The 59,624-nt window shown below is 37.3% G+C and overlaps 3 protein-coding genes across 4 annotated transcripts; 2 read left to right on the top strand and 1 right to left on the bottom strand.

Annotated features, from left to right (window-relative positions):
- Positions 1-9,195: 9,195 nt before the first annotated feature.
- Positions 9,196-24,099, bottom strand: LOC120768936 (protein rolling stone-like). Its single transcript, XM_040095719.1, has 4 exons — positions 23,073-24,099; positions 13,255-13,615; positions 9,955-10,138; positions 9,196-9,772 (listed from the first exon to the last, which is right to left on the bottom strand). The coding sequence occupies exons 1-4, from the start codon at positions 23,172-23,174 to the stop codon at positions 9,583-9,585; spliced, it is 837 nt and encodes a 278-aa protein (XP_039951653.1). The 5' UTR covers positions 23,175-24,099; the 3' UTR covers positions 9,196-9,582.
- Positions 24,100-42,047: 17,948 nt separating this feature from the next.
- Positions 42,048-47,059, top strand: LOC120769611 (protein rolling stone). 2 transcript variants are annotated; one of them, XM_040096709.1, is made up of 6 exons: positions 42,048-42,373; positions 42,454-42,567; positions 42,657-42,870; positions 42,932-43,033; positions 44,239-44,425; positions 46,688-47,059. In XM_040096709.1, exons 1-6 carry the CDS (start codon positions 42,260-42,262, stop codon positions 46,866-46,868), a joined length of 912 nt encoding a protein of 303 aa, XP_039952643.1. In that variant the 5' UTR covers positions 42,048-42,259; the 3' UTR covers positions 46,869-47,059. The 2 variants fall into 2 exon arrangements, with proteins under 2 accessions (XP_039952643.1, XP_039952644.1); XM_040096710.1 differs by having other exon boundaries at positions 42,286-42,567.
- Positions 47,060-52,794: 5,735 nt separating this feature from the next.
- LOC120769523 (protein rolling stone-like) lies at positions 52,795-56,269 on the top strand. Its single transcript, XM_040096559.1, has 5 exons — positions 52,795-52,911; positions 52,992-53,205; positions 53,267-53,368; positions 55,430-55,616; positions 56,089-56,269. Exons 1-5 carry the CDS (start codon positions 52,795-52,797, stop codon positions 56,267-56,269), a joined length of 801 nt encoding a protein of 266 aa, XP_039952493.1.
- The last annotated feature ends 3,355 nt before the right edge of the window (positions 56,270-59,624 follow it).

Raw genomic sequence — 59,624 nt, 5'->3', positions numbered from 1 at the left:
ATCCATTGATCACCGGAAATTCCATCGAAACTGTGCGTGAATTCATCAAAAATCAGCCGAAATCATCATTCAAATTCATCTCCAAAACATCGATTTATTACATTTTGACCGAACATTTGGGCTTACGAAAGGTGTGTGCACGGTGTGTTCAGCAAAAAAATTGACTGACGACCTAAAATTGCTCAGAATCCAACATTCGAAGAACGATTATTTGACCAAAAATCACATTTCAACCATTAACCACTCTTCGTATTTACCTGATATGGCACCAAGCGACTTCTTCCTTTTCGAAAAAATGCATTTGCCCATGAAAGGAAAGCTTTATGCAGACGTAGAGGCCATTCGAAAGGCTTGCACCGGCATACTGGCGGCCATACCGGCCAACGAGCTACAACACTCGTTCGACTTGCTTTTGGACCTTGCAAAAAGCTTATTGAATAAAATAAATTGATTCTGCCGTAAAAACCATTTGTTCTGTTTTTTTAAGTCCTGTTTACTTTGGAAAGCACCTTGTATACATCTCATTCAGACAATACCATATAATAAAAATATTAATTAAAATTTTCAAAATATGCTCTAACAATTTCAAGATGCTATATTTTCTATTGTTCATACAGATTTATATCAATGACAGCATTGTTTCAAGTGAAGGCATTGGTAATATGTACATATGTATATAATTATGTTAAAAGCTACTTGGAGGAGCATAAGTATATTCCCATCATCCTTAGATATTATACCTGACCGGTACTACTCCAAGCATACGGAGACAGATTGAACCGCTAATAAATTTTTATGAAAGTTACGCCGGCATATACACATTTTAAAATCTTACCGTAGTGCTTAAAGCTTGACCGTTGTACAATTAAGTTGTTGAAATCTTTCTCGCTACCATATAATATAAAAATTAGCGAACCTTAACTCGGCTTTATTTACAGTAGTTAATGTACTTAGATATTACACATTGACTTTTTGACTTGCTTTGTAAGCTTACTAACAGTTAACAAAGAGAAACACATTGACGATCAACACGAGTGAATGTAAACAAAAACTGCTCACATAAGAGATCAATGCTCGCAACTATGTACCTCACTCTCTTATAAACTCTTCATATCAACAGTTACCCGCCGGTAATTATGTAACTCATTAACTGTTGTCATACGCAATTGAATGAAGCTTGTTGAAAAGATATCAGCTGATAAACAACAGAAAGAATTGCTCGATACAACGCCATTTAAAGCTCATATTGCGATATAAAACAAAAGTAAACGAAACGGCCTTAATAAAGGGTCTTTCAAAAATAGCACCACAAAATATTTTTTTTTCAATAAAACAAAAACAAAATTCTTTACTCGATTTCATTTGCATGGGCACCACGGACACGCTTGCAGAAATCCAGGCGCTGAACCCAATTTTCGACGGCTTTGAAGCATAAATCGTCCGATATTACTGCAATTTCACGTTCGCTATTCGTACGAAGTTCATCAATCGTCACTGGCTTGTTGGTATAGACCATAGACTTGACGTAGTCCCACAGAAAATAGTCCAATGACGTAAAATCGCACGACCGAGACGGCCAATTTACTGGGTCATTCCGCAAGATGCACGTTCGCCAAACTTGATTTTCAATAAATCGATTATGACATTCGCTGTGTGGCCTTTGGCGCGGTCCTGTTGGAACCATATATTGTCCAAGTCCATATCATCCAATTCGGGCCAAAAATATTCGGTTATCATTGAGCGGTAGCGATTCTCATTCACAGTAACGTGCCGGTCTTTATCATTATGGAGGAAGTACGGACCAATGACGCCACCGATGCTTAACTGTAATTTTTTGGGGATGCAATGGTGACTCATGGACTACGTGTTGACTGCTGCCTGACCAATAACGCATATTTTGTTTGTTGACGATCAGCCAGATATGAGCCTGATCGCTGAAGATGATTTTTCAATAAAAATCCGGATCTTTTTCATGTTGCTGCATAACAGCAGCAATATTCTCGATACTACTGGCACTTCTTTGTCTCACTGCACGGAAATAATTTGTACTGATCCTGTGGATTCAAATTTTTCTACTGGACGCTCAATTGTTGATCTGATATGACGATTGTGACGACCTTAACTGAAAGTAGCGCTCTTAAAGTTGAAGCCACTGACTCCGAATTTTGGTAGTAAATTTTAGTAATTTCAACTCATGATGAAATGGCAAACCTTACTGAAGAGAAATGTCAAAAGAGAGCGAAAAAATATGACGTATTTAGTTCGCTACTTTTGTAGAGTCCCTATTGAAAAACCCTTTATGTATACATATACATACATATTTATTAATCAGGTGGCGGACTGGCGAAGTTTTATGGGTTAAAGTGCTACTATTCTTAGAATTCTAAAAAAAGCAGCTGCAACCGAAACTTATGATCATTTAAGGTACTAAGTATTGATCTGTTTTTGCTACAGAGTAACATTATGATACGTACTACATATATCTCTATCATATATAGCACTCTTTTCATTAACATACCTGCTTTTCGCCCGACCTATTAGAGTTAAAGTTAAGTTGATTTGCAGTATTCTGGGTGCTTCGCTAACGAAATGGGATAAAGATCTTGGAAGAGGTCAGTTTGGAACTTAAGGGGCACATCTGGTACGATCACCAAAAAAAATTGGTTTTTGGCAATATTTTAATGAACCCCACTGTATGAAAGTTTATACATATTAAATTAATATATGAACACAAAAAAGAAATAAAAAGACAATTTTAGTGGTTGCAGCGAACTATAATATCCTTTGCAAATAAAAAATGCAAGAACTTGATCGGAATCGAATCATTTGTTTGGCAGCTACTTATATGCTATAATCGTTCGATAGATCGTAGAACGCGTGCAATCTTTTTATATCTACTTCTCAATTGCAAAATATACATAAGCTTCTTCTAAATAAACAAATATATGTGTATGTATATATTTATATATTTTGTCACACGTGGGTATAATGAAGGTGATTGTGTAACATACCTGCTCCGGCTGTTACTCTACTCTACTATAGAGAGAAACACGAAATACAGAAACCTATAATTATTATACAAACATAACGTGATGATTATGAAGATTATAAGACAAGTGCTGCAGCGGAGAATTATCAACGCTTTATTTGATATGTGTGTGTGCACATTTTTAACCAATATGCTTTAAATTACAGTCAGTGATATTATTAAATAAGTTTTTAGAGATGAGATAATTGTGTCTGAAAAGAACAGATCTATAAAATATTAAGCTTCAATTATATCTTACATTTATATCAAATGTTAAAAGATACATACGCATTCCTCTTGAGCCAATAAGTTCATAACCTTTATAACCCGAAAAATGAATACAAGGTGCGTTCCAAAGCAAACAGGACTTAAAAAAAAAACAGAATAAATGGTTTTTCGGCAAAATCAATTTATTTTATTCAAAATAGTCTCCTTCTGCTTCAATACAGCTTTTTGCACGGTCTAAAAGCATGTCGAACGCGTTTTTTAGCTCGTTGGCCGGTGTGGCCCCCAGTATGCCGGGGCAAGCTTTTTGAATGGCCTCTACGTCTGCATAACGCTTTCTTTTCATGGACAAATGCATTCTTCCGAAAAGGAAGAAGTCGCACGGTGTCATATCAGGTGAATACGGGTGGTTAATGGTTAAAATGTGATTTTCGGTCAAATAATTGGTCACAAGCGTCGATCGATGAGATGGATTCTGAGCAATTTTTGATCGTCAGTCAATTTGTGCGGAACAAACCGTGCACAAACCTTTCGTAAGCCCAATTGTTCGGTCAAAATGTGATAAATCGATGTTTTGGAGATGTTCAACTCCATTTCCATGAATTTCAATAATGATTTCGGCTGATTTTTGATGAATTCACGCACAGTTTCGATGGAATTTCCGGTGATCACGGATTTTGATTGGCCCACATGCTGATCGTCATTTATGTCCTCACGACCGCTTTGAAAACGTTGAAACCACTCGTGCACTATGCTACGGGATAGGCAATCATCGCCATAAACTTGTTTCATCAATTGAAACGTTTCGGTAAAAGTTTTACCAATTTTAAAACAAAATTTAATGTTGGCTCTTTGTTCGAAGCTCATTTTCGCACCGATAACACAAACATACTGGCACTTAAAACGCAGTAACTTCACTTCGAATCAATGAAATGTCATGAAATTCTCACTGGACAATCGATAACACTTGCCACGAAGAAATAAACGTCGAAAAACATCTAAAATATATATCCTGCTCATTTGTCGAAAAAGTTTTCAGCGAAGTATATTTTGATATTCTCAGAAATATGTTAATGTATTAATACTGTGAGCAAGAAAATAGTAAGGATTTTTACGCTGAATGAAATTATTCAACAAAGAAGTTCTATTAAATTTTGAAGGCGGAATCAAGTTTCTGGTACCAAAACGTTCAGAAACTTGTAAAAAGGCTTCGGTGATACTTATAGAGAACGCGTTAACGACGAACCACATATAAGCCAACCATCAACATCAACTGTTGATCAATAAGTGAATAAAATGAAGGTGTTTGAGAATCGACGAACAGTCAGAGGTCCCTGGCATAGTGGGGCCTAAGAAAAGTTAAAGCATGATTGGTTCCAAAATCACTCAATTTTTTTCGCGTCGCGTTAACGCCTGTGAAACAATGCTTTCCGACTACTGGCGATGAGTCTTGGATCTATGCCTACGACCTGAATCTATGCTTACGACCGGGAAGCAGGCGATCAATCGGCCGAATATCGTTGCACAGGTGAGCCGAAAAAACCACGCCGAATCTAGTCAAAAGTCAAGGTTATGTTATGTCTTCGATTATTGAGGTGTGATGCACTCCGAATTCCGGGAAAGGTGTAGCCTTTGCCGCCACTGGACAACACTGGATTTTCAATGTTGGAGGAGAAAAATTCTTATAAAGCTCAACAACTGTCACAATTGGGTGTAATCGAACAATTATTTTACACAAAGTTATTACAAAGTTGACTAGCACGTAAGAGCTATAAAATTTAATTATCGTAGAGAATACTCATATCAAGCTATCTAACCACGCAATCGCCCATCACACCTGTTGAATGTTTAAATACTGGTATATTTGCATATACAAGTATGTACATATGAGGGGACGGATGTAGCGAAACACGTTCATGGAGTTTTGCAAACGGAAACAACTGATTTCATATGGATAGCATAAGGTCTAGTAAAAAAAATCACTCTCTAGAAACCTTCGCCCAAATTGGCAAACACCGTGACTATTAACGAGCCAAAACAAAACTTATATTTTCATTCGTACATTACATATGGGTTAGACGCCATTCACTTAGAAGTGGTCATAAACGATGATTTTTTGGCTTAAACAAGGGCATGTACCTGAAATTTGCGGTCCCTTAATTGGGAGGATGCCGCTGCCGCTGGACGGGACAAGGACTAAGACGAGTAGGTCCCTATAGCATTTACTGCAGTTGCCATATAAAGGAGCTCAAATTCGGTGTGGGATTCATGTGGGAGAGAAACTCCATCGTCGAGTACTGGCTTTCACCCCGGTAACTGAACCTCTAGCCATAATCCGCACCAAAGCGAAGTTCTTCAACATATCGTTGATCTGAGCCAACGGCCCGACGGAGGAGAAGGACGATGTGACCAAAGATGTCTTTTATGTGCGCTACAAGCGCTGAGAGCTGCCCTTGCCACGATGTCAAAATCTTGCTTGGCAAAGCGGGTATCTTTGGCACGATGGTCGGTAAATTCAGCCTTCATCATGAAATATCCCCAAATGGATTGAGGCTGATCGACTCCGCCGGGGTTAACTGTGCTACTAGATTCCAGCATAGAAAATTCATCAAGCTACCTGGCTGCCTCAAAAACGAAAAGCCTCCAATCAGATCGATTATGTTGTTATAGACGTAGGAACATCGACTCCAGTGTTTTAAACGTACTTATGCTTCGAGGGTCTTAACATCGGCTCAATTTCAATATCGCACACGGCAAAACGCACATCAAAGGAATGTTAGTCGTCGAGAAGCTGTTATTACAACAGATAGCCGAAAGATTTTCTACTCGGCTTGTACTCCTGCTCTCTGAGGTCAACTTGGTATATGAGAACTGTGAGACGGCATTTCAAGTTCCTTACGTACAGCTGCAACAAAACCATTGGTTTTCGGAAAAGGCAAAAGAACAGCTATTGCGATCAGGAATGCCGTGTCACAGTGGAGGAAAAACATACTCCCCACCTTGCAACGCTACAATCGACCACAACACGTGCGGATGGGACAGACACTGAGGGATGAAGATGAAAGCGAGAAGCACTTGCAGACAGAAAAAACGAGAAAGGCCGAAATACGTGGGTGCGAAGTGCTTGACAAGCTGGTCAGCAGGAGTAATGCTTGAAAATTCTGCGAAAAGATGCGGCGACTAACAGAAGGTTTCAAGACCTGAGCATACTCTTATTGAACTCCTAGAGGTTATCTAGTGGCTAATGCCCAAAACATAATAAAATTGTGGAGGGAACACTTCTCCTGTCTGCTGAATGGCAGTGAAAGCATAACAACATTAGATAGTGACCTCGATTGCCCTACCATGAGGAAGTTCGAAATTTTAATTATCCGTCTTTATAAAATAAGGAGGAAAAGGAGCTTCCTTTATGCATGCCGCTATGTCTGAATTTGGTATCCCCACACAACTAATACGGCTATGTAAACAGACGATGAGCAATACCAAAATCTTCGTCAGGATCGGGAAGGACCTCTCCGAACCTTTCTACACAAAACAATGTTTCAGACAAGGCGACTCCCTATCATGCGACTTCTTCAATCTGCTGCTGGAGAAAATAATTCGAGCTGCAGAACTAAATAGAGAAGGTACCATCTTCTATAAGAGTGTATAGCTGCTGGCGTATGCCGATGATGCCCGCGCCGTTAGTTCTGCTTTCTCTACGCTGGACAAGGAAGCACAGAAATTGGGTCTGGCAGTGAACGAGGGCAAAACGAAATATCTCCTGTCATCAAACAAACAGTCGTCGCATTCGCGAATTGGCTTCCACGTCACTGTTGATAGTTATAACCTCGAAGTAGTAGATAATTGCGTCTATCTTGGAACCAGTATTAACACCAACAATAATGTCAGCCACGAAATCCAACGCAGAATAACTCTTGCTAACAAGGTGCTACTTCGGACTGAGTAGGCAGCTGAGAAGTAAAGTCCTCTCTCATCGTACAAAGATCAAACTCTTTAAGCCACTCATTATTCCCGTCCTGCTGCGAAAGAGCAATGGTTCTTTGCGCATTGACAACGGCGAATATCGCATTCGATTGAACGAGCTCATCGTTATAAGATGGCATTGACCTACGAGGTGCGTTCCAAAGTAAACGTTTTGAATCTATCTCCTCCTGGTAGCGCCATCTATATGTCGACTGGTGCATTAGAATCTGCTACCTTTATCGATTGTCCAGTGAGAATTTCATGACATTTCATAGATTGGAAGTGAAGTTATTGCGTTTTAAGTGTCAGTATGTTTGTGTTATCGGTACGAAAATGAGCTTCGAACAAAGAGCCAACATTAAATTTTGTTTTAAAATTGGTAAAACTTTTACCGAAACGTTTCAATTGATGAAAAAAGTTATGGCGAGTGAACAAGTAATTTTAACTTTTTCAAAGTGGTCGTGAGAACATAAATGATGATCAAAATGTGGGCTTATCAAAATCCGTGAGCGCCGGAAATTCCATCGAAACTGTACGTGAATTCATTAAAAAATCAGCCGAAATCAGCATAACATCTCCAAAACATCGATTTATCACATTTTGACCGAACATTTGGGCTTTCGAAAGGTGTGTGCACGGTTTGTTCCGCACAAATTGACTGACTATCAAAAATGGCTCAGAATCCATCTCATCGATCGACGCTTGTGACCAATTGTTTTAAAATCACATTTTAACCATTAACCACCCGTAGTCACCTGATATGGCACCGTGCGACTTCTTCCTTTTCGAAAAGGGCATTTGCCCGTGAAAGGAAAGCATTATGCAGATGTAAAGGCCATTCAAAAGGCTTGCACCGGCATACTGGTGGCCATACCGGCCAACGAGCTAAACCACTCGTTCGACATGCATTTTGGACCGTGCAAAAAGCTGTATTGAAGCAGAAGGAGACTGTTTTGAATAAAAGAAATTGATTTTTCAGAAAAAACCATTTGTTCATTTTTTTTTTGTTTTGTAAAGTACTGTTTACTTTGGAACGCACCTTGTAGCTCAGCGAGTTAAGAGACAGTGTTGACGATGTCTAGGCCATGTCGTCCGTATGGATGAAAACACTCCAGCTCTGAAAGAAGAACTTATCGTGACAAAATCTCTTCTAACCAGCTCTCGATTATTTCACGATATTTAACTTACCTCAAGGGACTTCATATTTTCAAGGGTTTTAAAAAATTTTTGAAAATATCAACCGGTATGAAATGAACGTTTTTATGTGGAAATTAATTAATTATTAATTTTGAATGGGAAAATAAAAGAAAATTATTCAAAGTAGTGACCATTTGTAAAGGAGCCAAGTACTTTGATTGTGTCCCGCACCGATTTGGTTTGTGTGCGTTGTCGTGTAACAAAACTGCTTTTCCGCGTCTTCTGGCCCATTCTGGTCGTCTTTCGAATCAATGCATGATTTAAATTGCAATAGTTTCACCAGGGCTTAGAAGAAAAATGCCAAGAATGCTTTCTGACCCCATCAAACACATAGCATTGCCTTCTTAAATAATCGATCTGTTTTTGCAGTCAATGTTGTATAGGCTTCGTGTCATTGAAACAAAATTTCACAACTGTTTTTTCGTTTTTCCACTTGGTTTTCATTCAATTCATGTGGCACCCATTTTCCACACTTTGTGATCTTTCCCATAGCGTTGTCCAGAATTTAACATGGCTGCCATTTGCTTTAGACTCAAGGTAATCATCTTGATACAAGTATAATATTCCTTGCAGTTCGGCGTCTTTAAATTTGTTTGGTGATCTTCCGAGTTAAGGTTATTGAATATGTTTGACAGATGTCATGCCAGTAGTAAAGGGAGCAGTAGTAAAATCCTGCACTTATTGTAGACACTAAAGCTTCGTAAAGTCGCTTTGAAAGAGATGGCGATTCTCGAAATTTTCCAGTAAAGTTTGGTCGAGGAGTGAGTTTACAACAATAATTAATATTATGTTCGTGGCTAATTATTTATTTTATTAACTTAATTCTGGTTATTCTCATAAGGGACAAGCTTTCAGTTGTGTTTTTAGTTTATCATTACTTAATTCTAAAATTCAGTTTTCGATTTTTTCATTTATGAATAAACATTACGTGCTAACTACTCGAAGTACTACTTATACAATCCATGAAGCTATGAATATGTATGTGTGTTGTGAATGCTCTGCATTTACATAACCTATGTCCAACATAATTATTTATGTACGTACGTATATATATATATCAGGCATACATAGCACATGAATGTGTGTGTTAAAAAATTCAAATACTAAAATGTCTTACAATGCTTAAAATAATCAAAATAATCAAAAAAGTCCATTGCTGCGAGAGTTTAGATTAATCCGATGGCATGTGGGCTATCCATGGCGCTCACAGTACGTGACAGATATTTCTTAAATTTACTAAGCAGAAACAAAACAATGCCATAGATAATATACAAGATGAAAACGCCAGCAAAGGTGGTTACGGCTCGCATGGGATTGGTCCAGTCCAAAATTGGATAAACGTAGTGGTGGCCATATCTACAAAAGGCGCATACAATCAAATTGAAATTAGGAACATACCATAAGTCACAATCAAAATAATAACAGGAACATAGGCGAAATATGCATATACATATGTATGTATGTAAGCATATTTTTTTGTAAGTATGTACTGCATATGTATGTATGTGCTCTTCGAGCGGAAATTTCAAAATACTCACTCATCCGTGCCGCCCGCCAAGTAGTAAATCACAGTGAATATGTAGAAGAATATGGGTAGCAGCATCCAATAGATGATATGCAGCAGACGCACCGGAAATGCCACCAACCAAAAGTCCACCAACATGAATACTGAATTGAGGCAGTGAGTTATGAAGCTCATCACGGGGTAGAGCATGGGTTTGTCTGCAAGTAAATACAAAGTGAGATTTCTGTCGCATTCGATTGTTTAGCCGTTGTTATTGAGAGTGTGGGTGTGAAATTGTTGTAGGGGCGGGTTTTACCAAATAAAGTCAGTGTAAAGTGTTTGAAAAACAAGTAAAGGCCGACTAAGTACAATTCTATTTTGTTATTGAAATTAATTAACTTAATTAGTTTATCGCAACCTCAATTCAATTAATTACTTTGAAGTAAATAGAACATATTTTTAAATCCAAAAATATTTTATTACACCTGCAACATATTACTACAGGATAATAACGCCAGTGCAAACTGCATGAAAGTAAACTAAAACTTGAGATCTCTTAATGAAACATGGTTCACATATTCCTTGGCACCATAAGAAGTTCGGTACTTTAGATGGGTAATCGGACTATTACCACGCCCAAAAAATTACGTTAATAGAAAACACAGAAACTTCAAATTTAATGGCGAATGTTTATTATCATTCGAATTAACATACTTTGGCATTTATTTTTTTTATCTCTTACAAATATTGGCAGCGACTACGTCTCAGATGGTGCATCCGTTAAGTTCAATTTTCGTTGACTCGTTCGAGCATTTTAAGTGATAATTGGCGAATAACATGTGTGATGTTTTGCTCCAAGGACAGGACAGGACAGGACATCTCCCTACAGGAAAACGACTAACGGGTTGACACATACGTTCTTTGGCGGCCAAAACGTGAAAGTATCTGCACACCGAAGTGTTCTCTCAATAAATCCATTCTATGATTGATTCGATGTGTGGAAAGTAGCGCGGTCTTGTTATAACCAAATGTTGCAGAGATGACGAGCTTCAATTTTAGGCATCAAATAGTCGGTTACGTTTCTTCCGGCAAAATTTTTGAAGAAATATGGATCGATGGTTTCACCGGCTCACAAACCACACCAAACCATTCTTTATTCTGGATGAAATGGCAGCTCTTGAATCTCTTCAGATTGCTCTTCGTCCCAACTTTGGCAATTTTGCTTCTTTACATACACAATGAGCCAGAAATGGGTCTGACAGATCTTTTTGGAACTTTTCAAGAACCCATAGAGCGAAGCGATGTCGCTTGAGAAGGTTGAACGGCATCAGTTCTTGTACAAGCTGTATTTTGTACGCTTTCAATTTAAGATTTCGACATAAAATGCGCCAAGTCGTTCCATACGTTAGTCCGAGTTGCTGCGAACGGCGCCGAATCGACTCTCCATAGTCTTTGTGTACACCCTCAGCTACGACTGCTAAATTTTCTTCACTGCGTGCTGGGCGTGGTCTATTCGGTCGAATATTATCCAATAATGAATGTCTCAAGATGGATGATGGTTTTGCAAATAGTACGCTCTGTAGGTCGGTTATGTTGACTATAAGTTGAGCGAAATGCACGAAATACATTCTTTACAGAATGTGAATTTTCGTAATAAAATTGAACGATTTGTAAACATTGCTCAGGCGTAAGTCTTTCCATGATGTAATGCCAATCAATACTGCACAAAAATAACATGACAGCTTTACACGACTCACGCGAGATCCGTTAAAAAATCATCCTTTATAAGCATTTGTAAACATCAGCTTGACTATTATCTAATATATTTGTCAATCAGAGTTCATATTTTTCTGGTATATCAAAAATGTATAAAATCGGGAAAAAGTCCCGTTTGACTTAACACCGTATAGGTATAAGGTTATATCTCCCTTCCGCTTTTTTGCTTTTTATTCAATGCTTTATAAAAAGGATTACAGTGATCGGATTTAGTTCAAATATGCGCCGTTTCGTTCGATAATATATTTCCATCTAGACGGCATCTTCATAATACCCCCTCGTAGATGCCCCACTCCTTATTTGCGAAGAACTCGGACAACCACTTTTCACAAACCTCTTTTGAGTTCAACTTTACATACACCAACAAGGGCATTCACCATGGAGAGGAACAGGTGATAACCACTTGGCGCTATGTCCGGGATATATGGTGAATGAGATAAAACCTCCCATTCCAGCTCCCGTAGCTTCTGGCGTTCTCCTGGTGGAACACTACACCCTTTCTGTTGGCCAATTCTGGACGCTTCTGGTCGATCGCCTGCTTCAAGCGGTCCAGTTGTTCGCAGTAGATGGTAGAATTAAGCGTCTGACCATATGGGAGCAGTTCATAGTGGATGTTTTTCTTCCAATCCCACCAAACACACAGCAAAACCTTCTTGGTCGTCAATCCCGGCTTGGCCACTGTTTGGGACGATTTACCGGCCTTCGACCACGACCGTTTTCTCTTGATATTGTCGTATGTGATCCATTTTTCGTCGCCAGTCACCATCCGCTTCAAAAATGGGTCGAGTTCGTTCCGTTTCAGCAGCATATCGCTGGCGTTGATTCGGTCCAGAAGGTCTTTTTGCGTCAAATCATGCGGCACCCAAACATCAAGCTTTTTTGTGTATCCAGCCTTCTGCAGATGGCTTAAACTGGTAAAAACTGTTCTTATTTGATTATCAGATGGCGAAGTAATTGTTTGCTATTAAGCTCAACCACCGATTTGGATCACACTTAACTGTTTGTAAAATGGTTATTTTTTAACGAAAATGGAAAATAATATATGGACAAATAACTGAAATTTTTCACAGAATAGTTTTGATTTAAATTCCAGCTAGTTCGCTACAAGGAATGAAATATAAGGTTTCCTAAAGAACTGTACGGCTTAACTTGGGTTGGTGATAAGCCCAGTTCTCGAAAGAGCGAAACCAATGCACTTCAATAGATCTTCCGCAAAGAAGGCTGAATATTTCGTATTTGAGATTAGACTCAACTCCAAATTTATTAAATGTTGTAATAATTTTCACCAGCTGCATATTATTGATGGCTCACTCGATAGTAAAGATAGATTTTTCCGATATTCTTATGCATTAAACATGTCCGGACGGCTTAAAGAACAACCGGCAAATTTGGATCAATAAGAATTCATTGCCACTGTCAGCAACGACTATCAAAATGCACATAGAATGAAAAATCAGATATGTATGTATTATAAATATTGCGTTACCCTATTGCAACACCGATATATGGTGTATGTTCCTAAAATGTATGGAGCCGATAAATATTAAAAGAAACTTACCCATTTTCCCATGTAAAAATATCCAATAAACCGTGGTGATGACCAGCGCCAGCGCTAAAGACGCACCATGCACCAACCAGTAGAATTTGATCAGTCTTGAAGTGGTCGGGGGCTCTTTCAACATTTTACCCTCCATCACAGCACTACGTGCGTTGCCCAAATTGTAGTACCATCGTGTCGCGAGTACAGCACCACTTAGCTGTGCCAGCAGGCACACAATTATGCCCCAGTTCGTCAAGAAGATGAAGAATTTGCCACCTGATAATTGCAAAACCAAAGAGGCTATGAACACAGAAATAAAAAAGAACGCCCATATCCATCGAAACAGGAGGTAATAAAAACTACGCGCACCACTTTGCCACTGGAAAGGAAAAGGGAAATGTTGTTGTAAATTCGAAATAATCGAAAGACACATGAAGAGATAATTATTCACTATATCGTTATTATAAAATGAAGCCTACACTCAACGGCTTCAATTAAACTGCCAACGTTAATATTACCTCTATCTAACTTCTACTAACACCAATTTCAGCGCTTCGTTAACGTCAGGTTGTACTTTATATCTACCTTTTAATTTTCGATTTTAGAGGAAGCAATAGAACGTCAATTATGTAGTCATTTATATCTGTTGTGTGTTCACTATTGCAAAGAAAGTACTTTTCTGAGATGGTCTTCACTATTTTGGTATGAGATTTTTTATTGTCAAAATGTAATAATCCAAGCCCTGCATAAGCTACATATATGGAAGTATCATTAGTATCATGCTCGAAGATCTGTGTCTATATGTATTATTAAAAATCCTACCTGATGTTACTTGGCTTTTCATTCTAAGATGCATTTTGCACGATGAGTTTAGCAAAATATTTTACCCACCCATATACCTAAGAGCTGCCCTACCTATTCTATTTTGAATCTTACTTACTTACGGTTAGCTTGGGTTAAGAAGTCGATTCTAACAAAGATATCACTTGGACAGCTTAGAACGCCGAATAGTCGTCGACGAGCGCCTGCTAAGCGCTCGGAAAGTCTATTAGTACAGTGCCAAAAAGCAAGAGGCCAGTAGAGGTCCAACTCAGTCTCATCACAATGTTAGCAACTTATAGCTAGCTCATCAGCTTCGCCTTTTCCAACAATTCCGCTATGACCAGGTACCTAAACGAGTCTCGTGATAAATTAGCTTGATGCATTTTCTAGTGAGGATAGACTCTCCTTAACTAGCTTTGAGCGCACAGTTAGCTTACAGCTTTTCCGAAATACAGTTGTTGGAGGAGAGAGTTCTGCGTATCATTGTTCCCTTCACATGCCCAGCTTCCCTGAGCCTTCGAGCGCACTTCGCAGCAATGCACCTGCCGGCAATGTGCATGGCAATGTTGTCGTAGTCAACACCAGTGCACCAGAGAGCCCTATAAGCTTTTGGACACGTTCAAGTTTGATAGCAAGTGTAACATTTTCGAGCGAATACGCCATGGAACTTTATTGACTTAATTAAGCTTTCCCCACAGTTGTTGAGAGTCCTCACCTTTTCCCTATTGCTCATATACAGCAATATAAGCCAACCAAAGCCTTTCTTACTCTCTCCTTAATATTTGGCCTCCATGAAAGTTTTTTATGGAGGATAAGTCCTAGGTATTTGATCTTATCAACAGGTTTGAGGCATGGGCCTTCGAATGAGAAGAAGTGCACATCTGGTATCTTATACCACCTGTTCAATAAAAACATTTCACTTTTACTTGGGTTGGCGGCTAAGCAGCTTCTGTTCACCCAGTTGAATACCACTGTGTGTTAGGTGCAATACAAATTTTCTCTTTCTTTTATATTAGAAGCCTATCAAGTCGTAGATATACGCCAACAAAGATAAACAAGTAAGGAAGGGCTAAGTTCGGGTGTAACCGAACATTTTATACTCTCGCACGATAAAGTGATAATCGAGATTTCATTATCCGTTATTTACATATTTTTCAAATACCGTATTTGTGTAAAGTTTTATTCCACTATCATCATTGGTTCCTAATGTATATATTATACAGAGAAGGCATCAGATGGAATACAAAATAGCGTTATATTAGAAGAAGGCATGGTTGTGAACCGATTTCACCCATATTTCGTACATGCCATCAGGGTGTTAAGAAAATATTATATACCGAATTTCATTGAAATCGGTCCAGTGGTTCCTGAGATATGGTTTTTGGTCCATAAGTGGGCAACGCCATGCCCATTCTTAATTTAAAAAAAAAGCCTGGGCGCAGCTTCCTTCTGCCATTTCTTCCGTAAAATTTAGTGTCTCTGATGTCTTTTGTTAGTCGGTTAACGCACTTTTAGTGATTTTCAATATAACCTTTGTATGGGAGGTGGGCGTGGTTATTATCCGATTTCTTTCATTTTTGAACTGTATATCGGAAATGCTATAGCTATGAACCAAAACAGACTCTATAGAGTTTGGTTGACATAGCCCACCTATAGTAGTTTCACGAGATATTTACGGACTAACAAAAATCATCAGTGGGGCGAGGCCACTCCCACTTTTCCAAAAAAATTACGTCCAAATATGCCCCTCCCTAATGCGATCCTTTGTGCCAAATTTCACTTTAATATCTTTTTTTATGGCTTAGTTATGACACTTTGTAGGTTTTCGGCTTTCGCCATTTTGTATGCGTTGCAGTTGGCCGATTTTGCCCATCTTCGAATTTAACCTTCTTATGAAGCCAAGAAATACGTGTATCAAGTTTCATCATGATATCTCAATTTTTACTCAGTTACAGCTTGCACGGACGGACGGACGAACGGACAGACAGACATCCGGATTTCAACTCTACTCGTCACCCTGATCACTTTGGTATATATAACCCTATATCTGACTCTTTTAGTTTTAGGACTTACAAACAACCGTTATGTGAACAAAACTATTATACTCTCCTTAGCAACTTTGTTGCGAGAGTATAAAAAGAGATTCTTTCGAAATTTTATTAAGACTTCTTACAGACTGTCCAATAGATGAAGAATAAAATTGTGTCAAGTATTTGGGAGCCAAGGAAAGTATTGACACGATTTTACTCATTTTTGGCACAGGACATGTGTTATCACAAAATTGTTTGTCTCGAATTTCAGTACTAGAACTCACAGAGTCACCGATATGTTTAGTAAAAAATTAGCCGTACGCACTGGCGTCCACTTACATATTTGGTGTCTAGGTCCTTGAAAAGTACAATTTTTGGACGTTAGATTAAATACCTTGCAAGATTTTACTCTAATAACTTGATGTTTGATTTGTAGACTGTAAAGTGACAGATTAAATATGCTCACACACCTTGATTGAAATTGGTTGAGTACAGGGGCGGTAGCCATTGTCCAATTACATATTACAGCGATTCAAAACTTTTTCTCAATAAGTTTGGTTTAGTTAGCTTGAGTGATTTGAAAGATAGGTACATTTCATCATTTAAAGGACAGAGCCACGCCCTCAAGTTATCGCTGGCACGAGCAGACAATCACTCGGATTTCAAATCATCTCGTCACCCTGATCATTTATATACATTTAACCCTATAGCTATTAAGTTTTAGGTGATACTTACGTATAACCGTTTGGTGCACAAAACTAGTATACATTGTACAACATGTTGCGAGAGTATAAAAATACTCTAATCGCTGCCTCCGGGCCTGCAGTGTTAACATAGTATATAAGTACATATGTATATACATATGTATATTATACATATATTACAGATATGATCTACAGAGTGTAAAATCTTAATAGTGATCTAAGTTAGATTGCCTTTCTAGTTTGTTTAATAATGTTCAGTAAGTAATTTAAAGAATGTTTGTAAAATTTAAGATTAAATAATTTGCTAAGTTCCCCATAAACTACAAAGTTTTGCTGTTTATTAAAAACTGTGTTTCTCCGTATTTATTTTTATGGGAAAAACCGCAACATCAACTTACTGTTCCTGAAACAGCGTCAAACGTGTGACGCTACTATGTTTTTATGAATATATATACATACATATGTATGCATGTATGCATGTACTCATATAGTAAGTATTTAAGTACTTCATCTTTTGTGTGCTTCTAGTCACCGCAATTGACAAATTGGCACAAAAACCGTGGCGATCAATGCCCTTCAGCCGATAACATGTTTACAGTGCTGTTGAAGAAAATAGTACTGCTGATGTTAAGTACTTTTTTAATTTTTCAACTTTAAACACTAAACCATTACATATTTGCAACCTAGAGGTTGGTATTTTTATTCATAATTTTTAAATGAAATGTTTGGAAAAATTTACATGTTTTAAAATAACTTTATTGAAAAGTAGAGACAAATGTTCGAGATTCAAGGAGAGTGATTCAACTATAAAAGATGATGTTAAGGTACGCTAAGTTTGGCTTATGACTCCTTGAACTAATATATTTTTCAGTTAAATACTCTGCATAAAGTAACGGAACAAAACTAACACAATATTTTTTTTTTAATTGTTCTACTTTAGCTTGGCGCTTCTCGTGGAGAGGAAGATTTCGTGAAAATTGAACATTGTAAAGAGAGTGAGAAAAGCATCTTGGTATCTGTGGTGCACCAAAGAAAAATCCAACAATGGCACTCAATGTCATACTGCAAGTACCACCGGTGGACATATCTGGCAAGTGCATTGCGGAGAAAGCTGCTATGAGATTCTAAGAGCTCAGTATATATTGTGGGTCGCAAGCAAGGACTATCCTAACCACTCCGCTCCTTCGATTGCATCTCCGGTAACTTAGACCACTGCAACGCGGAATCTGCGCGGGATGATTCCTTCTTTGCGCGCCTACCTAGAAGGATAATGTGGCCATGGCGTAGTCGCTGAACTGAGTTTCTCATGGCTGAATCGAAAGTTAGGAGGAAGGTGGGTCGGGAACCTTCTGTCGAGCAATGCTGCAATTGAGCTTGCTGACAGTGCGCTTAAGACTTGTCAAGGATTGTTTGATCATCTTGCACTATAGTGCTGGATCCGTGGATCTCCCAAGAGCTTGGCAAGCATTAGTCTACAACCCTAACGTGTGCAGGTGGGAGATACTTCTGGTCCAAAGTAAGACGTGAGATGTCTTTTAAATTACTTGATCTTTTATTCACAATTTTGGATAACGAACAATTTATAATAAGTATAGGGTGAAACCTTGTCGTTGTGAATTCTCTATTCTAATGTTATAAAAGAGTGTTCGAGCAGAAGAATTAAGCCGTTAAGCTTTTATATGAGCGCATAGTGGCTGATAACAACGATATCATCGGTCTACACAGCAGTGACGTAACCATAATTCCGCCTTCTAAAAGTTCGATAAGAAGTATTAGCCATATGTATTTACACATAGCACACATATGTACATATCTACAAGCGGTTATGAAATTTAGTCACACAAAATTACACGGAAGAACATAGAAATATGCTTCCACCCCAAATTCAACAATTTGTTATCTTTTTCCAATTCACTGGCAAAGACACGTCATTATTGCAATAAAATTCCTCATTCTGTATACATTTGCATACCTTCTCTAATATAATCAAGCATTAAAGGTAAATGTATTAAAAATATTGTCATGGTCATGGTCAACACCGCGCCATTTCACTACGAGTTTCGAAGCCAAAATAATGTTTTTGGCAAACTTAAAATAATTTAAATAGCGTTGAGGTTTTATTGTGTGCTTCCAACTTTAAATTCGCGATAAAGAAAACCCAAAAGTAAATAAAATACTTGAAAAGTTTCCACTTGTCATTTCAGAAATACCTGGTTCTAATTATGTCAAATTTAATGACAATAAGTTAACATCTGTACTCTTTTTGAATTTCAATTGTACGGACATTTTGCAAATTTGATTGACGGGCAAAAACTTAACACCTGCCTTTGGGTTGCCAATTTGGTTTAGAGAGTAGTATCATAAATTCTGGTAAAAATTATATGACAATTGTTTTCATTGGTTCGATTACAATATTTCATCCAATTTGACGTAATGAATACCGTGTATTAAATTAAATAATTTAAGGAATGCATACTATCTCAAAAATGTTGTGTCTAAAGTTTAATAGAAACAACCATAGAATGAACATAGAATCCCTTTGAGAATAAAACTTCAATTGATGGACATGTATTGCTAGCAACCTTTATGGTCGCGTTTGGAGAACTTTCAGAAGAACTTTGACAATAAATTGGGTAGTCGAAAAAGTATTTTCGTATTTTGTCAATAGATATCGTTGCAATCGTATAACTCCAGTGCTACCAATCACATTGTGTCATACCATATAGTGTTGAAAAGTGAGATTTTAAGCTTCATTTAACCAAAAAAAATTAAATTCGGGGAAGTTAAAAAAGAGCTAGAGCTGTTCAAAAATGAGTGAAAATAATGAAGAAATTCGCTATATTTAGAAGTTTTTGTACTAAAAAGGGAAGAATGCTAGCCAAGAATGTGTAGCACAACCATGGTTCGCTCGCTTCCGTTCAGGAAATTTCGATGTGAAAGATGCACCTCGCTCTGGTCGACCTATCGTTGGAAAAGTCGATCAAATTATGGAAAATATTGACCAGGGCCATCATGTAAGCAGCCATGACATCGCTAAGGAACTAAACATTCATCATCAAACGGTTTTGAACCATTTAAAAAATGCTGGCCACAAAAAGAAGCTTCATATTTGGGTACCACATGAATTGTCCCTGAAAAATTTAATGGACTGAATAAGCATCAGCGATTCCTTGCGGAAACGAAATAAAACCGAATCATTTCTGAAGCGAATGGTAACAGGAGACGAAAAGTGGATCGAATACGACAATAATGTGCGAAAAAGATCGTAGTCCAATCGTGGTGAAGCTCAACAAATGGTCGCAAAACCAGGATTGACGCCTCGAAAGGTTATGCTGAGTGTTTGGTGGGTTTGGAAAGGAATCATCCACTATGAGCTGCTCCAGTGTGGTCGAACGATTGATTCTACATTTTACTGTCAACAACTGATGAGATTGAAGTAAGCAATCGAAAAAAGCGGTCAGAACCGATCAACAGAAAGGGTTTCGTCTTCCATCAGGACAAGGCTAGACCACACATATCTCTGATGACTCGGCTTGGAAGTTTTGATGCATTCACCATATAGCCCTGACTTTGCATCATCGGACTACCATTTGTTTCGGTCAATGCAGAATTTCCTTAATGGAGTAAAGTTGGCTTCAAGAGAAGCTTGCGAAAATTACTTGTCGCAGTTTTTCGCCGAGAAAGTTTTACAGTGATTTAATAATGTCTCTAGCGGAAAAATTGCAAAAAGTGGTCGATCAAAATGGTACATATTTGGTTCATTAAAGTTCATTACAATTATAAAACAAATAAGTTGAAGCTTGGTTAGAAATACGGAAAGACTTTTTAGATTACCCAATATTTAATTAAATATAATTTGCTTATTCCATAGTTTGACTGTTTTCGTGCACTGAACCGTATTAAAAAAACAAGATCAAGAATCTTCGGAAACAACTTTGACGCGTCTGTCTGGGTACAACACGCACGGTCACTCGTTAGCTTTAGAAGTCACAATGTTTTGCGCTCCAATTAGGGAAAAACATCGCGCGTTTTTGTTAGTTTCCACTTGCGTTGCCTTTTGAGAAATTGGCATCGCATTCCGACGTTCACAACTATGTATGTATGTTCTAGGACAAATTTTAAATCGTTTGTGATCGCAGTAATATGTAATTATACCCAGAACTTGTTTGAAACATCCTGAAGGAATCTCTACAAATATGTATATATGTATATAGTGAAATTCCTAATAATAGGACACCAACCGTCGCAGTGTTTTTGTCCGGCTATGAGAGTTGTCCACATACGGGAGCCTGGCGAAAACGTGTGTTTAAAATGTATTCTTAGATTCAGAAGCTTAAACTAAGAACTATATTTATATGTATTGCACTAATAAATGCGGGCCAATATCATGCAGGAGTCAATAAATGACAATTTTTCCATTAGTTTCTACGGTTGTCAGAGATAATTTGAACGAAATATTACCAAAATAGTGACCGTGCTCGGTCATTAGAACGTTTTCGCGTCCGGTTAGAGAAACTGGTTTCGTATGAAAATATGAATGAAAACGTTGTTTTCATGAAATTTGTCCGGTTATGGAAGGTTTCAGGCTATAAGAACTGGCCGTAATGGAGAATTTCACTGACTCCATATATGTAAACATTCAACGTGACGAGCTTAGTCGTTTTAGACATGTCCGTCCTTCAGTCTGTACATACGTGAACGCGTCCCTCAGTTTTTGAGATATCGATATGAAATTCTGAACACGTCCCTTTCTCCCCAATCTTTATCGAACTAGCATAGTTGCAAATAGTTGCAATACAAACTGACGAAAAGATCAAGTTTTTATAGGAAAACTTGAACTTGTGTAGGATATTACAGCTTCGGTATAGCTGAAGTTAACATTTTGCCTTATTTTTATACCCTGAACAGGGTATATTAAGTTTGCCACGAAGTTTGTAACACCCAGAATTAAGCGTCGGAGACCCTATAAATGATCAATATGTTGAGCTGAGTTGATTTAGCCACGTCCGTCTGTCTGTCTGTCTGTCCGTCCGTCCCTCTGTCTGTATATATACGAACTAGTAACTTAGTTTTTAAGATATCGTTTTGAAATTCTGCAAACGTCATTTTTTTCTTCAAGAAGCTGCTCATTTGTCGGAACTGCGAATATTGGACCGCTATAACATATAGCTGCCATACAAACTGAACAATCGGAATCAAGTTCTTGTATGGAAAACTTTCACATTTGACAATGTATCTTCACAAAAGTTGGCAAGGGTTATTTTCTAAGATAATAATGTAATATACGAATAAATTGTTCAGATCGATTAACTATAGCATATAGCCGCCATACAAATCGAACGATCGGAATCAAGGGCTTGTATGGAAAACTTTTGTATTTGACGTGGTATCTTCACAAAATTTGACATGGATTACTGCTTAAGGCAACAATGTAATCTCCGAAAAAATTGTTCACATCGGATTACTATAGCGTATAGCTTCCATACAAACTGAACACAGAGTTACTAAAAAAAGTCTACCTGTGAAGGATGTATTAGCTTCGGTGCAGCTGAAGTTAACTTTTTTTCTGTTCCATGTAAATACTGCTCGACTTCAATCGATATCTACCTTTAAGATAATGCTTAATTGTTTATTTTTGTTTCGTATAAAAACAGAAAAAGGGAGAAAAACGTGGAAAACTCTGAAAAAATGATGGCATAGCTTTTATTATATCACATTTGTTAAAAAATCATAAATTTGAAAGGTCTAGGTAAATACTTTTCCATAGAGAAAATTTTGAGATCGAACCAGATTTAACCTTTAAAAACAAACACATTAAGTTTTTTCATGTTACGTTTCAAGATATTTAAATTCTTTATAATTTGTGTTGTTTAGTCACGCTTAACCACTTTGCATTGCAATTTGCACAAGAAAGTTTTTCAACAGCTGTCACTTGAACTTGTCAAAGGTCATGAAACTCTAACTTATGCCAAATATAGAATGCTTTTTTATTTAAGCACATGTACATAAGTATGTATGTATGTATGTATGTAAGTAAATTTGTTTATGCACACAATCGAAAATAGCACACGAAATCGTCGAGCGCGAGAACTGCATTGTCAATACCAAATACACTGGCGTATGCACAAAATTCGAATTCCCACGATTATTTAATTGTTCAATGCTAAACGACAGAAAGACATCTTTACTTTTTCTTTTACATTAACCTAGGTTAAAAGAATTTCTTTGCCTTCTAATAGGGTCGATTTAATTTTACACTTGTTTATTTGATCATTTATACCTGCGATTGATAGAACTGATCCAAATGCTTGTGCTTGAAGCCGAATTTTCTCAGTTTAAATTCATTCAGAAAACTCCGACCGAAACTCTGCTTCATTTGCATTTTTTTCTTATACTTTATGTAATTATACAACCGAATTTTATTGCAAAAATTAATTTTTAATAAATTTTTTTTTTGGTTCTTTAACTGATTGCACTAGCAAGAAGACACGCGTCCACGCGAACAATACGCACGAACCGTAACTTATGTTATCGTATATGTACTTATGTCCATATGTATGATGGATTTTTTAAAGTGTTAACAACGACAGCAAATCGCGAGAAAGTAACGAAGCAGAATGCGCCCTCTAAGCGAAATGTTCAAATCGAATGGCAAAATTTTCCTGGCTAACGATAGGTGAGCGTTTTTGGCTGAGTCTAATTATATGAATGCACAGATGTATATACATATGTATGTACTATATAATAAGTATGTAAGTATATGATTTGCAAGCACTGTGTGATCTTGTAAAGCACATCTGTTTAATTAGTTAGCAAACACGGGAATGTTGGAATGTAAAGAACCGACCGACAGCTGACACACACCGCTGTGTATTTGTACGTCATACGTAGCCATGTGCCTAATACTATAACAAATTTTTCAGTAGAGACGCACGTTACACAATTCGTCGTTTATTATTCACAAATTTTATTTTATGATTTTTTCATTTTTTTTTAATTTAATTTCTAAAATTATTAATTTTTTGGAAATCCCCGTTTGCAGCTTGCTCTCATAGCCTACGACGCTCACCAACAGCTCGTGATAAACTGCTGTATCTTTTTCGTTTGCAGCTCTTCTGCAAGATGAACTAGGCGCTCGTGTGAACGAGCATGAACTGTGACTAATTTATATTGGCTTCTTATTATATACATAAATATAATTGATCGCGGTGTAGTATTATAATTAAATTATGTGTTCGAAAAATTGTGTGATAAACGAACACTACTGCCACGGTGACAGTGTCAGCACTTTATTAGTCGTCAATAACTCGTGCATCACTCACACGAGTCGCGTGTCACATTACAGATCGTAACAGCTCACCGCGCCCTTTTTTAGCGCCAACATCACCTGCATTCAACAGCCGTTATGTTTTATGTTTCCCCCCTATATATTAAATACAATGAACCCTATGCCAATGCGATCAGAGCATATGTACATACATATAGATATGTACGCCCATTTGGCTGCTCTCCTTTCTCTCCGTTCAAACACTACGTCATGAGTGTGCCTTTTGCAAAATAAATAAATGTGTGTACATATACAATATAATAAATAACACCGTGACATACAAAATAAAATTTATTTTCATACCAGAGCTCAACTCAATAAAAACAGAAGATCCTATCGGTGAAGTATAGAGAGAGCATTTACTGATCGACAGAAGCTTTTCGAATAAAAAATGTCTCAATTCGAGTCCGTCTCACAAATAGCCACTATGTAGTAGTTACAGCTTGTGCGTTAACAGTAAATAATAATTTTCCTAATAACCGGGAATGATAGAGGTATAGAATATGGAAAATTTGTCGTATTATTTTCTTTGTAATGTCAGAGAAATACATTGATTGGAGAAGTTATGAAGGTTTTTTAGAATTAAACTAAAAATTTGACAGCACAGTACCATTGTTAGTTTACCGTCCACAATCGTTACTTTTAACTTCAAAAGGTTACAATCGATAGTTTTCCATAATTGATAGAAACATTTATATAAAATCTGCATTATTTGTATCGCTTAACACTTAAAGAATACCTGTTAAAAGATTGAATAAATTAGTTTGGAGAAGATAAGAATCGAAAGCGGTTGAATTCAAACCAGCCATCCATCCAGGTCCATAGTTATGTTAAAAAAGGAACCACCTTAATGATAATGATGAGGACTATAGATAATTATTTGCGACTTCTTAGTCCCAAAAACAGTATTCATTCCAACAGTAATGTGTCATACATTGCATGAAACCATTACTTTTTAAATAAATGTTATAATAATAACTTTACCTACCGAAAAAACATATGTCAAGTAATTAACTTAAGCTGATTTTTATAGTACTTGACTGACCAGTTTTGCACAAGTGAACCGATACTTGTTCCTTTTACGGTTCCGTCCGAGCTCCGTCCTCCCTCATGAGCTTTCTGTAGTCGGTCTCGTTGTTTTCCCATAATCTCTTTGTCTCATCTAGCTAACATGTTCGCTCACATTCAGAGATCATCAGAACGTGTAGTCAATTGAATTAGAATTAAGAAATGATGGGAAATATTATTGTTATTTTATTGCGTTAGTGACCATTTGTTGAACTATGCCGAAAGTGAGTTCATGAGTCGATCGAATCGAGTGGCTGATTCACAACGAAGAGAAAACGTCCGCAATACGTATTAGAAATGACACTTCTAATTCTTTAGGATGCCATCATTCTTAATAGAATGCTATAACTTAATTCAATGGTAATATGAGCATTAAAATAACTGCAACGTAATCCCGCCTTGCAAGTTGCAAACAAGTCAAAGGTTTTTGAATTCTGACACTTCCAAAAGTAATTTGAAGAAATATAAACAATGGAAAGCTTCCGATTCTTATCTAATGTTTGAAGGTGTCAAGTTATAAAATCGACATTTTTGTTGCCGCATTAGCTTTCAAACAATTTGTTAAGGTTATTTCTTTACTTATCGATTACACAGGGAGGATTCACGAATTGTCAGAGATGTTGAAAATTTTCAAATGCAGAAGTACATATTAGGTTGTCAAATATCTCCCTTCCACCTTTTTGACTTTTGAATTTCGCGGCAATGTACATATAAAGCGCTATGAGCTCATATCTGGCTATACTATAACATCTTTGAAAGGTCTTGACGTAACATACAAAACAACGCTATGCATGATTAGTTTGGATATTGCGTTCAACAGTTACATATAGACGTGTTGACATGGAGTTCACTAACGCCGAAATTCGCGCTATTTAAAAGTTTTCCTTCGTTAAAGGCAAATCCGCTAGAGAAACGTTCCGTGAGTTTACTGGTGTTTTGGCGGATGGTACTCTACCACTTCGAACTGCGGAGAAATGGTTTCGGCGATTCAGAGTGGGTGAAAACAACACCATGGATAAGCCAGCCTGCGGAAGACCTGTAACGACGAATACCGATCAAATCATGGAAAACATCGAGTTAGACCGGCATGTGGCATCTCGTGACATCGCCCAGAAGATAGGACTTAGTCACCAAACCATTTTAAACCATCTGCAGAAGGCTGGATAGGATATACAAACAGCTTGATGTTTGGGTGCCGCATGATTTGACGCAAAATAACCTTCTGGAAGGAATCAACGTCTGCGATATGCTGCTGAAACGGAGCGAACTCGACCCATTTTTGAAGCGGATGGTGACTGGCGACGAAAAATGGATCACATACGACAATATCAAGTGAAAACGGTCGTGGTCGAAGACCGGTGAATCGTCCCAAACAGTGGTCAAGCCGGTATTGACAGCCAAGAAGGTTTTGCTGTGTGTTTGATGAGATTGGAAGGGAATCATCCACTATAAGCTGCTCACATATGGCCAAATGCTTAATTCAAAAGGAAGGTTGTACTGTTCCACCAGGACAATGCCACACCACACAATTCGTTGAGACTCGTCAGAAGCTATGGGAGCTCGGATGGGAGGTTCTATCGCATTCATCATATAGCCCGGACATAGCGCCAAGTGATTACCACCTGTTCCTGTCCATGGCGAACGCCCTTGTTGTTGTAAAGTTGAACTCAAAAGAGGTTTGTGAAAAGTGGTTGTCCGAGTTCTTCGCAAATAAGCAGGGGGGCTTCTACGACGGGGATACAATGAAGTTGCCGTCTGGATGGAAACAGATCATCGAACGAAACGGCGTATATTTGAACTAAATGCGATCACTGTAACATTTTTTATAAAGCATTGAATAAAGCGCAAAAAAGCGGATAGGAGATGACAACCTTATATGTATATAAGTACAAAATAAAATCAATATACAAGTAGGGGACATCTATAGCATAGAAAGATCTTTATACTTTAAATTCTGTACGATTTCTGATAAAGATACACCTTAATGCAGATTTGCGTTTTCACAAATAATGTGCCTGAAGTTCCACGGAGCAGCAATTTCAGTTTGAGGAACAAGAAAAATATTCAGCTTAATCGGGACGAGTCGAGCAGGAAAGCGTTTCATACCCAAAATATCCACCAAAATCAGTCGAACAGACTTGCGAGAGATATTGAGCTCTCTTGCCATCTCTCAAACACTTGCCTGACCTTTTCCAAGCACCATATCCTTCAGTTTTTTTTAATATTTTCATCATTTGAAGAGGTCGAATGTCGCCGAAAACGAGGAATGTCTTCAACGAACTCTCAACCGTTTTTGAAGGCTTTGTATCACTTGTAAGCTTGTGTTTTTGAAAAAGCTGAACCATAGTAAGCAACGATTCCCCACATGAAATTCGGTTAGAAATACAAAATTTGAGAAAAATTCATTGTTCGATATTTTTATCCATCGTAAAAATCGCAGCGCTCTGAGGTGTGCCGACTTAAGCAACTGCTGTAAACAAACTGGTCAAATTATTACCAAAATACATTTTTTGAAATTTTAAAGTTTAGTTACAATTTGCGGATGCATTTTTGTCCCAATGTATAAACAGTCGTGGCTATCTGACGCACCTGTCGATTCATATGAAAAAAGTCTTTTGAACACTCCGCTATCAACTATTATCTACGCTTCGAAATGATAAAACTCCTCATTACGGCGTTATGTAGTTTCAGCTGTAGTTATGTATGTAGTTTGGCCTGGCATCTACTGAAAATATAGGAAGTATGAACTATTTATGTATGTTAGGGAGGGGCAAGAATTGGTCACCTGAACTTTCGTAACATGGTTAAAGAGTAAGTAACTGGCAGCCGAAGACAGTGAATGTTTTTATATAGAAAGATACCCATTATTTTATTTACTTTTCACTTGCGCCATCAGAAAAGTACGCAACAACCAAACTTTAAATTAATTATCATTATGATCAGCGTGAAAAGTTGTCATTTCCGTCTGTCTATCTGTATGTATGCGAAAAGTCCCTCAGATTTTACCTAAGATAGCGATATGGAATTTGTGCGAGTCTTTTTCTCCTTAAGAAGCTGATCGTTTGTCGGAACCGCCGATATTGGGCGGAAATCAAGTGCTTGTATGACACATTTTTATACCCGGAACGGGGTATATTAAGTTTGTCACGATGTTTGTAACACACAGAAAGAAGCGTCGGAGACCCTGTAAAGTATATATATAAATGATCAATATGTTGAGCTGAGTCGATTTAACCATGTCCGTCTGTCTGTCTGTCCGTCCGTCCGTTCGTCTGTTTATATCTGTATATATCTGTTTTATGTCTGTTTTTTAAGATATCCTTTTGAAATTTTGCAAACGTCATTTTCTCTTCAATAAGCTGCCATTTGTCGGAACGGCCGATATCGGACCACTATAATATAAACCATATAAACTGAACGATCGGAATCAAGTTCTTGTATGGAAAACTTTACTTTGACAATGTATCTTCACCAAATTTGATATATGTAGATTGTTTTCTAAGGGCATTTCTTAAGCAATTGATCAGATGGGAGCATTATAGCACATAGCTGCCCATCAACTTAACGATCGGTGTCGAGTTTTTTTATACAAAGCTTTTGCATTGGACGAGATATCTTCATGAATTTGGCAAGCGTTATTGCTTACGGCCGAAGAAATTTTTCAGATCGAGTCACTGTGGCATATAGCTTTAATACAAACTGTCCTATCCAAATCAAATCCTTGTAAGGAATCTTTCGTATTTATGAAGAACAATATTTATTTTATTTATTTGTTATTTTTAAACCGGTAGTAACCCTTTTAAACCTTAAGCTTTCTTACACCCCTACTGTTTGATAGTCATACATATGTACTTCAGTGCTTTAATCCACCTTATCTCGTTTATAGCTTAACACCTTATAATATACAGCAACTATTTGTTTGGAACTAGCCTTGTATTATGTACCCTTATGTTCTGTATTGGAATTGATTAGTATAATATACCCAGAGTATTAGTTTGCGTGTGAAATTTTCGCTTCTAGTACATTTAAACCAACATTTTATTTGGTTATTACTTCTAAGTGATGACAATACAAAAAACTGGTTATAAGCTCAGTGTATACGGATTAGTCATACCAGCAATGTTTTTAACATTCGGTGTATATTGACGGTTATGCTCTAGTTTACGGTACTTATAATTTAGTGGCAATTTTTTAAACATCTTTTATACTTATGTTTGTGAAGTAGGATGTAAGCTCAGCATTTTTTGGAAAAAATGTCAGAGCTGAGTCTGAACCAAATTAATTTAATTTCGAATAAATTTGGCAAATGCTTAAATTTACTATCAGGTTGTTGTAAAAAATACATTTTTTCCAACCTACAAGTGTATATAACCCCTAAAGGGAAATCTATTCTGACAAACTTGAATTTGTAAACCATGTATCATTAAGTTTAAGGGAACACAAGCATATTAATGTTATACTATATACACTGACTTTAGCAAAGCTTTCGATAAAGAAAATCTCTTGACTTTCGTACATAAACTTGATCTTCTTGGCTTTCAACCAAGATTTCTGCAGTGGGTATCATCTTATCTTTATAATTGAACACATGGAGTTATATTTGAGGATACTCATTCATATTCAATTAACGAATCTTCAGGTGTTCCCCAAGGTATGCTCTTGGCCCGATTTTGTTCTTATTATTTATTGACGTAAGGCTTTTTATATGACTTCAACTGATGGAAAGTGTCTGTTGCAAACTTGGTTGATTGGTATGATAGAACTGATTTGACATTGAATCTTAAGAAATGTAAAACGATGTGATTTTCTCGTAGATTTCAATTCTGTTGATTAGGGGAGTTACTATGAACCCTAGGCATAATTTTAGTATTCATATTGTTACCGTGGTCTTGAAAGCAAAAGGTGTTCTCAGTTTTCTTATTCGTTGCTCTAAAGAACTTAGAGATCAATACGTTACTAAAAAATTTTACAAATTTGGTTGGATCTATATTGGAATATGGTTCTGTCGTATGAATCCCAACAAATTCATTCCGACAAGTTGGAACCTGTTCAACAACAACTTTTACTTTTCACCTTGGGGCATTTTTTGTTTATACATTGCAACTAGTTCAAATAAAAGAAAGGACTAACAAGCAACTTGAATATGACTTAAACATATAATTACAAAATCACAAAACTACTATGAGAGTATTGGATAAAATCACACGGAGCCAATTCTGGTAAATACGGTTGTTGATCGATGTTTTTAAGGCGTTTTTCATCACAATCTTACTCTTTTCGAAAAAAATTCGGCTTCATCGAGACGAGTAGAGCTAGAACACGTTTCATACCCAAAATATCCACCAAAATTATTCGAAACATGTTATGACCACGTCAACCATCTTATATTGTTGTAAGCCACATGAAATAATCTAGATATAACGATGTTGATGCTTACATAATTGTTTAGTTGTTGTGAATTCTTATAATCTGGTATATTGAATGCAGCAACTATAATAATTAATTAATACTTTTCATTCGTTCACTTTTTTTGATCGAGACAAGAGGTATTTGTAAGTTAAGGACCTTAATTAAATTAATTTAGATATTAGTTAGCAAGTGAAATCTTTTTTACTTATTTACTCCTCAACTCCTATATATGGTATATATTTGTACTTCGCAAACTGAAGCAAAACCGAAAATGTGGCAAACGAAAGACTTACGCCACAAACTGGTGAATCATACAAGTACATACATATGGAGGTTCACTATAAGCATATACGTATAAGCTAAACTATAAGGTGAATGCATAAAAAACATCCGAACGAAATTTTCGGAGTCACCTGGCGAGTCACTATGGATGTGTGGTGGCTTGCTGTTTTTCTAACGGAACACAATTTCTCTCCTATTGACCAACGATGGCCATTTTTGGGCGCTTGCTTACTTCATACTCTCCAATTGTTGAGAGTGCAAGCTCGAAATAACAATTTGAATATATTAGCTGATACCATGAACTAAATACACAGTAAAGCCTCCATGACAGTCAATCCAGGTTTGTGCACCGTTTTGTGCTTTTGACCACAACCGTTTTCCATGAGCTTTTTTGCTTTACGAATACATATACATCCTTTTATATCCAGCTTTATTTAAGTAGTACCAAACGGTTCTTTGTGCCATGTTTAGCTCGTGGGCAATGGTAACATACACGACCAGACTCGAAGATTGTTTATAATTTTTGCGGTATTTTCACCAGTTCATCAAAATTATCGTAATAGAATCAACAAAACCAATGATCCATGATTGACTGCTATAGTATCAGGACCATAAGCACTATTCATATTTTCAGATGCTTTGCTTACGCTTCCACCTTTATTGAAGATCAAAAATAAAAAATTATGCAATTTTCTTTTTTAGCTTGTGCCCATCTTTTGCACCTGCTAAATTTCCATCTGAATCCAACTCTCACAAAACTGTCTAAACGATTTTTAACACGAAATCTCATCTGTCTATCTTTCTAATGGGCGCGTCCTTATACGAAGAGTTTCCAAGAAAAGAGAACGATCTTCGAATTTTATTTGACATAAATGTTTGACATAAAAGGAAAAGAAAATCATACATCCATAGCAAAATGTCAAAGTAGCAGGTAGAGTTACCATGCTTAATACAATTATAATTAACTCCGAAAGGAGTGTCGGTTCTGCCACATATATATATATATGAGTATACACCTGTATAACGAAAAATCTCTCATTCCTCCTCTTATAATATTAAGCGACAACTCTTGTAAAGATCTCTCGAACCCAGCGATTTTCATATAGCAAATTGATATTGAGGATGGGGTCATGTGTAGAAGTTCATGCAAGTGAGGAAAGTTCTCTGATCGCCATTCAGTTGGGAGTGGCCAGCAACGATTCTTTTACATATGGCTCAAGCAGCTCACGACTTCCGGTCTTTGACCAAGTATCCTCTGGGTAGCTTAAGAACATCCGTTTCAAGGCGAGCTAAAGTGAGAAGGCGAAACATCCCCTACAAAAGCGGAGACGAAGAACCGATTAGGAGCATGCATCAGCTTCTTTGCAAAATATAGTCAGACGAAAGCATGCCCAACGATTAGAATTTAAGTGAGCTCTGCCCAATCCATAAAAAGGAGACCCCACAATCTGCGCCAACTACCGTGGGATAAGCCTCCTTAACATCGCGTGTAAGGTTCTATCGAACGTATTGTGTGAAATGTTAAAGCCCACCGTCAACAAACTGATTGCACCTTATCAGTGTGGCTTTAAACCTGGCAAATCAACAACCGACCAGATATTCACCATGCGCCAAATCTTGGAAAAGACCCATGAACGTCGTCGATTTCAAAGCTGCTTTCGACAGCACGAAAAGGAGCTGCCTCTATGCCGCGATGTCTGAATTTGATATCCCCGCAAAACTAATACGGCTGTGTAAACTGACGTTGAGCAACACCAAAAGCTCCGTCAGGATCGGGAAGGAGCTTTCCGAGCCGTTCGATAAGTCACTCATAATTCCCGTCCTGCTATATGGTGCAGAGGCGTGGACGATGACAACAACTGATGAGCCGACGTTGCGAGTTTTCGAGAGAAAAGTTCTACGAAAGATTTATGGTCCTTTGCGCGTTGGCCACGGCGAATATCGCATTCGATGAGCTGTATGAGATATATGACGACATTGACAAGTTCAACGAATTAAAAAAACAGCGGCTACGCTGGCTAGGTCATGTTGTCCGAATGGACGAAATCACTCCATCTCTGAAAGTATTCGACGCTGCGCCCGCCGGGGGAATCAGAGGAAGAGGAAGACCTCCACTCCGTTTGAAGGACCAGGTGGAGAATAACCTGGCTACGCTTTGGAACGGCTGGCGCGTTGTTGTTAACTCGGCTATAGTCGCGTAAGCGGTGTCTACGCCAATTAAGAAGAAGAAGAAATTCATATTTTTAATAATTTATTATTTCATATTGCTATAGTTCTAAAAGTACTCGTATAACACGGAATAGTTATATAATCGAAATTAATAGTTATGTGTTTATACATACATATTTGAAAACAAACCCATAATTAATTCTTCATCTAGTTTTGAACACCCTTAATAAAGATGCACTTACATATATATGTATATAAAGTCTCCGAACCTACAATACAATCACTTCACTTCATACTATACTCATATATGTAAGTGTATATATGATTGATTCATTGAAAAGGAGAACCGTTATCATTATTAACAATTCAGTCACATCGCTGTTTAATAGGACTACGTTATAAATTATTCAATCGTCGAACCAATAACTTATTGTTCCTTGTAAAGAAATGTAACCTAGCACTTGGCCTTTTCTCACAGCAAACATTATCAAATCAATATTATCGATTGCAAACAGAAATGACCTTGACTGACCATAATAAAATTAAATTAAATAAAAGCAAACTATAAATTAAAAAAATTAATTTCATTAAATTTTTTCTTGAAATGAATTTAAGCCCTACACTAAATATATTTTATGTGCAAATTTTTTACATATGTATGTATTACAGATACTAGTACTATATATGTATGTATTAAATGAAATGTGGGCAAAAAATATTTAAACTTTTTAATTTAAACTTCGCGCGAAAACCATTCGTTGAAATTTTTTATCCAAGTTGATATGACTGTCAGTGATATTTGTGCCAAACGTCATATCAAAATAATATTTTTGCTTAGTATACGCTTGTCTTTCTGAAATACATAAAGTGCATTCGGCGCTTTTTACGATGAGTGAAATTATTCAACAAAGAAGTTCCATTAAAATTTGTGTGCGGAATCAAATTTCTGAGTGTCAAGAAGCTATTCGTAAAAAGAGACCAGAATTATGGGCCGACAACCATTGATTTTTCACCACGATAATGCACCGTCGCATACTGCATTAGTTCTTCGAGAGTTTTTCGCCAAATTTTCAACCAATATCGTGCCGCAACCACCGTTTTCGCCTACTTTAGCTCCGCGTGACTTGTGGCTATTCAACAAACTCAAACGACTGCTGCGGGGAAACTGTTTTGAGTCAGTTGAAAACATTAAACGTGAAATTAACGGAAATTAACTTTAACAACAATTTCGAGGATTGGAAAAAGTATATCAGAGCCAAGGGGAATTAATAAGAATAAGAAAATATTACAAAATATATATTAACAATATTATTATTCATAGTATTGTCCATATGAAGCTATAAAAATTTACCATCTTTCTGGCAATTTGTAGATTCCATACCATAAGAACTGCGCCGGCGTAGCGGCCGAGAATGAATCAAGCTAATTTCTTATACCCTTTTTTGATGTGAACCGAATTAAAGTGGGTTCTGCATTGATTGAAACAAAAAGTAGCTAGAAGGAGCACGGTCCGAGCTACATGGCGGGTACTTCAAAACTTTCCAGCCGCTATTTTCCAAATAGTTTTTAACCTACAAGACCGGTTGACCATGAGGTCGAGCCTTGTCATGATTGAAAATTATTATGTCATGTCTAGTCGCAAATTCTGAGAATTTTTAGGCAATTGCTTCCATTTGATGAGTTGTTGTCGGTAGTGTCCTCTAATCCCAACAAATACAGAACATTACCTTGGTGTCATGGATATAGGGTTTGCTGTTGATTTGTCTAGCTGGCTGGTTGGCCACATTTCACATTTGATTTTTTGTCCTTAAGGTTGTCATAGTGAGCTCATTTTTCGTCAACAGTCACAATCCGACGCAGAAACGACTTTGTTTTATATGCTCATTGAATCTTATCGGACATGTAAAATCGTTTTTCAACGTCTCTTAGCTTTAATTCATATGACAGAGTTTCCTTATTTTTGAATGTATCCGGCTATCATAGACGCTAGGAATGTTTAAATTTATTTCCTTAAATTTAAACTAATTTCCTTAAACTCGTCATATTTCGAAGGCATTGCATAATGACATCGAACATAACGATTCATTACAATAGCAAAAAACAAGGAACAACTTGGTGGGGTTTAAGAGGTTAAGGTAGGCTTGTCTATTCACAAACATATTGTCTCACGCCAACTAAATATGTAAAAAAGAACCAACTATCTAGATCCAGAAATAGCATATACCGACTTATAGCTACTATAGTGAGGCCATTTGGAGAACATGTCATATAACTTGGGTGAAAAAAGAGAAAATAATCTAACTTTAACCGTTAATAACTTTTAAATGGTTAGATTTACGAAAAAATTGTTTTAGACCTTTTTTGAAGAGCATATAAAAAATAGAAAACCGTTAAGCGAAGGTCATTCTCGTTATAATTAAGAGCTCATACATGAAGATCCTTTCTTAGGGGTGTCTATTAACCTTTTTTTCAGAGTACGAAGCGAAAAATAACAATCGTTATTTTGACATACCCTAATATATATACTTATACTAAGTTGGGTGGCCGATGTTTCCTTTTGGGTGTTACAAACTACTGCGAAACCTAAACCCTGAACAAGGTATACAAATCTTAATCCCAAGTACGAGAAATTAAATGTGAAATTAATATTCCAAATCCCAACATCGGAATCAAAAATTGAGAATTAAATTTTTAATCCAAGATGTTGTTGGAAATTTTCAATTGAAAATTTAAAATCTAATTTTTAAAGAGAAAATAATCTAAATTTAACCGTTAATAACTTTTAAATGGTTAGATTTACGAAAAAAATTGTTTTAGACCTTTTTTGAAGAGCATATAAAAAATAGAAAACCGTTAAGCGAAGGTCATTCTCGATATAATTAAGAGCTCATACATGAAGATCCTTTCTTAGGGGTGTTAACCTTTTTTTCAGAAAACGAAGCGAAAAATAACATTCGTTTATTTGACACACCCTAATATGTATACTTATACTAAGTGGGGTGGCCGACGTTTCCTTTTGGGTGTTACAAACTACTGCGAAACCTAAACCCTGAACAAGGTATACAAATTTTAATCCCAAGTACGAGAAATTAAATATGAAATTAATATTCCAAATCCCAACATCGGAATCAAAAATTGAGAATTAAATTTTTAATCCAAGATGTTGTTGGGAAGTTCCAATTGAAAATTTAAAATCTAAGTTTTTATCCAAAATTTATTTATGAAAAAATTCGCAACCCTTAATATGGGTATTTATGGAAGTACAAGGTACATACGTTCCAAAGTAAACAGGACTTAAAAAAAAAACAGAACAAAAGGTTTTTTCGGCAAAATCAATTTATTTTATTCAAAATAGTCTTCTTCTGCTTCAATACAGCTTTTTGCATGGTCCAAAATGCATATCGGACTAGTTGCTTAGCTCGTTGTCTGGTATGATCGCCAGTATGCCGGTACAAGCCTTTTGAATGGCTTCTACGTCTGCATAACGCTTTCCTTTCATGGGCAAATGCATTTTACCGAAAAATAAGAAGTCGCACGGTGCCATATCAGGTGAATACGGGGAGTTGTTAATGGTTAAAATGTGATTTTTGGTGAAATAATCGTCCTTCAAATGTTGGATTCTGAGCAATTTTTGGTCGTCAATTTGTGCGGAACAAACCGTGCACACTCCTTTCGTAAGCCCAAATGTTCGGTCAAAATGCGATAAATCGATGTTTTGGAGATGTTCTATTTCTTTTCCATGAATTTCAATGATGATTTCGGCTGATTTTTGATGAATTCACCCACAGTTTCGATGGAATTTCCGGTGATCATGGATTTTGATTGACCCACATGTTGATCGTCATTTATGTCCTCACGACCACTTTGAAAACGTTGAAACCACTCGTGTACTCTACTACGGGATAGGCAATCATCGCCATAAACTTGTTTCATCAATTGAAACGTTTCAGTAAAAGTTTTACCAATTTTAAAACAAAATTTCATGTTGGCTCTTTGTTCGAAGCTCATTATCGCACCGATAACACAAACATACTGACACTTAAAACGCAATAACTTCACTTCCAATCTATGAAATGTCATGAAGTTCTCACTGGGAGTCGATAAAGACAGCAGATTCTAATGCACCAGTCGACAGTAGATTGGAAAAGTCCTGTTTACTTTGGAACGCTTCTTGTATAACTCATTTGACTCTTGTAACTAAACTCGGTGAGAATTGTTCACTACTTAACAATATCACATGACAATGGATGAAACCGATTGAGTCCATTGACCCATTGCAATTTGTCTTCTTCTTCTTCAATTACAAAATTTTTCCGACAATTACAACATTGCACTTGAAATCAATTGATTTGACCATAATGATTTATTCTTCACCTTTTATGTAAGAATAATTAGTTTAATATAAAAGTGTTTCAATAGGCATACCTACATACATATATACCATATATGGTCTATGTAAATATGAATATTTGTTTCTGTCTTGTGGGAAAGTTATATATTGGATGTGAACATTAATTTAAACAAATTACATGTCAATTTAATGCATTGTAAATGTATTATGCACACATATTACATGAACATACATACAAATAAAAAATAATTTAATAGGGGAGTAATTGCCAAGAGCGGCGATGGAGAGTGAAAGTAATTGAGTCGTGTAAACCTGTTGAACCGGCAGAAAACCGTAATCAAATTATAAGTGTAGTAATATTGTGGGGGTCTTGAACTCTTCGCATAATACATACATGTGACTTTAAGAATAAATATACCTAGTTGCCTTATGGTAGTTCAAATCAGAGTAATTGGCCCCGAAATAATATCAATTATTTTAATTTTTTAATCAATAAATTGTTATTAGCCTTAGATTTGAGTTGCAACATCTCATGGATGCATTCAATAATTCGACTAAATCCTAGCTCTCATTTTCAGCATTACGGTTGTAGATATGCTGGTACGTACCGTTTGTTTGGCTATCAGCAAATCGCCGCTAAACGAGGCATACTAAATACCTTGATTGCCACTTTGCAATAGTAACTTCAGCATTCCACATTAAATGCGATACGACTACCTGTCGGTAAATTCAGCCTCCACGACGAAACATCCCCAAATGGGTTGAGGCTGATCGACTTCGCCGGGGCCCGAAATATGGTTATCTGTGGTAGTAGATTCCAGCACAAGAAGATAAATCAACCTACCTGGCTGTCTCCGGGTCGAAAAGCCACCAACCAGATCGATCATGTTGTGATAGATGGAAGACACGTCTCCAGTGCTCTAGACGTGCGTACGCTCCGAGGTGCTAACATCGACTCGAACCACTATCTTGCTGCAGCCAAGATTCGCATCCGCCGCTGCCTACCTCGCAACAAGAAGGTTTCAAAACCGGAGCATACTCTTGTAGAACCCCCAAAGGTGATCTAGTCACCGATTCCCAGAGCATACCTAAATTATGGAGGGAACACTTCTCCAGCCTGCTGAATGACAGTGAACGTACAACGTCAGGAGAATACGAAACCGATTCCCAAATCGATGACGATGGAGCAGATGTTCCATTGCCCGACCATGAAGAAGTCCGAATAGCAATTACCCGCCTGAAGAACAAAGCGGCGGGGGCCGATGGATTGCCGGCCGAGCTATTCAAACACGGCGGCGAAGAACTGATAAGGAGCATGCAACAACTTCTTTGTAAAATATGGTCGGACGAAACCATGCCCAACGATTGGAATTTAAGTGTGCTCTGTCCAATCCATGAAAAAGGAGACCCCACAATCTGCGTATAAGGTTCTATCAAGCGTATTGTGTGAAATATTAAAGCCCACCGTCAACAAACTGATTGGACCTTATCAGTAAGGCTTTAGACCTGACAAATCAACAACCGACCAGATATTCACGATGCGCCAAATCCTGGAAAAGACCCTTGAAATGAGAATCGACACCCACCACCTCTTCGTCGATTTCAAAGCTGCTTTCAACAGCACGAAAAGGAGCTGTCTTTATTGTGCGATGTCTGAATTTGGTATCCCCGCAAACCTCTTACGGCTGTGTAAACAGACATAGAGTTATACCAAAAGCTTGGTGGAGATCGGGAAGGACATCTCCGAGCCGTTCGATACCAAATGAGGTTTCAGACAAGGCGACTCCCTATCGTGCGACTTCTTCAACCTGCTGCAGGAGAAAATAATTCGGGCTGCAGAACTAAACCGATAATGTACAATCTTCTATAAGAGTGTATAGCTGCTGATATGCTGATGATATTGACATCATTGGCCTTAACAACTGAGCCATTAGTTCTGGGTCTGGTCTTAATGAGGGCAAGACGAAATATCTCCTGTCATCAAACAAACAGTCGTTACACTCGCGACTAGGCATCCACGTCACTGTTGATAGACATAGCTTCGAAGTTGTAGATAATTTCGTCTATTTAGAAACCAGCATCAACACCAACAACAACGTCAGCCTGGAAATCCAACGCAGAATAACTCAGCCAAAAGCTGCTTTTTGGACTGAGTGGGCAGTTGAGAAGTAAAGTCCTCTTTCGACGAACAAAAACAAAACTCTATAAGTCACTTATCATTCCCGTCCTTCTATATGGTGCAGAGGCTTGGACGATGACAACAACTGATGAGTCGACGTTGCGAGTTTTCGAGAGAATAGTTCTTCGAAATATTTATGGTCCTTTGCGCGTTGGCCACGGCGAATATCGCATTCAATGGAACGATGAGCTGTATGAGATATATGACGACATTGACATAGTTCAGCGAATTAAAAGACCGAGGTTACGCTGGCTAGGTCATGTTGTCCGAATGGACGAAAACACTCAAGCTCTGAATGTAAACGACGCTGTACCCGCCGGGTGAGCAGAGGAAGAGGAAGACCTCCACTCCGTTGGAAGGACCAGGTGGAGAAAGACCTGGCTACGCTTGGAATATCCAATTGGCGCCACGTAGCGAAAAGAAGAAACGAATGGCGCGCTGTTGTTAACTCGGCTATAATCGCGTAAGTGGTGTCTACGCCAATTAAGAAGAAAAAAAAGTAACTTTAAACAAATTTATTATTTTATGTATTCAAAATAGAAATCACTATCGGATGGTAAATCTCATTCCTGCGAGCAATTTCTTGACATATGAAAACAGCAACAAGTCGGTTTTCCCAAATCTGGAGAACACGGTAGATGGGGAAGAAATTTGACGACCAGTTCATGCAAATTTGTTATCGTTTTGCTTGATTTCTGACACAATAAATTCATCCCTACTCAAATGGAGCCGCTTTCCCATGAGATTCTTCAATCCTTCCAAGTTTCCTTTTTTAACAAAGCCGATGATAATTAAATTTTGTCTGCTGACTATTGAGTCTTCCCCACAAAATTTGTATCACTCAAAATTACATACATATATTAGGTAGTCAAATATCTCTCGCCTTTTTGTTTTCTGAATTTCGCGGCTATGTATAAAGCGCTACAGAGCTCGTATCGGGCAATACTATACTCGTACATCTTTGAAAGGCCTTGACATAACCTACAAAACGACGCTATACACGATTTGTTTGGATATTACGTTCAACAGTTATAGACGTGTAAACATGGAGTTCAGTAACGCCGAAATTTGCGCTATTTAAAAGTTTTCCTTCGTTAAAGGCAAATTCGCTAGAGAAACATTCCGTGAGATTAATGTTGTTTTGCGGGATGGTACTCTATCACTTCGAACTGCGGAGGAATGGTTTCGACGATTCAGAGCGGGTGAAAACGACACCATGGATAAGCCAGCCGGCGGAAGACCTGTGACGACGAATACCGATGAAATCCTGGAAAACATCGAGTTAGACCGGTATATGACATCTCGTGACATCGCCCAAAAGATGGAGTTAGTCACCAAACTATTTTAAATCATCTGCAGAAGGCTGGATATACAAAACAACTTAATGTTTCGGTTCCGCGTAATTTGACGCAAAAAACCTTCTGGACCGAAGCCACGTCTGCGATATGCTGCTGAAACGGAACGAACTCGACCCATTTTTGAAGCGGATGGTGACTGGCGACGTAAAATGGATCACATACGACAATATCAAGCGAAAACGGTGCTGGTCGAAGGCCGGTGAATCGTCCCAAATAGTGGCCAAGCCGGAATTGACAGCCAAGAAGGTTTTGTTGTGTGTTTGATGAGATTGGATTCAAATTGTCCACTATGAGCTGCTCCCATATGGCCAGAAGCTTAATTCTACCATATACTGCGAACCACTGGACCGCTTGAAACAGGCAATCGACCAGAAGCGTCCAGAAATTACCAATAGGAAGGACAACGCCAGACCACACACTTCGTTGATGACTCGTCAGAAGCTACGAGAGCTCGAATGGGAGGTTTTATTGCATCCACCGTATAGCCCAGACATAGCGCCAAGTGATTACCATTTGTTCCTGTTCATGGCGAACGCCCTTGTTGGAGTAAAGTTGAACTCAAAAGAGGCTTGTGAAAAGTGGCTGTGCGAGTTCTTCGCATATAAGGAGGGGGGTTTCTGCGAGGGGGGTATTATGAAGTTGCCGTCTAGATTGAAACATTATCGAACGAAACGGCGCATATTTGAACTAAACCCGATCACTGTAACACTTTTTATAAAGCATTGAATAAAGAGAAAAGCGGAAGGGAGATATTTGAATCTTATCTAATATTTATTCATATCGACAACTATGATCTATATACGTGTCCTTGAAATGTTAGGTACATATAACTTTAAATCGATATTCGAACTTCCCTATCTTTCTGGTATATACACGTAAGAAGTCTAAATTTTCACACACTGCCGACAAATACTATATGCAAATTATTTAACGTTGTTTCTCTATTATTCCTCCAACAGGCCTTTTCTCAAACCCCCTTAGTACATCAATCGATTTTCAAAGAAGTCGTTGTGATTTTTATTGAAATCCCACCTACGCACGAAATGTTACAATATTTAATTCATATGAGAACAAGAGACCGATAACAAATCATATTCATTTTTCAACTACAGCAACGTTTTGAAGGAAATACCTGAGAACCAATGCAGCTGAGTCATTACTGAAAGCAATGAACGAAGTAGAACAACTCGAGCCGGCAAATAATGTGTACTCACTGCATGACCAAGTTCAACGCGATTGATAAGCTGATTGCTCTATTAAACTAACGGTTATCATTGACAACAATCTATTTAAAAGAAGTCTGATAACTAATTCGTTATATAAAATGAGAGCACTTTTACACTTATTTAGGCAACAGTTGACCCGACTCTGGCATTGTGAACGGGTTGGCCTTGCGGTGATTTGTTTGTTGCTCGAGCGTGTATTTAATGTGACAAAAGTGAAGTGGAGTAGTGTTGTAGTTCAAAATATTTTATAAATAAATTTAAATTCTTCTTTTATCTAAATAATCTAAATCAGATGCGTGAGACGTCGGGAATCTGTCATCAGCTGTGCCATCCGCTGGCGAAAGAGTTTCAACGAGAAAAATTCTCGTTGACGCATGAACCTACAGAAGTTTTCTTCAAATCTCAGGTAGGAATCTACAGCAATGGACAATAACGGTGTTCTACCTTAAAAGCACATAATCTTAATTTGTTATATTTTTTCTCCAAATCAATTAGTGGCAAAGCCAGCCGAAGTCGATTATATGGCTAATCTATCGTTGGCTTTTAGCCGCCACGTTTGCTGTCGGGGTGTTGGGCAGCTTGATCCAGACATTTGCAGAGGGAAAATGGTTTATCTATCTCACCGATTGGGGGTTCTTTCTCTGTATGTACACAAGCGTCTTTGGCGCCATTTTGGTAACGATCTTTTATTGCAGTAAAGATAATGTTTGTAAGTGTAATTGTGATAAATCTATGCCGTTCGATTTGAATTTTGATAAGCCCGGTTACAGTTGTACCTCCATGGGCGCTAAAATTATATTGGGCTTCTTATTGGACCACATTGTCGCTGGCTACGCTTATAACGTTCATATATTGGATATTCATTTTCCCAAGTGAGTACCGGTATCAAACTATTTTAATGACAATCTTAAATTTTGTAATCTTGTGTTATCAAAATTTGCACATATAATAAGGTAGAGTACCCTAAAGTTATTAGCGAGGCCAAACCGTAAACTAATAATATTATATGTATAATCGTAAATCGGTCTAATCAAATGGATTGATTACCACTAAGGCACACGTACCTACCGTTGTTATCCAGCAGCGAAAATTTTTTAAAATTGGAGCGTTGTTTCTTATCAAAACTCATAAAGATTTAAAAACTAGTATAAGGCGGACAAGGGCTCATATAAAGAAAAGAAGAATCATCCAAATATTTAGCGAAGCAAGTTGATATATTTCTGTGTGTTCAGCCCCATACTGATCTAGGATTTAATGTAATTGAAATATAATACTCAAAAGCCAGAAGTATTTTGTTAGAAGTAGAGAGAAAATATTTCTCGCAAAAGAAAATTATTGGCATTCCTTTGAACTCTAGGACCTCCTTTACATGAATCTGCTTTTTTAAACATTTTACTCAAAACTAAATAAGGGTTCATCATAAATATTAAGGCAATAAAACAAATAGTTACTAATCTTTACTGTAAATTTAAATTTGAAATGTTATGGTGTGTATAAGAGAACCGCTATCAACGACTTCAAAGTTATGACTGTCCACAGTGACGTAAGAGCCAAGTCGAGATTGCGGCGACTGTTTGTTTGATGACAGTAGATACTTCGTCTTGCCCGATTTCACTGCCAGACCCATTTGCTTTGCTTCCTTGTCCAGTCTGGAGAAAACAGAACTAACGACGCAGGTGTTGAGGTCGATGATATCAATATCATCATATTTAGCCGAGTCATAAACCTTAAAATAAATAATTAGCGCTAGCGATTTGCGAAGAACTACTACCGAGAGTGTGCACATTGATGATCAGATGGAAGCCTCGCTCACTCTCCATTTAACGCTCCGATAAATCAATAATTAAAAACGTCAAATACATTAAATTCTACTCCCGAGATGGTATGAGAGGGCTGAAGCTGGGGTCAAAATTGAACGATGTGCAAGGCAATACCGCACTTTAAAAGTTTAATTAAGTGCATTCAGGGCCGACCATCACTCATCTAACCTAACCGAAATAGTAAATAGCAAAATTTGGCAATAAGCTCGCCTATTTCGCAAATCAGAATATTAAACAGTTCTTTCATTTATTCACAGCTGACAATCAAAGCGCTTGGGAAGTATATAATCTGTGGGCGCACGGCTTCAATTCAATACTGATGATAATGGATCATATGCTGGTGGCTTTTCCAGTACGCCTATTACACTCTGTCTATCCACTATGCTTAGGTCTAATATATGGAATATTTACTGTTATTTATTATTGGGCAGGAGGCGTCGATCCGTAAGTAAACATAAGTACCTATATGTAATTTGTATATAATATATACCGTGAGTGTCACTTAAAATCGTAAACATTGGTAAAATTATGCATACAATTTTCAAAAATACAATGAAATTCATAGCAGTTTTTTAATTTTTGAACTTAATATTGGTTTTCAAATATCTTCCGCTTTTTTGCTCTTTATTCAATGCTTTATAAAAAGTGTTACAGTGATCGGATTTAGTTCAAATATGCGCCATCCGAGCTCCCGTAGCTTCTGACGAGTCATCAACGAAGTGTGTGGTCTAGCGTTGTCCTGGTGGAACACTACACCCTTCCTGTTGGCCAATTCTGGACGCTTCTGGTTGATCGCCTGCTTCAAGCGGTCCAGTTGTTCGCAGTAGATGGATAATAGTGGATGATTCCCTTCCAATCCCACCAAACACACAGAAAAACCTTGAGTTCGGTCCGTTTCAGCAGCATATCGCAGACGTTGATTCGGTCCAGAAGGTTTTTTTGCAACAAATCATGCGGCACCTAAACATCAAGGTTTTTGGTTTTTGTGTATCCAGCCTTCTGCAGATGGTTTAAAATGGTTTGGTGACTAACTCCCATCTTCTGGGCGATGTCACGAGATGCCACATGCCGGTCTAACTCGATGTTTTCCATGATTTGATCGGTATTGGTCGTCACAGGTCTTCCGTCGGCTGGCTTAACCATGGTGACGTTTTCGCCCGCTCTGAATCGTCGAAACCATTCCTCCGCAGTTCGAAGTGATAGAGTGCCGTCCCCCAAAACACCATTAACCTCACGGAACAGATAAAGGCGGAAGGGAGATATTTGACAACCAATATTTAACCATATTAAATAACAAATTGAACAATAAGGTTGCCCACCTTTGGCATTTGTAAAAGTATTACTTCTTTTTGGCATCGAATCGACTAACTTTTTACACGCATCGAGGCAAATTTCCACCACTCTTCCTCAGCGGTCTTCTTGGGTTGTGTTTGCTTTCGAATTTTCCTTTCCCATTCCCATTTTCTCAGCACTTGTTATTAAATTTCTCTTCTGGATATCTATGTACCCATACTGATCCGTAATATCGTCGATAAAAACCAATTTACCGACTCTGTGTGCTGACATGCTATACATCCCCACACCATCACGTATACTCCTCCATGTTTGATAGTCGCACACAAAGTAGCTGTATCCATACCTTTATTTGGTTTTCTCCACATCATGTGTTCGCCATCAGAAGCAAATATGTTGAATTTTAACTCATCCATAAAAATACGATCATGTCTGAAGTCGTTCAGCTAAGATCGGTACTCAAAAGCAAACTGTAATCGTTTGCATTGATTTACAAATGGCTTGTAGCGAGTAGTTCTCGCATGAACCCATATCAAGCATTCCAATCGGCATTGTAAAATCGGATGAAATCGAGATGATATGGGAGGGCTTTATAGGAGCCGAGTGTGTGTGGCACCGCCTTCTTTTATGTGAAACCACATTCATATCTCGGCACCCGCTCAACCGATTTTAACCAAACTTTGTATGTAATATTTTATTGACACACCTACATTACGGTATGAAAATGGTCGAAATCAGACAAAGAACCCGTCTACTTCTCATATAACAAATTTTTAAATTCCATATAATGCTTTCACTTTCCAGTACACAAATCAAGCACCAATGAATATATTCGGAAAAAACATTGCAGAAAGAGTTCATATGAGGCGTGCCACCTTATGACTAAAAATTTCGTAAATCGAACCTAAACTGTTCAAGCCCCTACGTACTGATTATGTGGACACAGAGCTTATAGTTGAATTTTTACTGAAAATGTCGGTAAATGTGTGAAAGTAGGATGTCAGTGTGGTTAAATCAGATCAATACTTCCTTTAGCCCCCATATACCTAATATAAAGTTTTCCGAATTTCCAGGTGACTTTATACCGCCAATATGTGAGTTAATAAAACCGGGAGAAAACTCGCCCTAAACGCTAACAAACTTTATGCACCTCAAGTTACTTCCCTGGCAGTAGTCCTTGCAGTTTGCAAGAGTTTGAAATGTTCGGTTATACCCGAACTTAGCTCTTCTTTACTTGTTGAAAATGCTTTAATGCTTTTACTTGCAAAACAGCTTTGAGCAGAATTTGTGGTACACCCATGTTTCTATCAGATAAAAATTAGTCTGTGAAAACATTATAATTTCGTACAAAATATGTTACTTAAATTGAAATTAGATTATTTAATGAAATAATTACTTGCTATATTTTTGCAGTTTCGGAAACCGCTTCATCTACGAGATACTCGATTGGTCAAATGCGGGCGGCGCAATTTTAACCATACTTGGTTGCATATTAGTAACCTTTGTATTCTGCTTCATACACTTTGGCCTATATAAACTGCGAACATTTATTTATAAAAAGCGACAAAGTTCCAAATTGACATTGAGTGCTTAATTCTGAATAAGATTGCTACAAATAGAATTTTGAAAGAGATATTACTTACATATGTATACATATTGTGTACGTAGATATAAGTATAATAGTCAAATCATAAAAATGTTGTACCACGAATTGTTGTCATATATACATACATATATGTATAAATTTTTATATTTAAATTATAAAAAGTATCTTATGTTTAGTAATTTGTTTTAATTTAATTTCTGATAGCCATTGCAACAGTAATATGTACAGTGCCTCAAAAAAGTATTCGGAAAATTAATTTCAAGAAATAAATTGCCTGCAATTCTTACGAAGATTTATTATTATTATTAAAATATATTTTGTAATTACTGTGTTGCAGTTGTAACTTTTATATAAAATTATTTTTAATTTTAAAGGAACATAGGTAAAAACCCTTTAACCGAAAAATTTGATGAATTCATATCAAAAAAGTATTTGAAAAAAAACTGTATATATGTATATACTAAAATTAATTTTACTTTTAACCAATATCGGCTGGCGTATCCATTCGTCTTTGAAACTTCTTTTAATCTATTTTGCATTGTTTTTGTTTTTTTGTTTCGTTCGCTCCGCAAAGATTTCTAGGCCAGTTTTGGTGTACTGTTGGATAATGTACGGATAGCATGTCCTATATCTGTCCAGAAGTGCTTAGTCTGAATAAGCTCCAGGGACACCAACAACTGCGTTCGCCATGGACAGGAAAAGGTAGTAATCACTTGGCGCTATGTCCGGGCTATATGGTGGATGCGATAAAACCTCCCATCCGAGCTCCTGTAGCTTTTTGACAAGTCATCAACGAAGTGTGTGGTCTGGCGTTGTCCTGGTGGAACACTACACCCTTCCTGTTGCCCAATTCTGGACGCTTCTGGTCCAACGCCTGCTTCAAGCGGTCCAGTTGTTCGCTGTAGATGGTAGAATTAAGCATCTGGGCATATAGGATCAGCTCATAGTGGATGATTCCCTTCCAATCCCACCAAACACACAGCAAAACCTCCCTGGCCGTCAATCCCAGCTTGGCCACTGTTTGAGACGATTCACGATTCGAACAAGACCGTTTTCGCTTGATATTGTCGTATGAGATCCATTTTTCGTCGCCAATCACAAACCGCTTCAAAAATGGGTCGAGTTTGTTCCGTTTCAGCAGCTATCGCAGGCGTTGATTCGGTCCAAAAGGTTTTTTGGCGTCAAATCATGCGACACCCAAGCATCAAGTTCATGGTGTCGTTTTCACCCGCTCTGAATCATCGAAACCATTCCTCCGCAGTTCGAAGTGATAGAGTACCATCCCCCAAAACACCATTAAACTCACGGAACGTTTCTCTAGCGGATTTGCATTTAACGAAGAAAAACTTTAAAATATCGCGAATTTCGGCGTTAGTGAACTCCATGTTTACACGTCTATAACTGTTGAACGCAATATCCAAACTAATCATGCATAGCATCGTTTTGTAGGTTATGTCAAGGCCTTTGAAAGATGTATAGTATTGCCAGATACGAGCTCTGTAGCGCTTTATACGTTGCCGCGAAATTCAAAAGACAAAAAGGCGGAAGGGAAATACTATTTGACAACCTAATATTTTATCAGTAATTAACTGCATGCCTCACCTTCGGCTTCAGCTTTGGTCATCGTCCACTCTGCGGTGTCTATGCAATTTTTTGTTCTTTGGGGTGCCTGCAGAGTGGACGCTCAAAGCCGAGCCGAGCGCTAAGCTGACATCGAGAAATATATTTAAGAAATAGTTACTAATTAAGAGAATTTACGCACAGTACTATTGTTTTTCCAGAGATAATGTCGCTAAAACTTTAAGTTTGCAATGGGCAAACAACCACTGAAATGCGAAAAATCATATTAGATTCCTTTTAAAAATGTAAATCTTGGTGCGAAGGCGCCAGTCGGAACACAACATTGCACAAAAAAAATTATAAATGTCATAAACATCAGACTGCTTAAAATTTGCCGTGGCCGTGCCAACTAACGCGCCTTGCTGACACTGAAACGCGATCAATATTACGAGAATTATAAAGAGAATTTAAAATAAAATATAGTTTCAAGAGCTATCTAAATATAGCGGAGAAATCGGGTAAGCCCATAAAAGACACTACAATCAGCGGAACTTTGCGCAAAAGTAGTCTGCATAGACGAGTACCACGCAAAAAGCCCCATATAATATATAAAAGTCGATTCAACAGAAGTGCTTGTAACTTCCAAAAAAATATGTACATAAATAGGGAGGCAAATTTCTGAAAAAACATTTTGTATTCGAAATGTTTGGATCGAAAAAATCCCTGAAATTTGGGTATCCAAAAACGTAGCCTTTGATGATAAATGTGTTACCCAGACCGTCAAGCACGGTGGAGGTTAGGTCATGGTCTGGGCCTGTGTGACATCATCTGATGGAATTTGGTTTTCATTGAAGCCACTATGGAAAAGTTTGATTATTTAAGTTTTTTAAATTACATTGTTCCATTGAAAAATTAAGGCTATCAGGGAGTTGCATCTTTCAGTAGAGCAACAATCCTAAACCCAAGTCCAAAATTGTTAGTGAATGCCTGTTATATCGACCACCAAAAACTCTGGATCACCCCCGAAATCTAGAGATCTTAATCCTATCTAACATCTGTGGGAACACATTGACCGAAAAATCAGGCAGAGAAGCATTTAAAGGAGTTGTTTACTTATTTGTGACGCTCACCGTAGATATTTATATTTACCTGACCAAAAAGTGATTCAGACTCAAACCGTGCTCCTTGTAGAAGCTTCCTCAGAGCAAGCAGTAACAATAAGAGAGATAACGAAGCAGCAAGAACAAATGAAAAAAGTGGCCTGCAGATTTCCCATTCAGACCGTGAGCGATCTGAATGTTTTAAATATAGAAGTAAAGGCCGCTAACTAGGAGATCTATGTATGAATGAATACTATCAAAATTATTGTTTTAATTAAAATTTGTATTTATTTTGTTCACAGATCCATGCAATATACGACTTTATCCTTAATTACCGACGTTTAAAAAACCTTAAAAATATTATGGCCAATCCTGTGGTTTTGCCCTATAATATCGATGGCGTTCAAGAGAAAGCTACCTTGAAAATGAAAAAATTTTGTTCAGTGTTATGATAGATAGGTATTATCACAATCATTACAACTTATTTTAATCAATAACTATCATACCTTTCAAACTGGTGGAACGTTTCTAACCTTTCTTATTCTCAGATGCAACAAATTCAGTGCGTGGAAGAAGTGCCACTTTAAGAACTGCAGCTACAACAAAATTTAAATAGACTCAGAAAAGATTAATGTTTTAAAATCAGTTGTGTTCTTCTTAGCAACAGAAAATTTTAAATAAATTAAAAATTATATTTAACAGTCGTAATTATTATTATTTTATAATTGCAATTAGAGATTTCTGGTACAAAAGTACTCTTAGCATGAGTATGGGGTAAAATTTCACCTGTTCCCAGAGTAAACGAGTTATTGGCGACTTAGCCTATTTGCGAACATTTCATACAAAAACGAAAATAAAAAAACTCATTGTTTGTTCATAGTTTATGTATCAGAAAGTTTCAATAAAAACGGGAAAATAACTGGTCGTTGTAGAGCTGTTGAGCATGATAACAGTCGATGACAGCTTGATATTTCTTATACTGCCAAATTTGTGAAGAAAAGTTGTCTGAAAGTTTCATAAGACTACTACTAGCAATTTTATAAATACATATATAACTCATAACTCATACTGACTTGTTCAGCATAGGGTTTGTTAGATTAATAAAAATCGTTACCTGTGTATATGAGGAGTTTGGATAATTCGTACCCAATACCATAGGTATATTTTCGCCATTAAACTATTGTATGTCCAATATTATACGTTCTGTTAATTTTGTTAAGATATCTTACCGATGTATACGGTATAAAGCCAACGGGAAGTTTGAAGATCTTATAATAGGTATATATAAAGAATATGGGTAGTTTTGAACCGCTTTTATCTATTTTTGCCATTTTCGGCCTATCATTATCATAACACTCAAATAATATTTCTTGTTGAAAGTTCGGCCGGTCTGAAGTTTGGAGGTTGGAGTACACCTCCTCTCAATAATCGAAGGAGTCTGTCAACATAGCCTTATTTTTTGTACTTTGACATGTTTTTTTCGCCTACGGCTCACTTATGCCACGATATTCGCCTGCTTGATCATCTGTTTCCGGGTCGTAAGCAAAGATCTAAGCCTCTTCGCCAGTAATAACATGTTTCATGATACCCCAGTAGTCTGAAAGCATTGTTTTTCAAGAAAATTTAGTGATTTTGGAAACGATCGTACTTTCACTTTTCTTACGCCTAAATGATCTTTAAAAATGTTTTTTACTGATCTTTCCAATATTCCAACAATGCCCGTAAGAGTCTGACTGCTAATCGTCAATTTTCAAACACCAATTCCTTTATTTGTTAATCATCAGTTGATGTTGGTGGCAGTCCTGCATGTGGATCGTTGTGAACGCGTTCTCAACCCTTTTTGAATAAATTGTGCCAATAAAAACACTTGCTCGCGACAAACAAAGGCATTTTTACATAAAAAAGATAACTTTCTCAAATTTGAGATTACTAATTAGATTATCGATATCATATAATTATTGAATTTTGTAACATAAGAAACAGTTACGATAATTATCAGTGAAAATAATATGTAATATCGGATCACAGCTGAGACGTTAAAGTATTTAGTACTTGTATACTGTCTGTATCACTCTTTATTTTAATTTTTGTTAAACACTTTAATTTTTAAAAAATTTTCAAAACTTGTTTTCTCTGTGTATATATTTATTTATTTTTTTTTTTTAATTCGAAATAAAGAGCTCTTCAGCAATCCTTTTTCGATCCTTTCCCTAAACCTATTCCAAAGGTGCTATAATCCGAGGTCGCTTGAAAATACTTACATTAAATCAAATAGTAAATAAAACAAGTTGCTCGGATGCTCAAGAAAATCAACCGTAAATGATATTTTTCGATCACGAACCTTTTCATTTCTCATGAACAGTTGTGTACTATATCATTATTTGAACTATACTTGGAAATAATGTATGAACCTTGTTTATTCTACTTTTTTAACAAATCACTAAAAAAAATTAATAGTTATTGACAGGTTTTTAGATAAAAAAATAGCCGCGCGGTTGTTACGATGATATGACAGAAACTAACGAAGTACAAAAATAGAATGGGGGCGGGAACTAGAGGAGATAAGAAATTTAAAAAATGTGAGGAACTCATACAACGCAGCAACGGAACAGCTCTTGATTTTTATACTCATATAACAACAAAGACTTTCTTTAGTTACGAAGTGAATTAGACAAGTCTGATATACTACATACCTAAAAGACAACATTTACTCAATTATGAGCGCAAAAATATATGTTTTATCGCTTTTTTAAACCAGCAGAGAGAACAAATGTTTACACCAAAACGCTACACCCTGGAGTGGCCTTAAAGATAAAGCATAACGACGTGCAAAATATGACTTATGCCCATTTTTTATGAGAAGGCTTATCAGCAATATGTACTAAGTTGCTTCTACCATATATAGTGCATAAGTATGTGTGTAGAAATGTATTTAGTAAATAAAGACCGAGTTTTGTATCGATAGTATCGATAAAATAGATATAATCGCGTTTGTACCGTAATATCGATGTTTGAATGTTTATACCCAAGTTATGGTTTTTATGTGCAAATACCATTGATAAGAAAAATGGTAAAACTATTGAGTCTAAACTTTTTAACATTTTTACCAAAATAAATAGTTCCAATCGAGTAGTGATTGAAATTGGAAGCAGACCTCTGCGAGTAAGGATCAAATAATGATAACAATAAGCCGAAAAATATTTGAACTAGCAAAATAATATTTTCAAAGAAAATACAGGATTCGATTGGAACAAATGTTTGATTCGGCGCAAAAATGGTGCACGAACGTTTTCCATCCGTTCGCCAAGGAGTTTCAATTGAAAAAGTTCAGCTTGAAACATCAACCAATCGATGATTTTGCCAAATCACAAGTAAGTTGTTTAAAAGTCGACACTTGAGATATAGAATATTTTGAATAGTGGTCTAACTAACTTTTCCGTTCTATTTGCAGTGGCAGAAGGGTAGCCGCTCGTTGTGTTGGCTAATCTATCGCTGGCTCTTAGCAGCCTTTTTCATTGCCGTCGTATGCGACACAATGATCAATCTTTTTTATGCCGGCAAATGGTTTATATACCTGACCGCATGGGGTTTCTTTCTCTGTATGCTCACAAGTCTGTATGGCGCTATTATAGTTAGCATATATTATTGGCGACCACATGATTTCGGTAGGTGTAGAATTTTTTTAAAGGGGGTTTAAAATAAATTCCATATCTTATTTGCTCATAGCTGCCCACCCGATTGTCTTCAAAATGTATTGGGTTTCTTATTGGACCACTTTGGTATTGGCGACCGTCATTACACTTGTCTACTGGAGCCTTCTTTATCCATGTAAGTAACACCAAAAACGCCGTAGTTTATTTTTTTTTTCTTTTTCAATTATTAAACTTGATAAATAGACACATATGACCCCCTTCTCTATCAAAATGATTGCTATTGCTTAGGAATAGCTTACATTAGACGAGATTTAATTCTAAGTTTTCTTTATCTGCAACTTGAATATCTTCAGGTACTACCGTATGGTGGGCAATAGACCAGCAGAGACCTCCACTATCTAGTCTAGAGGCCCGAATTTTGAATGGTTTTTGGTAATTGTGAACATTAGACCATCAGTAAGTAAGGGGGTTTCTAGCCTATAGTTTTGTTCACCTAACGATTGTATGTATCACCTAAAACTAAACGAGATAGGTATAGGGTTATATATATAAAAGATCATGATGACGAGAAAAGTTGAAATCCAGGTGAATGTCTCTGTGTTTGTCTGACTATCCGTCCGTCCGTGCAAGCAGTAACTTGAGTAAAAATTGAGATATCTATATGAAACTTGGTGTGAAGGTTCCTTAGTACAAAAAAATTACGAGTTCGTAGATGGGCGTAAACGGTTCCAAAAATGGTCCAAATCCAACCAAAACTGTTCAAGACCCTAATTACCGAATATGTGGACCCCAGTATCTATAGTTGACTTTTGACCGAAAATATTGGTCAATGTGTGAGATATATAGTACAATTGAAATTCAGACAGAATCCTTTCCTAACAATAGGAATACCATATACCTAATACATATAAAAATGTTCGAACTTCTCGGTGACTTTATGCTGGATAAATCGGCCAATATTTGAGTTATCTCAATGAAAATTACAGAACATGTTTCACTCATAACAGTATATCTTTGTACCTAAAATAGGTACAATTGAGCGAAAACTTGACCTAGCCCCCCAAATAACTAACATCAGGGTTTTCGAACATCCGGCTAAATTTACTCCATATGATTGGTGATTGTATGTGAGGTACCTAAATGAAACACAGGGAACATTTTTTTAGTATGTGGCATGATCATGGTTAATAGATGAAATCGGGTCGATACTACCTCAACTTCCACATACCAACGGGTTTTTCAATAGCTACGCTGCAAAAGTAAACCAATAGGGACAGAAAACCACGCCATATTTTTTACCGCTCTTTCGACATTTCTCTTCAGTAAGGCTTGCCATTTCATCATGAAAAGATATACGATCCAACAACGAGTCGAAACTTTTTTACCGAAATTCGGAGTTCGTGGCCTCAACTTTAAGAGCGGGTTTTTCAATAAGAGCGATACAGAAGTGTTTTTTTTTTAAACAAAAACTGTTTGCGAGATCAATGAAATTATAGATACCTGTGAGAGTACATTCAAACGTACTTCATGAGTATCCATTGCATCCCGAAAGGATTGCGGTTTATGGGCCGGCGACGTCATTGGGCCGTACTTCTTACGTGATGATGAAGACCGGTACGTTACTGTGAATGGGAATCGCTACTACTCAATGATAACCGAATATTTTTTGCCTGAATTGGATGATATGGACTTGGACAATATGTGCTTCCAATAGGACGACGCCACAAGCCAAACAACGAATGTCACAATCGATTTTTTGAGAAAAAAGTTTGGTGAACGTGTCACCTCACGCAATGGTCCAGTCAATTGTCCGCCACTGTCGTGCGTTTTGACGCCGTTAGACTATTTCTTGTGGCGCTACGTCAAGTCTATGGTCTATGCCAACAAGCCAGCGACGATTGATGAACTTCGTACGAAATCGAACATGAAATTGCAGCAGTATCGGCCGATTTATGCTTGAAAGCCGTCGAAAATTGGGTTCAGCGTTTGGACTTCTGGACTTGGACTTGTCGGTCAGTGTATGAGTTATATGAGTGTATATATATGTATATAAAATTGCTTAAATTCCGATCCTCTGGTTGACGTTTTACATCGTAAGGTATTTCCCTGGCTTTGATTCCTGCAAGTTGCAAAAGTATAAAATAACTGTTGCACCCGTACTTAGCGCATTCTTATTTGTTTTTTTCTTGCAACGATAATAATTATTAAAAGATTTTTGTACTTTTAAATCGAACAGATGACAAGAGCGGAGTTTCGTTGACCTACAATTTACTTGGACATGCCAGCAATTCCATTCTGATGGTGTTAGATCATATGTTGGTTGCATTTCCCACACGCATTTTCCACTTCGTGTATCCCATTGGAATGGGCGTGATTTATGTCATATTTTCCCTTATCTATTATTTTGCCGGAGGCGTAGACACGTAAGTTTAAAATATATTTTTTTCCAGTATTTTAAAGATTTACATATTTAATCAAACATATGACACTCAGTTTCAAAGGTCCTCGAGTTATTTGTTAGACTTTGCGTAGAGCTTTCGCATACCCAAATACCATATTCATGAACGATATGTTCAGATTGCTTTGATATTATTAGTGTTGTTCGGTATCTCGAACAATACTAATACTAATCGAGGTAAATATAGGGTTAAATAAATCAAAATGATTGGAATAACGAGATGAGTTGATATCCGGATGCATATCGGCTGGCCCGGGCGTTGGTCTTGTATTATTCAAATATTTCGACATTAAAATCTTACCATCCTAAAGAGCAAAGAAGACTTTTAATTTGAACTCAATGTATCAAGAAATTAATTTTTAAGAAAGACTTTCTTTAACAATGATTATTTTCATTTCATCTGTAATTCTCTAATTAATTTTTTTTCTGAATTTCAGACACGGGGACCATTATATATATACGATTTTAGATTGGGCCCAACCAGAGACAGCGGTAATAACTATTATTATTTGCTTTGCATTACTTGCAATTATGTCTTTTCTACTCTTTGGGCTGTACAAACTGCGTTGCTTCATTTACCGAAAGATCAATAAGTCCGTTTTAGTGCTTCAAGTTTGATTATAAGTACATTAAGTACGAGCATGTTGTATAAATAAAATATTATAAATATAAGGTTGTCAAATATCTCTCTTCCGCTTTTTTGCTCCTTATTCAGTGCTTTATAAAAAGTGTTACAGTGATCGGACTTAGTTCTGTTCCATCTAGACGGCAACTTTATAATACCCTCCTCATAGAAGCCCCTCCTTATTTGCGAAGAACTCGGACAGCCACTTTTCACAAGCCTCTTTTGAATTCAACTTTACACCAACAAGGGCTTTCGCCATGGACAGGAACAGGTGGTAATCACTTGGCGCTATTTCCGGGCTATATGGTGAATGCGATAGAACCTCCCATCCGAACTCTCGTAGCTTCTGACGAGTCATCACCGAAGTGTGTGGTCTGGCGTTGTCCTAGTGGAACACTGCACCCTTTCTGTTGGCCAATTCTGGACGCTTCTGGTCGAACGGCTGCTTCAAGCGGTCCAGTGGTTCGCAGTAGATGGTAGAACTAAGCGTCTGTCCATATGGGAGCAGCTCATAGTGGATGTTTTTCTTCCAATCCCACCAAACACACAGCACTACCTTCTTGGCCGTAAATTCCGGCTCGGCCACTGTTTGGGACGATTCGCCGGCCTTCGAGCACCACCGTTTTCGCTTAATATTGTCGTACGTGATCCATTTTTCGTCGCCAGTCACCATCCGCTTCAAAAATCGGTCGAGTTCGTTCCGTTTCAGCAGCATATCGCAAGCGTTGATTCGGTCCAGAAGATCTTTTTGCGTCAAATCATGCGGCATCCAAACATCAATTTTTTTTGTGTATCCAGCCTTCTGCAGATGGTTTAAAATGGTTTGGTGACTAACTCCATCTTCTGGGCGATGTCACGAGATGCCACATGCCAGTCTACCTCAATATTTTCCATGATTTGATCGGTATTCGTCGTCACAGGTCTTTCGCCATCAAGGTGATAGTGTATAATCCCTCAAATCACAATTAATCTCACGGAACGTTTCTTTAACGAAAGACAACTTTAAAATAGCGCGAATTTCGGCGTTAGTGACCTCCATGTTTACAAGTCTATAACTGTGGAACGCAATAACCAAGCTAATCATGCACAGCGTCGTTTTGTAGGTTATGTCAAGACCTTTCAAAGTTGTATAGTATTGCCAGATACGAGCTCTGTAGCGCTTTATACATAGCCGCGAAATTCGAAAGATAAAAAGGCGGAAGGGAGATATTTGAAAACCTAATATTTAAATACGAGTTGTGTATTTGTGAAGAAAAGAAATTGGTAGTAGTAGTTAACCATGAAGAGGTAGGAATCGCGTGAGATCTAAAAATCGGGACAAAAGCTCCTTTTTGAATAAACCACTTCTCACTCTAAAAGAAGCTGAACAAATTTTATTTAAAGAGGGATTAGATATCTCCCTACCTTAAGGGGCGATCTGTGGTCGGGGAAAGAATGTGAGGCCCGAGATTAATTTTTTAAGGTTTAAGAATAGGTTGTTTCGATTGCCGGCAAAGCTACAAGTCCTATAGATAAAAATTTATATAGGATTGTTGTAGTAAATGAAAAGATTTACAAATAATTTATTTTCACAAAAATTTGTAGATATTTACCTTCTTATGTCTCAAACACACTGTATTTTTTTATTTAAAACATTTATTTTTACTCCTTATATGGACGTAATATCGAAAAAAAACTTAATTTTCAATCAAAAAATCTCAAGTGAAAATATCAATTTTTTTGAGTTAAGTCGTTTAAAGTAGGCTTTATGTTCGTGAAAGTTTCTATTTTCTCATTGTTTGCAAGGTGGCCTTTTATAGTATATTCCGAGATTTGGCAACACGAGTGTTGCAATCTGGCAACTCACGATTTTATTGTAAAGTGTCACATTCTTGATGGTATGCATATTTAAGATGTTTTGACATACACGCGTTTTATGTGTTGTTTACAGTAACTTAAAATATTCTTCTTTACCAAAAATTGGAACTAAACCGAGAACATTTTCGCGCGATTACTTACGTTATTCTAATTTTAATAATGAAGTTCCCCCACGGACCAGTGTTTATCGATGGTATGGTGAACTCAATCGAGGTCTTAGATCACTCCAAAACTAAATTCAGGAAGGTCGTCCAAAAATCAGTTGTTGTTCCGCAAACTATTGATGTCGTGCGCAAACTGATATAGCAAGTTCGTCATGTGACCTATCGTGAGGTTGAGAAAACTATGGGCATTAGTGGGACTTGCATGTGAATCTCTACATTATTGCATGAACATTTGACTGTAGAAAAGTCTCGTGACAATTGGTCGAGAGAAATGTTAACAAAATACGATAGTGGCGTTTCGAAACACGTCTATGGCATCGTGTGAGAAACACGGATATAACCCCGAAAGGAAAGTTCGGTCGACAATGTGGGTGTTTCAACATAAGCCGAATTCAAAAAATTTGTTCGCGCACGATGCAGTTCCGAGCAAATGATTATCTGTTTTTTGCTTTGGAAAAACTGGACAAGTCGCAACCATACCACTAGAACAACACAGAACAGCAAATCCTAAGTAGTACACAACCATTTGTTGGCTAGTTGTCTTTCAAGAAATCAAGGAAACCAATCGTCGAAATCTTCACCACGACAAAAAAACTTTCACCAGTTTATTGAGCTTTGTTATTGTAACAATTCATTAATGATTGTAAGAACTTATTATTCTATGTTACCCTCTGTGACAGCCAAGTGCTTAAAAAAACACCCTTCACATGTTATTCTACTGCGATATTTTTATTTTCCAAACACCGAATAAATCTGCGCCTTCTTCCCATATAATACAACTTCAAACTTCATCTAGTTTATACTTTACAATAAATAAATAATAGATAAATACAGCAACATCTTCAAGATGTGACACCCAAAATGTTAAGGTTCATTCTTTCGGTTGAGTTTATATTGTATTTATCGATCTAAGGAGGCGAAACAAATAGGTCAAAACGAAATATCTTCTGTCATCAAACAAACAGTCGTCGCATTCGCGACTTGGCTCCCACGTCGTAACTTCGAAGTCGTAGATAATTTTGACTATCTTGGAACCAGTATAAACACCAACAACAATGTCAGCCTCGAAATCGAACACAGAATAACACTTGCCAACAAGTGATACTTCGGACCAAGTAGGCAATTGAGAAGTAAAGCCCTTTCTCGACGAACAAAGATCAAACTCTATAAGGCACTCATTATTTCCGTCCCGCTATATGGTGCAGAGGGACGGACAATGACAACATCTGTTGAGTCAACGTTACGAGTTTTCGAGAGAAAGGTTCTGCGAAAGATTTATGGTCCTTTGTCCATTGGCAACTTCAAATATTGCATTCGATGGAATGAT

The sequence above is a fragment of the Bactrocera tryoni genome, chromosome 2 (assembly GCF_016617805.1).
Source record: "Bactrocera tryoni isolate S06 chromosome 2, CSIRO_BtryS06_freeze2, whole genome shotgun sequence".
Classification (NCBI taxonomy): domain Eukaryota; kingdom Metazoa; phylum Arthropoda; class Insecta; order Diptera; family Tephritidae; genus Bactrocera; species Bactrocera tryoni.
Note: the sequence above shows the minus strand (reverse complement) of the source record. Positions and strands in the feature narration are given on the sequence as shown.

What these genes read in the sequence shown, in the direction of transcription:
- LOC120768936 (XM_040095719.1), bottom strand. Translation starts at nt 23,174, where the DNA reads ATGCAAATGAAGCAGAGTTTCGGTCGGAGTTTTCTGAATGAATTTAAA. An exon ending in ATCAGTTCTATCAATCGCAG is followed by an intron (nt 13,616 to 23,072) that starts GTATAAATGATC and finishes TTTCCTTTCCAG; the next exon opens with TGGCAAAGTGGTGCGCGTAG. An exon ending in TTGGCGGGCGGCACGGATGA is followed by an intron (nt 9,773 to 9,954) that starts GTGAGTATTTTG and finishes CGCCTTTTGTAG; the next exon opens with ATATGGCCACCACTACGTTT.
- LOC120769611 (XM_040096709.1), top strand. Translation starts at nt 42,260, where the DNA reads ATGAGAGCACTTTTACACTTATTTAGGCAACAGTTGACCCGACTCTGG. An exon ending in AAGTTTTCTTCAAATCTCAG is followed by an intron (nt 42,568 to 42,656) that starts GTAGGAATCTAC and finishes CAAATCAATTAG; the next exon opens with TGGCAAAGCCAGCCGAAGTC. An exon ending in TTGGATATTCATTTTCCCAA is followed by an intron (nt 43,034 to 44,238) that starts GTGAGTACCGGT and finishes ATTTATTCACAG; the next exon opens with CTGACAATCAAAGCGCTTGG.
- LOC120769523 (XM_040096559.1), top strand. Translation starts at nt 52,795, where the DNA reads ATGTTTGATTCGGCGCAAAAATGGTGCACGAACGTTTTCCATCCGTTC. An exon ending in TTGGCGACCACATGATTTCG is followed by an intron (nt 53,206 to 53,266) that starts GTAGGTGTAGAA and finishes ATTTGCTCATAG; the next exon opens with CTGCCCACCCGATTGTCTTC. An exon ending in CTGGAGCCTTCTTTATCCAT is followed by an intron (nt 53,369 to 55,429) that starts GTAAGTAACACC and finishes TAAATCGAACAG; the next exon opens with ATGACAAGAGCGGAGTTTCG.